This window comes from Sitodiplosis mosellana, unplaced genomic scaffold (assembly GCF_009176505.1).
Source record: "Sitodiplosis mosellana isolate CC-2019 unplaced genomic scaffold, AAFC_SMos_1.0 Smas_scaffold_1, whole genome shotgun sequence".
In the NCBI taxonomy this organism is placed as follows: Eukaryota; Metazoa; Arthropoda; class Insecta; order Diptera; family Cecidomyiidae; genus Sitodiplosis; species Sitodiplosis mosellana.
In genome coordinates, this window is record NW_022595244.1 from 663,782 (window position 1) to 735,870 (window position 72,089).

At 36.1% G+C, this 72,089-nt stretch overlaps 4 protein-coding genes across 9 annotated transcripts; 2 read left to right on the plus strand and 2 right to left on the minus strand.

Annotated features, from left to right (window-relative positions):
- Nucleotides 1–15,298: 15,298 nt before the first annotated feature.
- On the plus strand, nucleotides 15,299–20,073 carry LOC129569535 (arylsulfatase B-like). Of its 6 annotated transcripts, XM_055448421.1 has the most exons (9): nucleotides 15,332–15,487; nucleotides 15,644–15,742; nucleotides 16,902–17,085; nucleotides 17,161–17,544; nucleotides 17,668–18,055; nucleotides 18,162–18,202; nucleotides 18,272–19,073; nucleotides 19,564–19,622; nucleotides 19,727–20,073. In XM_055448421.1, exons 2-9 carry the CDS (start codon nucleotides 15,684–15,686, stop codon nucleotides 19,799–19,801), a joined length of 1,992 nt encoding a protein of 663 aa, XP_055304396.1. In that variant the 5' UTR covers nucleotides 15,332–15,487; nucleotides 15,644–15,683; the 3' UTR covers nucleotides 19,802–20,073. The 6 variants fall into 6 exon arrangements, with proteins under 6 accessions (XP_055304427.1, XP_055304396.1, XP_055304407.1 ...); XM_055448452.1 differs by lacking the exon at nucleotides 15,644–15,742 and having other exon boundaries at nucleotides 15,299–15,397; XM_055448432.1 differs by lacking the exon at nucleotides 19,564–19,622.
- A 5,580-nt stretch (nucleotides 20,074–25,653) lies between these two features.
- LOC129569556 (innexin inx1) lies at nucleotides 25,654–40,449 on the minus strand. Its single transcript, XM_055448479.1, has 6 exons — nucleotides 34,555–40,449; nucleotides 30,958–31,071; nucleotides 28,688–28,843; nucleotides 27,177–27,347; nucleotides 26,922–27,103; nucleotides 25,654–26,832 (listed from the first exon to the last, which is right to left on the minus strand). The coding sequence occupies exons 1-6, from the start codon at nucleotides 34,801–34,803 to the stop codon at nucleotides 26,601–26,603; spliced, it is 1,104 nt and encodes a 367-aa protein (XP_055304454.1). The 5' UTR covers nucleotides 34,804–40,449; the 3' UTR covers nucleotides 25,654–26,600.
- A 10,239-nt stretch (nucleotides 40,450–50,688) lies between these two features.
- Nucleotides 50,689–53,786, minus strand: LOC129569561 (innexin inx7). The gene is made up of 5 exons (XM_055448491.1): nucleotides 53,282–53,786; nucleotides 52,933–53,029; nucleotides 52,647–52,824; nucleotides 51,198–51,735; nucleotides 50,689–51,086 (listed from the first exon to the last, which is right to left on the minus strand). Exons 1-5 carry the CDS (start codon nucleotides 53,419–53,421, stop codon nucleotides 50,750–50,752), a joined length of 1,290 nt encoding a protein of 429 aa, XP_055304466.1. The 5' UTR covers nucleotides 53,422–53,786; the 3' UTR covers nucleotides 50,689–50,749.
- A 9,485-nt stretch (nucleotides 53,787–63,271) lies between these two features.
- Nucleotides 63,272–66,857, plus strand: LOC129569564 (innexin inx2). Its single transcript, XM_055448507.1, has 2 exons — nucleotides 63,272–64,019; nucleotides 64,439–66,857. Exon 2 carries the CDS (start codon nucleotides 64,444–64,446, stop codon nucleotides 65,521–65,523), a length of 1,080 nt encoding a protein of 359 aa, XP_055304482.1. The 5' UTR covers nucleotides 63,272–64,019; nucleotides 64,439–64,443; the 3' UTR covers nucleotides 65,524–66,857.
- Nucleotides 66,858–72,089: the final 5,232 nt, after the last annotated feature.

The following is a 72,089-nucleotide window of genomic DNA, read 5'->3' on the forward strand; positions in this document are numbered from 1 at the left end:
ATGAGCTCAGCAAAACCTACTCTCTCACTCACATGTACCGTTCCCAGTATGAAAATGAATTGTTTTTTTTTGAATTATGTAATCAGGGAAGACACGCAGTATGCATCTCCGTGTGTATGATGTGGGAAAATTCCCTATTACCATTCATATCGCTTGAAACATATGTTTGCAAATTTAACCATAAAATGTGTCCGAACAATGGGAGGATTAGAAAGCATATCTTAAATTAAATAGTTCTACAAGTGCATCATGCGTATCGCATAAAAGATATTGACCGGAGTATTCTTGGTCGAAGCGACCAAGAGATATAAGGTCACATTATCGCGACGGTTATTCGATGCAGAAAGGGTGGCTGATATGTGCAAATTCCCTGCAAAAATCAAAGAACACACACTAAATCGAAGTCAATGCGAACAAAGAAGTGAAATTTATTTGGAAAAGTGTCCCCATTGGTTCAGCACAACCAACCATCTGAAAAGCAATGCACAAAGATCTGATGAATAGATACGGATGCAGTATGTTGTAAAGGCTTGTACAAGTAAGCTGAACGAGGGGAGAAAATTGGTTTGTATCAAAGCAATTCTTATCATTGTATGGTGTGTGTATATACATGTGCTGTAGATATGCTTGCATGACTGCCAACCACACACAGTAAAATAGCAGGAGATTGCAGGCACACAATCAAAATCACCCACAAACGAATCGGCATATCGTTGTGTCTTACATCGACATTTATTCGATGGAATTACTTCATTTGATCAGTTGCTAAACGATTTTTCCACATAAAATATCATATAAAAATTGCCTGCAAGATAAATAAGCGACATCATCTGGTTACATTGTGCACAGTATTGTCTCATGCTACTGATATACTGGAAGGCGCTTCAACTTCGTGTGTCTACTGGACATGTATTGTATATGTATATGCTATGTTGACATTTATTATTTTCCGCTTGCAATATTCGACTACAATGGTTCTAATATAATCCGGAATTCTTGTGTGCGAAACAAGTGTCACTTTGGGAGTTACACGCATTTAATATTACAGACTGGTTTTTCATAAGACGCATATCATCTCTCACATTTGCCTATAATTTTTTTTATCACTTCCGTTAGTGCAATCACCAACGGCTCTAGTGGACTTTCGAATGAACGTAAATTTCATATCTGGATATTTTCATCGACCATTTAAGCACCACCAATGTACTGCTGCGCAAAATTCATTGATTTTATCCGAACGATGGCATAAATAAACTGTAGCTTATGACTATTCTAAGAAGCCTAATGCATTAAAATCGATTTTGCCTTGAACACTCGGCTCGGTTCGGCTGCAATGATACCAATTCAAAATGCACATAAAATGGAAAATACTTCTTTAGTCATCGATCTTATTGGATAGTTAATGATAAGAAAGCGATAAATTGTCTATTGGCTGTGAATATGCGTTGCGTGTGATGCAATTCAACATGATTATCGATTTGCTTTTGACAAAAACCAAAAACAATGAACCCAAACACAAACACTCACATTAAAAGTGATTATATCGTTGAAATTAGGACAGCAAAATAAGTCGTTTTCCACCATAATGCTGTTTCGACCATTAATTTTAAGTTCAACAAAAATCGACAACGAAAGTGATTTCGAGTGCAATAAAAAAAAGTATAAGAAAACATTTTATATCAAGTACATGTTGACAAAAGTTTTCGCATTGTCGCACACAAACAAACACACATATTTTTCGTTTCAACGCTTAGTTAATTTGTTGACCGAAAATAGAACCAAAGAGATAGAGATTGAATCTTATGTGCTGCTGCATTTCCACTTGAATGTGGCGTACTATTGCATAAACGTTTTAGAAACACTCATAAAATACAACTCTCAATGACTTACCGCATTCGCAATGAACTTTGTAAAAACCGAATGATGTGCACTTTTGCCTTAAATTGGACAACATATCGACGATGCAGACACCTAAATTTAAATCGACATCTTGTACTGCTCTTGTTTGAGGTATTTTTATGTCATTCCCGCGGATACGTCATAAGGACATGTTCCAATCGAAATGCAAACCATCCGATTTTCTTATTGATGATGCAAAATTGACTGCAATCTCAAATTGAATCACTTCGATGATGATGATGTGCGATCCACGTCACACAGAGAATCTGTGGCTACTTTCAGCGACAATAACAACAACAGCAGCAGCAGCAGCAGTATGGCCTGCTCATAAATTTATAATAGCGAATTTCAGCAAATGATCTAAGATATTTGTGTAAAAGCCAGAAGTAGCAAAATGTTTATTTGACGATTGTCATTGAACGGGCATTTGATGCGCGATGCGGTAAATATGGCCCGTATTTTGATGGCGACTGACCGTGAGCTAAAGAAATCGAATACACACACACACACACCACATCATAATTAGTTCTATTCACATCACTTTTTGCCCATCCCATTGGTAAATTGGTTCGACTAAAAGTTTTTCGTTCAACGCCAAATGGGCAGCAGTAATATCAAACAAGCCAGAGAGAGAGAGCAAGCAAGCGAGTGCACTCAATGGATGTTATTATGTTCGCCATGATTTAAGGGCACTCGATGGACTTTAATAGGCAAATAACATTTATTATTTGAATTTATATCGAGTGTTTGCCAAACGACCTCTTTCGAAATGAATACCCAATATTACGGCATAAAAATGTGCTTTCGCTATCGAGTTCGCTCCCTTCAATTCGTGTCATATTCCCTCTCTGTCTCTCTCTCATCTTCGGTGTTTCAGTGGAGCGATGACGGGCCAACGCGAATATCGGCCGCCATTTGAAAATTGGTTAGTTGGCTTCTATGACATGACCTTCGAAGTTGCAAAACTATCGATTCGCCCTATTGAAATAAAATTTTATCTACGAAAATATCATATTTTCTCCTTGTTTTTTTCGTTCCTTCACTGGTTGTCGTTCAAACTCTTTTTTCCCACGTGGCACACATTTTCCATTGTGCACCGTAAACATTCCAAAAGTCCTTCAAACATCCATACCAATTGAAATATATTGTGCAATCACCCTCCCTCTTCCATATTTTTCGACAAAATTCAATCGGTATGTGAACTTGAAACCGTTTGAAGCAACAATAGACCAAATGGCATGATAAAAAGTGAAAATAGACGAGAACATTTGAGTCACACGAACGAAAAAAAACACACAATGCTTACTGCACGAAGAAAATGGCCTGTTTCCTATTTGGACCTGAGGCAATCGCGTCTGTCGTACAATTGCGATAGGGAGAAATGCTTGAAATTCGATTTTCAGTTCGATGATGTAAACATTCTATATTTTCTCTACACCTGTATTTCAGGCTATTGTGAAATTAAACACTTCTCTCCTCATGGAACCAAAAGACTTCCAAAAATGTCCCACAATGGCATGACATCCACTCTCAACTGCCAAAGTGACATCAAACAATTCAAAATATGTTTTACATGCTGAAAATCAATAACGGCACTCACGACAGAAAAAAAAACGAGGCAAAGTAATTTCCGAACGAGAAGAAAAAATAAACCATTGTGCGAACGTAATTTTTCAAAAGGGGTTTATTACTACGAGTGAACTGCAGCGAATACCGAGTGGCCTATTAGCTACGACATGCAGACACTCAAAAGAGAACGGAGACTCAATCAGCAAATCACGGAAATCCTTAATGGCAATACGAAAGTCGAACAGCCGAAAAATCAAATGAAACATTTAAACGGAGAAGAGAAAAGAAGTGCAAAGAAAAAAATGGAGATGCATTTATTACCGAAAGAGGCGTGCTTACCAATACACAATTTTCATTTTCCCACAATTTATCTTGAACTTAGGATTGTTGTGTGTATGTACGAGGCGCGCTCGCGCTTTTTTCCATTCAATCATGTAAAAATATGGAGTACAACGCGCACTTGGTGCTCATACACAAGTAATGTGATCGCAATGCGGACTCCATTGACATGTACCATTGCATGCTCATATAGATTCAATAAATATTTCGTATGAGACGCTGTTGCCGTAGCGATTGCTGCTGCTGGTGGTGCTGCTCCTGCCTTCGATGGCATTATTATCAATAAAACAATAACCAGTGTAAGACGAATTTCCATCCAGTCTTAGTCGGCAAAACGAGCAATAACGAAAAGTCAGAAACGCGTCTCCGATACAGCACACACACAGTGCGTACCATTAAATGCTATTGAACCATGGTAAAAAATATCACAATAATTTGCCCTCAATTTTTGCGCATTCTTACAGCCTCACCATTATTTCTGAGCATTCCGATGAAACCGAAAACATGAGCACATATATAGACATTCTTAACGAGTCTCGATATCGGTTCAATTTTATCATTCCATGCATTCAAAGAGTGAGAGACAGCAGAGTAAGAGAGAGAGAACCGAATCGACAATGAAACTCGGTTATGATTGTGATATAAATACGGAAGCACTTATGAAGTCATTTATGTATCGAATCGTATTGCTATTTATTGGTCCTGCTACACACTGTTCATTTCATCTTCTGTGTGCGTGCGTAATTTTTTTTCTCTCTCTCTCACTCTCTCTCTCTCTCATTCGACCGTTTTGTTTTGTGTGTGTTTCGTTTTTATGATTATTATTGTCTTTAACTGAAGTATATTTACTCGATTTTATTCGGAGATGATACTATTCGAATAAATTTTATCGTGCGAATAAATTGTTTGCATCAACATACGAGAAAGCACCATCATTTCGGCATGTGTCTCATTTTAATATTGTTGTTATTTCATCAGCGTATTTTTCTATAAATTTATTTGGTTTTTTAATTTATTTGTAAATAAATAAGAATTTATTCGTCGGATGAAATAAATGCCCATGAAAATGAAATTAGAATCGTTTGCCTGACTATATTGTTATGTTGTTGAAAATGGCATTTTTTTCAGACGAGTTTTATTTTGGCAATAGCTGACGTTAATCAAACTTCGAAATCGTCGACCTATTTTCATATCCACACATCGATGGCTGTATATCGATATTAGATTTTCGAAATTGTCAATAGAAATCGGTTTGGCCCGATCATGTATAGTAGTAACATACATAGGACAAAGGATGGAACAATATATGCGCGATTGCTATCAAAATCGAAGCAACTGCGCCATCGAGGTAGATGAGAATCGATATGTTTGTTTTGATTTATTACTCAAAAGCGAAAACTATTGCTCGCGACATGTACTCTACATGCGGCAGTACGAACGAGTGAGTGTATTTGGATGAAAAGAAGCAAAAAATCACGCTCACTTGATGAAAGTAAGCGCAAGCTGACACCTGTGCGCCCGCGACAACTGAACCATTCAATCCGGGGACAAATCCAAAAATAAAGACATTTCAACGGTTCGCAACGGCTCAACGGGTATCTAAATCATGCCACATGTGTAACACTGACCGACAAATTTATATCGAAATTGTATGTGCTGCTCCGAAATGAAATATTGTCGTGAAAGTAAACAGGACAGCAATAAAACAAAGTCGAAAGCGGCTCAGCATCGGTTTCGTAAACGCGTAAACTCTCTTCGACAACTCGAGCACAATTTATGATTGGCATGGAATTTATTGGTATGGTGCACTCTTTTTTTCAATCTTCTTTCGAGTTGGAACATGTACGATGCGTGAAAATAGTACGTGAAAAAGCGTGTTGTGTATATGAGTGAGTGTGTGCGCGCGCGAGGTGTGTTGTAAAGTCAAGGCTACACCTATTTATGAGATGGATCGCATGCCAGTGGAAATGCCCTGCATTCACGCACGCTTCCCAAAGCAATGTCACTATAATGACACTCTCTTATGGTGCACTATATTTTTGGCCCATTTAAATCTATATATGCAACCAACGACGACGACGACCGACGACCATGGCGATGATGGTGCCGCTGACGACTACAAGGGCTGTTCATTTCGACAATCCAATTAGACGGCTGTGAGTTGCTACATCATGTGATGAATTTTACATTAGCATTCCACACCATCACATACTTGCTTCATGAAATTTAATAATTAATTTATATTAAATTAACATATATTTCGTGTGTGCATGACAAACAAATAAAGCGTCAACAATCAAACTCACTCCCTCTATTTCACTCTCTCTTCGTCCATCCATCGCTTTTTGCTTCCCCGAGTTTGGATGCGTTTTTTTTCTCTGTGTGGTTGATAAGATGCATTTTTTTTCCCGCAATTGAGTTTGTTTATCTGCATCGGTGTTAATAAACTACACATAGTTTACACAACAATTTTTGATAAGTGGTTTTTTCTGCGTTTTTTTTTGCAATAGAATAAAATACAGCCACGAATATGAACGCTAAAGTGGTAGTTGAAAATTTTGTATGTTGTTTTTCTTTATTTGCATAAACCGACTGGAGCACGTGAATAAAACCAATTGAACGATTTATTACATGAGAATTTTTTTACTCTACCAATGTTTGTTTATTCGAAGTTTTAAACTAAAATGCTACAAATGCCGCTGTTTTATTTTTCGTCGAATCGTTTTTTTAATTCTATTTGAATGATGCTTCGGTCGATTTTTTTTCTCGTCATTTTTGGTCGGAATTGGAAATAACACAACTCATCATTCTGTAGCCATTTTTTCGATACAAAGGCAACGTTTACTATAAACAATTTGAAATGAAAAATTTCCCCGAATATGTAATGGAATACGCGTGACGCGTAAATAAAAAAAAAACAAACAATTGACTCGACACAACTAGTACGTAATAATGACGACACACGCGAAAACATCTGTTTTAACAACAGTCCATAAAATGGAATTTATTGCGTTCCCATTCCGTTTTCATCTGAAAATCATGATTGAAATGTGATTTGATTCAGAACACACATACGCACACACAAAATAAACACACATCATACTCTTTCAATTCCCCACTTGAGTCAAGTTACGGCGAAAAAAAGATCATTTCATTTTATGGCTGGTGTAAAGGAACATTGTGAAAATTTACCGCCAAAATCTCAGCCAGACAGTGAAAATTAACGATCAATGTCGATTGAAACTATAAAATTGGAGACTAGTACGATAATGAAGTTGTTTCCTTTGAATCGGGGAATGCCGAAATTCCATAAATTCTAACAAAAACACTAAACGAACGAGTGAATGAGAATTCAAACGAAAAGAAGAAATAAAAAACTTCGACTCTCTAGCCGAAAATATCGATTGGAATGCATATGAGTTTGTTTAGTCGGAGATTTACGCGATTGACGTTGTTCGAGTGGCAAAGGAATTGGAAGGCAAATGTGAAAAACGAAAACTAATGCCAGTGGACGCATTTCGATTAAGGTGATTTGTGTTTGAAACTCTGCTTTTTCCTTTATTCTCTCTCTCTCTATCTGGCTCATGCACTTGCTCTCTCGCTCATTCTCGCCGCCTGGCTGTTTGCAAACTTACCGTTGCTATAAATCTCATGGCTGTGATTGCCGTTTCGACGGCCCAATCTAAAGCCTCCTTAAGTACAGCATGAGCTCGAGAGCTCTAGCGTACATATATGTAAATGATTATATACAATTTGATGTTTTAATTGCCGTCCAAGTTTTTGCCACCGACAGACGAAAAAAAAACGATTTGTTGATTTTGATTGTCGTTGGTGTTTTTCTTCTTCGTTTTTCTCGCGGTTATTTATTGCGCGTGTACATAGAAAGAAATAAAACATCCGCCGGTTTCGAGTGAAGGAATGAAAAAAAGTAAACCGGGAACATGGAAAAATCTCGTATATAAAAAACGGGCATCGGGCCGATATCCGTAGTGAATGCAGACTTTGATGTATCGAAAAGTAGCAATTTACGAATCGACGGCAGTCAAGAAACAACATTTAGCTCAATCGCAAAATCGTAAAAGACAAATTATTGAAAAGCATAAAAGCGGAAAGAGCAAATATTTTCGATCGTTTGTTTCTCCATTTCGGCGGGTTCTCTCTCGCTTCATCTCTTTTTGTTTTGTTCGAAATGCATTGTTCAAGTTGGTTGATTTGCATTTTGCCTTTCGTTGTGCTCGAGTCAATTTCGGTAAGTTCGATGCATTCGTTTTGTTTCACTGAATCGGTCTGTCTGTCTCGCTGTTTGCACAGTGCATTGCGAATGTCTCTTCGACTCTTTCGTTCATCTATTTTTTTTACTTTTACTACGTTACTATTGTTCCTCACTCGAACTCACTGCCAGCTTCCACTGAAATTGTTTTTAATATTTCGTTTGAACTTTATATATTAACGATTGTTGCCATAGATTTCAAGATAAATATACATCTGCAACGACGTAAACATAAATTTTCCTTCGTTTCGTTTGTTTTGTGTGTGTGTGTGTGTGTTTGTGCGAAAGTGTGCTTTGTCGCTAGTTGTTTGAATTCTGTTATATTTTTCATTCGTTTTTTTTTTTCCTCTGCTGTGCAAATCTTGTGATGTTTTTCGCTATTGTTTTTCTCTCTCGCTCAGCTTATGAACGATATACAGTCAGTCAAAAAAGTATTCGGCCACCTTCAAAAAAAAAATTCTTTCGCAATTTTTTGTGTATTCAATCATAAAAACCGTAACTATTTTTGTTTATTCAATAAATTTGAAGTATTTTCTATATTATTCTTAGCAAATTTATTATATTGTACACATTTTGGAATATTTTTGAGAGGTTTTTTCTCGCAACCCTCAAATTCGACGCAAAAAAAGTATTCAGCCATTCATCGATTTCATGATTTATTCCTATTGTTTTGACATTTATCGATGACAGATGCCAATTAAATTTTTCAATATTGTGAAATACAACTAAACTGTCACTTAGTTGAATGATTTTGCGCATTTAGTTAGCTTGAAAACCGCCGAATCGTTGGAAAATGGTGAAATCTAAAGAAACGACTTTCGAGGAGAGAAAAATCATCATAAATCTTCACAAAAATAATAAAAGTGAGCGAGAAATAGCTGAAATATGTTCAAAACCACGATCAACCATAAACTCAATCATCAAAAAGTATAAAACAATTGGCGCAATACTGAACAAAACAAGATCGGGCCGGCCGTCGAAGATCAGCGATCGGCTGAAAACGAAAATAATCCGAAAAATCAAAATAAATCCAAAGATTTCGGCACCAAAAATTGCAGCAGACATCGCTGGCACTGACAATGTTGAAGTTTCACCGCAAACAGTAAGAAATGTTCTGAAAAAACATGGGTACAATGGCCGGATCGCACGGAAAAAATGTTTGGTGAGTTCGGCTAATAAGGCCAAGCGTTTGGAATTCGCTATTCGTCATGCAAACACACCTCAATCGTACTCCCGACGAGAAATTTGCGGTAAAATAGGTGTACGTCGACTATCCGTCGCATATCCGTTTTTGAGTGCGGATACTCGCAATGCGAATAGGTATCCACAATAAAAGTTGCCGCAAAATGTTATCGCTGAATACCCTGCGACTATTCGCGCTGCGATAAATGTGAAGTTGTAACTGGATCGAGTGTGACATTTCGACTTGAAACTTCGTACAACCAACGTGAAGTTGGCTGCGTTCGACGGACTTTTTCGTATTGCGACTATACGTAGAATAGTCGCAATGCGATATTCCGCAAATTTCTCGTCGGGACTGGAATAAGGTGATATGGTCGGATGAAAGTAAATTTGAAGTATTTTCATCGAATTTTCGAGCTAAAGTGTGGCGAAAACCCGGCACGGAGTTACAGCCAAAAAACCTAACACCAACCGTGAAGCATGGCGGCGGATGGTGCCGTGATGGTGTGGGGTTGCATGACTGCTTCGGGTGTCGGAAAATTGGTGTTTATCGATGGAAGAATGGACCAGTATGTGTACAAAGGCATTCTTCAAAGAAATTTGTTGTCAAGTGCTCGCCAATTGAACATTGATTCCGACTTTGTGTTCCAGCATGACAATGACCCCAAGCACACGGCAGGAAGTGTGAAGGAATGGTTGTCCAAAAAGATCGAAAATGTGCTTGAATGGCCAGCCCAGTGACCTGACCTCAATCCTATTGAACATTTATGGGACCATTTGGATCGAAAAATACACCAAATCAGCATCAGTAGCATAGCTGAGTTGAAAGCCACGATTGTATCCGAATGGGCCAAAATCCCAACGACTGTGACCAAAAATTTGGTCGATTCAATGCCACGTAGAATGCAGGCGGTTCGTCGCGCAAAAGGAAACCCAACAAAATATTAAATATTCTCTTTTTTCTTAAAAAATCATGCAATATTGATGCGTGGCCGAATACTTTTTTTGCGTCAAATTTAAGTATCTCTCAGAAAAAGGTCCCAAAAACATTCTAAAATGTGATTAATATTTTAAATATGCTATTAATAATAAAGAATATTCTTCAAGTTTAATAAATAAACAAAAATTGAATTGACTTTGAATAATTATTGCACAGAAATATGAAGAAAAAAAAATTGTTCACAGGTGGCCGAATACTTTTTTGACTGACTGTATATACATTTTTCCACTCTTTTTATTTGTTCGTTAAGTGGAGAGAACAGTTACGGAAAATCATTGTGTTGACCGTTTAAATTTCTTTCACATTTTCCGACTTTCAACGCATACGCCCCACCTCACACTCTCCATCTCACTCTTTCGATGTGTTCATTTGGTTTTTTGCCTCTGTGTGCCGCACATCCATTCCCTTGCTCTGATGCCTCTTTTGGCCGAGAACCGCCACTTTTTCTAAGTAGTACTTTGGCTACTTTCATAATTAGAGGCGGTAAATTATCACAGTTGTTTCTTAAATAGTTTTTTTTCTTCCTCTCAGCTTATCTTTCTGTCTTCGTCTCTCATTCGCTTGCTCGTTTTTTTGTTCAAAGCATTCCGCTAAAAATAGCTTGAAGAGAGTGATATAGATCTTTGTTAGTGGGTAAATTTTCGCAGTCACTGGATTTCCCACTAGATTTATAACGTTTCGAGTGAGTTTAACATCTGTGTTCGACTTTTAGAGGCTATGAAGAGTGTTCTTCGAAGGAAATACTATCATTTGTGTGCAATTCGAAGCCAAAGCGTTGAGTGTGCGACAAATACGTCTCGGGTTACAAGTGAAACGCGATCGGAAGACGAGCCACGATTTATTAACGCTTTTCCTAGGGAAAGTGACACACGCAGAGAGAGAGAGAGAGAGAGAGAGAGAGAGAGAGAGATCGAGTGAAGGGAAGCGACATAGAGAGAAAGATTGCTGAGAGACGCATTCCGCAATTTTCGAATAGCCTACTTTGGTGGTCAACTTGATTTCACCAATGCAAACAATGAAGTGCATTCGACAAAATGATGTTTAAATTTTGCATTCCAATTTGAATTCTTTCAAGCCTAATGTGTGTGCGTGCGTTGTGCATGCCCACACATGTTTATTGTTTTCAAGTGTCCGGCGGCTACGCCATGGGCAACATTCAAAGCTCCGGTTTCCTTGCAAAACTTGGTGGCTTTCATGGCACGTGATTTTTCGTATCTCAATATCTTTCGGTAAAAGGCTAAAAACAACACATGGTCTTCCGTCGGTTTGCTTCCGTTAACATCCATTTAATCATTTTAATTTTCTCAAGCGATCATCAGCAAAATGGTTTTGGTCCATTTTATAAAATGGACGAGCGGCGACTGAACATGAAACATGATTTCTCAATGACCACGAATTTATGTACGCATCATTTACGTTGAGAGGCGATAGCCATTTGATCCGTATTGTGTTTTTGTTTCATGTCAAGCATCCAACGCTCTCACTAAAATGTAACACTGATGTTATTTGCATTGGCTACGAGTAGGCTTTGGATGGGAGAGAAAGCGAGAGCGAACGAGTTAGAGAACCAAATCAAGTGTATGGCATTAGAGCTCAGTCGGGGTTGAACTGCATGTGTGCGTGTGTGCTCTGATTGTATGATGATTTGAGAGCAGAAACATCTATAAAATATGTAAAATGTTTGCACAGTGAGTGGGTATGAACTTGGCTCGTTGATTTGTCGAGCCAAGGCACTCTTTATTTTGAACACACTCTACTACTCTATATACGCTGTGTTTGTTGGTAAATTGCTGTTAACGTTGGACACATTTACAATGGCTTGCTGTGAAGCTCTCTCTCTCTCTCTCTCTCTCTCTCTCTCTCTCTCTCTCTCTCTCTTTCTCTCTCTCTAGCCCAAAATGAAAATGAAAATCGGTTCGAAGGGAATATATGTGTGTCATAAGCGCCGCGACGGAAAAGATACACAGCACAACAGCCATGTCAACTCTTTGCAATGCACAACAAACCCATATCTCGTTATTGCGGAACTATAGCATTCTCGCATACCAGCGCCCGGTTTTAGTTCCGCTTTTCACTTTTTCTGCCCTCTCGGCCTTTTTTCTTGCCCGCTTGCTCGTTTTTTCGCTGCAACACAATTCGCACAGACAAAATATCAATTTCACTGTGCCAACGCAGAGAAATTGCACAAAGCGAAAACATGTTGGTGCCAACACAATCGCAATGAAAAATAGACAGTGAACGAAGGCAAAAGAAATTCTGTATCGAAATGCTCATCAGTTTGATAGATATGTATCTATCTACTTAATATAATAAACATTGTTGTGATTACATGAAAATCTCGATATCTGGGCCAAATGCATGCAGCAGCAGCGTCACAGTAACGGCATTTTTGGCATTCATTCTTATCCGAAATGATTTTGTCTCTCCTTCCCATTCGTGTTTTTCTGCTTTTACTTGACTCAATGCTGCTATACTATCTGATGCACTCGACATGCAGCTGAATCAGAAGCTGTTCAATCTAACACACACACACACACACACCATTTATGTATGTTGGCTACAGCTGCTCTGCCTGTTTCACTTGATAATACTCTTTGTGCACATAAAAATAAAAATTATTTTTAATTTCTTTCCATTATTCTGGCTGTGCCTTCCATTTCGATTCGCCTTTTCTTTTGCTGCTTCAGCGCTTTGGCATTGATGAGCGAGCTTCGTCTACTTTTCTCTTTTCTTCATTTTCTTCTTCTTCCCGGTCGCCCATTTAACGTTTTTCCCTTTAACGCATTCGATTGACTCGTTAGTTTTTATTTTCTTCACTGCAAACTCTTTACTCTCGGCTCTCTTTTCTTTCTTTGCGCCAAGTTTCACTGATTTTTCACCATTTACACGTTCTTCTCGGCCAATTGCTTGCGTTCATAATAAGGAAATGCACGATGATGTGGAAAGAGATATACTGAACGAGTGCGCGAGCGAAAAAGCAGAACAGAGAGAAAAATAAAGAAACTTGATTGAGATGCATGATAAGCTTTAAAGGGGAAAAAATGCCCAACCATGTCGGATCATTTAGCGATCAATCTAGAAAATTCCAAATATGAACTCGAAAAACATTCCATTTTCGATACAATATTCCAGACGCCGGAACATTGCAATTACTTGAGCTCGTGAGCTCATTCATGAATTGGAATTCATCTTATTCGTCCAGAGCATATTTAATTTCATTATGAAATGAAAACAGTGAAAAGCAACGAAGACACAACAAAAAAGGAGACAAACACATTTTTAGCATATTAAATTTATTACTTCGGAATGACGTTCAAAATTTGAACCAATGGCGATTGTTCTATGAAAACTTAAAAGCAATAGGAAGTTACGAAAATAGCGTTTTCTCTAATGAATTTCGCAACAAACGGAAAATCCTTCGCATTACTAAGCGACAGCAGAATTCCAAAGAAATCGAATCAAGTTTATAAATTAGCCATGGTTTTTCCTGTTCATTCATAAGTTCGTTGGAAATGATGACCGTTTGAAAGAGCGACACATAGATGTCGTGCATCGACAATTGCCTATGTTAACATATACTGTGAACGAATTCCATTCAATTGAGTGATAGTTGGTATATGAGTTTAGTCATATATTTACCATAAGGCGTCTCCATTACCATTTAAATTGGAAACGATTTTTTATTGTTTGCAAACTTAGCATTGTTATCGATTTCAAATATAACTTCTTGGTAACGATTTTGTTCCATTTTATTTCTAATTATTACAAACAGCGTTTATTTGCACATTTTGAATAGAGAAATTTTGAAATGCGCACGTTTTGCTGTTATCGTCGTATGAAGATATGATCATTAAGTTTGCAATTTCTCCTAAATTTCACGTATATCCTACGAAATTCCTCTTCATTCTTGAGCATAAAAGATAATAAAAAAAAGTGTGTTTAAAGCCAGACCCCTATATATTTTCTATCATATTTTTCGGAATTCTAGGCCAAGGTGAATGTGTCGAGTAGAGTAATGGCAAATTTCAAAGTAATTTCAAAGCAACTTGATAAAATTAAGGGCAATTTTAATTGTTTCATACGTTCATTCAAGCCAATAGCATATTCACATTTCGACCAATGACTGTTTTAACGGCCCTATCATATTTTTATGTAACTATGTATTATAATCGTACATCAGCCACCACAATCAACACAACAGCAATAATGATAACGATAGATTTAATGAGAGAGTGTCATGTGACTCATTTTGGACAGATAGATCTATCTTAATCTTGTGCGTCTGGTCAGTGATTCCGTTTGCTTTGTTTGCATGTGATTCAGGTGATTCAATTCAACGTAAATAATAAGTTGTAAGACGTAACGTAATGAACAAATGCAAACTGACTTTACCGACAAATCAAATGAGAACCGTGTTTCTTGGTTTGACCGAAAGATTAATGTGTGCGAATAACAACAATGCGACCCGTATATCGGCCAACGACTCGCGGAGTTAACGTTTGTTGTACATGAATTGAAACTTATTATTTTTGATTCAATTATATCTTATGACAAGCAGATACAACAAAACAGATACACAAAAACAGTGATTCAAGACAATTCGCCGATAGTTAGGTCGAAAACAGTACGAAACACGATTCAATTGTTGAAAATATTTTGGAAATAGCAAATTCATTTGGAATGCAGCGTACGCAGTTTATGAATAAAAGTTCATTCCATTCGTGATCCATGATTTTGCCGAAAATTTGCATTTTTGGCGCCTAAAGTTCAAGATAATTGCTTTTTTTAAAAACCACGACACATCAAAGTTGTATGCATCAATTGATGTGGATCGTGCCAATGTTATCGCTTCTCAGTTCCGTACAAATATCACTATTGAATTTACATAAAGCAAACATATTTCTTTTACTCATATTCCTCTGCCTAATCTAGTTTTTGCCTGGCTTATGTATTTATCAATTCGCACAAAATAAACAAGTGGACGTGACCTTGAGCGATATGGCGCACGCCAAACATTCATAAGGAAAGAAATGACAGACCACAAACACTGGAATCAGTTTCGAATGAAACGCTGTAGCGATAAGTTGACCGTGCTGCTATTTCAATGTGATTTAGACTCAATCTTTTAAGAGGAAGCGGTAATTTAATACAATACGTAAATGATCATAAAATTAATTTTATTCCTGGAGTTTGACACGGACTGAATGGTAACACACATCTTAATTGAGGTGAATTTTTTATCTGTTCAACACCGTCGAAAATTTGTTTTTGTTTTTGTTAATGGTTTGTGATTTCGGTACGAATTTCATCAAATCATTATTACTGGTGTGATTGAAATAAATGAAACACCTGTTTTTGCACTCTTTGCTGTCTAATGATCGAAGCTGCGATCGAAAGTGAAACCGCACAACAACATGCAAAAAAATGAATGTCAATGTTAAGTCATGCAGAGTGCGCAACGTCGTTCAACATATGTTTATCTGGTGTGTTGGAGTGTCAAAGTACAAAAAAATGGAATTCAAACTGTAAAAAAACCAATTTAAATTGAATAAAAATCCAGGCGCCTGGCAATTTGTTTTGTCCAATGGACCAAGTGTGACCAATGGAATGTGAATAGATTATCAGACTGGCCGAAAGACTGGTCTACGGAAATATATCTGTATTTTTTTTAAAGCTGAACTTATTCGATCACAAGCCAGTCATAATCTGTGTGTTGACAAACAAAGAACAAGTAGACAAAGTCAAATAACAATTTAAAAAAATAGTTCTACGTAGAAGGTGTACAGCTCGTGAATGCCAACTGTGCGTTTTGTCGGTATTAGAATCAACGAAAGCGTGTCGAGGCGAAGATCGTTATTTGGCAAGTGTCAATATTTGGCGACATATCTAATTTCTGCCAAATTTATTTGTGCAAATTGCAGTACATCTGGTTTTAGAACCGTAGTTTGTGATAAAAATGATTTTATCGCAGTTATATTTACAGTAATTAAGTTTATTGCCAATGATTCTTTGTTCACGTTAGATGTCATTAACCTAACATGAGCATTTACTCTCGTTCAACCGGTGAACCGAATATTATTTGCGATTTGTGATCGTGCTTTAAAAACCCTCGACCTCATTTGAAGTGGCTGATTCTATATGTGTATATTTATCGACATCATTTTAAAATAAATGCAGCTTATCTTGATATTGCTCAGTAGACTTCGAGCTGAATAAGAAAGCACGTCGGACAGAAGTACAAGATTCCGATTTTTATTTCAATTGCAGTGTATTTTTTAAAAACAATTCTATTAAAAAAATGCTACGTAAATTACCGATAAAGTAAAAATAGCAAGTGCATGTGTCTATTCTCAAACGATATAAATTGATTGGTGTTTTTCTTGAATGTTTCGACCACGTGAAATATTTAATTCAAATAAATAGGAGAATTATTCAACGATTCATTGTGCGTAAATTTTGGCTATCGGTGTAACCCATGATTAAACCTACCGGTTTTTTTTACTGGTTTTTAATTTAAACAAACGCTATTGGCAACAACAGTGGTTTTTATTCATATTTCCGGTTTTTTCCGACAACATATTTTTTCTCGGTAGTAATTTATATTTTATCGTTATAAAGAACGTCTTTATTTGTTCTTCCAAGGTTTCATACGGAGACAAGAAACAAAGAAAGTGTAAAGATGATTTTGCGAAAGAAGTTGAACGCCAATTTATTGGTGTGTTACAATTTCGCGCTATTGTTCGCAGTTTGTTCGGCGCAGAATAATGGAGCACACAGAATAAAAGGAAACAGACCTAATATTATTATCATAATGGCTGATGATATGGTGAGTATAGTTTGAAAAAACATCGCGATTGAAAATCGTAAGATAGTTGAATAATTATAATTGATGATTCAAAAGGGCTTCAATGACGCATCAATTCATGGCTCAAATCAAATTCCCACACCGAATATCGATGCGCTCGGTATCATGGGCATTCAATTGAATCAAATGTACGTGGCTCCAATGTGCACACCATCGCGATCTTCGCTGCTCACGGGCAAATATGAATCGAATTTAGGAATGCAACACTTTGTCATACCATCCGATGCACCCTACGGTCTTAGCCCTGAAGATAAAACCATTGCGCAATACATGAAAATCGGCGGCTATCGAACATATCTGGTTGGTAAATGGCATTTAGGTTTCTTTGAAAAGCGATACACACCGTTGTACCGAGGCTTCGATTCACACTTTGGTTATCTGGGACCTTACATTGATTACTACAATCACAGCTTGAAAATGGTAACATTTCATTTTTGCACATTTTTATAAATTATGATTTTGAAACGCATTCGGGCATACAGCTTATGAAACATGTACGAACGAGAACGAAATCGGGTTAATTAATATTATTGTTGTTTTCAGGCGCCAAAGCCTGATTATCAACTAGCTAGTGGTTATGATATGCGCAAAAACTTAACCGTTCACTGGGATACAATTAAGCAATATGCCACCGACCTATTCACCGATCAGGCGATTGAGACGATAAAAAATCATGACAGAAGTGCACCAATGTTTATGATGTTAACACATTTAGCACCTCACACTGCAAACGAAGATGATCCAATGCAAGCACCAGAGGATGAAATCAATAAATTCAGCTATATTCAAAACAGAAAGCGTAGAGTGTACGCTGCAATGGTATCAAAATTGGACCAGAGCGTAGGCAAGGTTGTGAAAGCACTTGATGATAATAAAATGCTCGATAATAGCATCATTTTGTTTATGTCGGACAATGGATCTCCCATTCAGGGTAAGTATTTAACAGAAAATTAGCTTTTTCCTCGAAATTCTTCAAAGTTTTTATCACTTATGTCGTCGGTTGCAATTTTAAAATATATTTTTATCAAACATTCCAGGAGAACACTCGAATTCAGGATCCAATTTCCCATTCAAAGGTGTAAGTATCAAAAAACAATCTGTGCTCGTTCTTATATTGAAATTAATAGTTTGACATTGGTCGTTTCAGCAAAAAGATACTCCATGGGAGGGTGCAATTCGATCTGCGGCTGCCATATGGAGTCCCCGATTGAAGCGAAGACAACGTGTTTCAAATCAAATGATTCACATATCGGATTGGCTACCAACGTTCGCAAAGATAGCCGGAGTTGATATTGACGGGCCCATTGATGGAAAAAATGTATGGAACGCCCTGTCATACAATTTACCAAGTCCACGTCGTGAAATTCTTGCCCATCATGATACGGAAGTTCCATACATGGCATATATTAGTGATAATTTCAAACTGGTAACCGGTTCAACATATGAAGGACTCTATGATCGTTGGCTCAGCGAACCAATTAGACGATCCGAAGAGAATTCAACTTTCGAAGAAAGTTATAGTGAATCGATTTTAGCATCGGATGTAGGACAAGTACTGTTGAAATACTCGACCACAAAGCAGAATCAATTCCGAAATTGGGTAGGAACAAACTTTGGAACGATTAGTGACGATGAAATCGTTGAAATTCGACAGAAGGCTAAAGTAACATGCAACGGATACACACCGCCCAATAACAACTCCGTTTGGGCCTGTAATCCAATTGAATCGCCGTGCTTGTTCGATATTTTTAGCGATCCGTGTGAAACTACAAATTTAGCATCGAAATTCCCAGATTTGGTCAAGAAGTTCCAATCAAAGCTGGATTATTATGGACAAATTGCAAGGCCAACGCGCAACAAACCGGGTGACCCTCGCAGCGATCCAGCCAATTTCGGCGGCATTTGGACGTGGTGGTATGACGAAATGAATATCACCACATCCAGTTCAGGTAAATGCCCTACAAGGATTTTGCGACAACGTTTACGCAAACGTATCGCCAACCTTCCGCAATAGTTGTCACAAAATGCATGAACTGTGATCAACTTCATTCGAATTCAGCATGTTGTATTTTTAAAGGCTGCAATGGCTGATTATTCTACTTAATAATTATTTTGAATAAGTTTTTATTTCTTATTAGCAACGATGAGCAACATGAAAAGTTTAAATAAAACCATTTGAAATTATATTTTCAATGTAATGAAGTTGGATACAATTCGAATTTACGGGTTTACGCAATGCGATATGTCGCAGATATGTCGGCTTAATGATTTTGCGTAAACCTGTACATTGAAAAACCTATCGCAATGAGGAATGTCGCGGGAAGGTTTTGCTTTAAGGCGACATGTCGACGTTAACCTCAATGTATCGCAAAATTCTTGTAGGGATGGTCAACATTCGATTTCAATAAATAACCACTATAATAGCTTATATTCATTTAGCATCGGACATTGGGGAAAATTCTGTACACACAATCATTTACATTTATATATGTTTTTCAGTATGTGATTTAAGTATTTAAATTGTTCATACAATATTCGAAAAATCATTCTTAACCTTCGTTCCCACGAAATTCAATTTGATTATTTTTTTCTATTTTTTTAGCTTTCTTTTGTGTTCATCCGAGGCGAGGCATTTTGCATCAACACACAAATATTTGTTCGATATGAAGTACAATGAGTTGAAGAAGAGGGTAATTTGACCACTCGAAGCTTTCTTCAGAAGCTCTGCTGCGCAAATATATATATGAAACGTAAAATAAGACAAAAAAATCCCATCTGGAAACTGATTAGTGAGATAGATATCATCCAGTCTCCAAGTACTGCCTTTTTAGGACACATTTACCATTTTCGGTCTCATTTATCAGACTATGTACCATTATTATTTGTATTTATCCGTAAACAAAAACATTCATTAATAAATAGAACTGCGAGCACATGTTGGAACCTTCATTATATTTTATGTTTACGTACCGCAACTGTTTTCAATATTTCATTCATTTATTTTGGAAATCACCACTTAATCAATGGCGAACGGCAACGGCGTTCCCAGGGGGGGGCAAGCCGGGCAGTTGCCCGTACCTTCGTCTAAAAAGCCAAGAATGTCCTCGTTTTTGGTTATCGTCGATCCTAAAAATTTGATTTTTTATGGAAAATCGAGGACTTTTCTGAACAAAAATGCAAGAAATTGTTAAACACATTTGATTTTTTATGGAAAAAAATACCCAAATGCCCTTTTCTTCCATTGTGCGAATCATGATATAAATTTGGTTGTGAATGACTTGAATATCATTCCGGAAGTACGTAATACGATTGCCACAATAAAAGACGTTATAAACTTCTTCCGAGAGTCAACTCTGCGACGCAAATACGTCCCGAATATTCCTGCATTTTGCGCAACACGATGGTCCGAAAAATACAAAAGTATTTCTCTTTTTAAAAATCATTTTGAAACTATTATTGCTGGGTTAGAAAAGTTAACTACAGACGGCAATGCTGAATTAAGAAAAAAAGCATTTCAACTACATGCTGCCTGTACCAAATCAATATTTGTCTTATGCGTTTTCATTATTGCAAAGTACTCGGCCATACTTGAGCCTGTGGTAAACGCATTACAATGAAATCGAGATATGGCGTTCACTTTGGGAGGAAAAAAATTTGAGCAACGAGCAGCTCAAAAACTTGGATTTATGTGACATAATAAAAGAAACTGAAATGTTTTTTCCATCTGTGAAGCATGCACTACAAATATCGTTAGCTCAGCCGTCGACAACATGCACTATTGAACGATCATTTAGCACATTACGGCGTGTTAAAACTTGGTTGCGCTCTACAATGGGGGACAGCCGTCTAAATGGTATGTTGTCAAATCTTTATCATAAATTGTGATGATTAAATTTTTCCGCGAATTTTGGGTTCATGTATGTTGAGCGTACATCGAACAATGGTGAAGGAAAACACAGAAAATATACGAGAAGAAGTGCTCACCCGTTTTGCTCAAGACCCGAGAAAATTACTTTTTTAATAATAAGTTAATTTTATAGTGAATTTTGATACTAAAAAAATTAAATATGTCTTCGTTTTTCAATAGAAAAAAACTAAAAAATGTCCTCGATTTTCAAATATTTCTTGTTTTGCCCCTACCTTAACGAAATCCTGAGAACGCTCTTGGCGAACGGACTGGCACGAAGGATTTGTTCGATGTAGTTTGAATAACTTAGCGAGGAAATCAATAAATGCAACGTGTGCCTACAGTGGGAATGAAAATTACTTCTTGAAATAATAACAATTGGAAAAACGGTCCAAATCGTTGTATTGATTTATGGAGAATTCGTCCGTAAATAACGAAGAAAAACAATCGGTGGTAGAGGGTCGTAAAGTGAATCAGAGCTCAATTATTTGTTAACTACTGGATATAGTAGACGGAAAAAAGTCGTGCCAGTGATAGTTCAAAAGCTGTTCGTAATTATGTTATTAGAACTTTTAGATTTATCTATATTGTTTCGGTGTTTACAAGTATTATCATACCAAAAGATATTCATATCCAAATTTTTAAAGGAAATCGAGAAAATAATTGTTTCAATAAATTGATTTTCTGTTTGAAAATGTGTTTAAAATGTAACACATGAATGACATTTTTGTTAATATTCTAAGAAGAATTGAAGTCTCACTTTATAAAAGTAAATAAGCGAAAATGTTTTCAATATAACAACATTCGAAAACTCACATGGATCGATTTTTAATACTAACTACATAATGATATTCAGGTCAAATACGTCAATCCGACCTACAGATTTACATTTTGCCGTAACACATTAATATTGTAACAAAGAGCCAAAGTAATGCTATTACAATTATAATGCCAAAATTAAGCATTACCGGTAATGTGTTACAATCATCCACCCTGAGTAAATACGAATATTTTTTCACGTCATAAAGGTCATTTCTAAAACGACTATTACACTTACTTTAACATCACCGTTATTGGAATGTAACAGTTCTTCAAAATGAAAACTCTGACTTTGTTTTAAACTCATTTGAGATTGATTGGACTGATTACACGGGATTCTATTCACAAAAATGAGATTTTCGCTCTTGCTTCGAAGTGCATTTGTTCGGGCATGTTTTCAGTTAATTTTATCACCATCTTATGGTTTTTAATAAAAACACCTCGAACATCTGAAAGGTATAATGAAGCGTTAGCTTATATATCGTGTCAAATAGCAATATCTCTGTGCTACTTGTGCTTAATTTGGCAAAACGCGAATTATATTCAACTCTTTACTGACCTTGATGACATGATTGAAAAAAGTGAGTACTACTGTTTTAGTTTTGTTGAGTCCGATTCATGGATTATTTTAATGGTCCGTTCCATATGGCAAAATTCTATTGTATGTGTTATTTTGCCATATAGAACGGACCATTAAAATAATGCATGGTCCAATTCTTATTTCAATGTAATATTGAGTATTCGTGTGTAAAATTAGGGAGCCGAATGCCGATAGCAAAGGACATCTACAGAAATGCGGGAAATTTATGTGAAAAATTAACGGGATATCTCGTAAAGTTTTTGCTTGTCATATCGACGCCAACTTTTGTTCTTGGTCCCATTATTATATCAGTTTTCAAGTACAGTTCTTCAGATCAGTCCAAAGAATCTTTTTAACAAATTTATCCAGTGACGTAAGTCTGCCCTGTTCAGTGGACACTGAACAGTGTCATATATTTATTATTCGTATTATTTCAATACTCGATGAGAATCGATTTGAAACAACACTCTAAATGACTAGGAAAGCGAACGAGTTAAATCATTTCTTTATTTTAAAGAAAAGATTTTGAGGCGACTGCTTCTTTTCTTTAACCCTTTGACGACCAAGATTGAACGGATGGGAATTTCTGATTGCAGATTTGTGCTCAGCGACCCCAAAAACCATAATAAAAATGTTATCAAAAATTAATTTTTTTTAACTAGAAATATGAAAAAAATGATGGGACATATGTGTCCCATTGGTCGGTAACGGTAACTACCTTTGTATGGAAAAAAATATGTCTCCCATAAGAACTACGTGTAAAATCTTTTTCGTTTTTAAAATATTCAGAATTGTTTTGAACCGAAAATGGTTTGAATTGTGCTTTGTTGTGCCCATTTAATCACGAATTTAATGATATTTTTGTAAATTTTTGTGTTTGAAAATTCGCGAATAATGGCCAAAATACAGGGAAATACGGGGTATTTATTTACCTTTACCGACCAATGGGACACATATGTCCCATCGCGCCAACGCAATAAAAAGTGGAAAAAACGTTTTTTCTTAATAAAGTCGATGATTTTTGGAAAGTAATGGACATTTCGCACATTTTTCCAAATTTTCAGCTTTAAAAGTTCCACCGTTAAAATTATATAGCATTTGGCGAAAGTTGAAAAAAAAAAGTTAAGATTTTTTGACTTTAGAGTGTTCTATCCAATTGCGTTTACAATAAATATCCAATATTATGGTACTTTCTGATAGCTACATTAATTCTCTTTCAAACGAAACCAATTTTACTAAAATTGGTTAAAAAATGTAGCTATTACAGATAAAAAACAAAATGGGACATATGTGTCCCATTGGTCGTCAAAGGGTTAAAATAAAGAAATGATTTAACTCGTTCGCTTGCCTAGTCATTTAGAGTGTTGTTTCAAATCGATTCTCATCGATTTACAAAATGGTTGAAAGCCGTTCTCAATACTGTTTCATTGGAGTATTGAAATAATACGAATTTACCCACAACCAATCACCTTATGAAAAACAATTAGTTCATACGAAATAATTGTAAAAAAATCATATTTATTATTTCCATATAACTCCATACATCCCCGTTTGAGTACGCATTTAAACTATTCGATTGCTGTTTTTTCGATAGTTATCCATTTGACTGGCAAACACCACTAGGATACTTTGGATATGCTATCATTCAAATTATATCAATTTATTTTGTGACGGAGACATTCATTTGCACAATATCTTTGACCCTTGGATTTTGTACATTTATGAACGCCTTTGTTTTACACCTTAAAATGAACCTGCATAAGTTCAATAGCGATCCAATTGTGACAATTGCGCCCAAGAAAACCAAGGAAAGAATTGAGCTGAAGAAGAAATTCATTGATGTAATACAATTTCATTCGGAAGCAAGGGAGTTGAGTGCTGATCTTCAAAGAACATTGGACGAAAGAAACAGTACCATTTCTGCCAGTGTTCTTTACATCACTAACATTTTAACAGTGGAATTTTGCATTGTTTCAGGTTTGTCAACCGCTTTTTGGAAACAATTAGTGCATTAATCTTTGTATCGGTATTGCATGCAGCAGCCTCATTCGGAATTGTTATTGTTCAATTTAATACGGCAATTTGAAAGAAATAGGGATAAAAACTTCATACACCCACTATTCAATGAAGTATTATTCGTTATGTAATGATATTTAATAAATGTATTAGAAATTTCATGCAATATTCTCAAAGGTGATCGCATCTGGGAATATGGCCAACATTTTAAACATTGCATTGGTTATAATTGCAGTTTTTAGTACTCTTTATATATTGTGTCATTTCGGCGATTTCATGACTCAACAATTCGAACAGTTTGGAGATTGTTTTTACGAGATTGTCTGGTACATGTTGCCATTAGATGTTCAAACACACATTCCAATGATCATTGCAATGGCACAGAAGGAAGTTTGTCTTCAGGGTTTCGCTGGTACTCATCGCACACGGGAAATGTTCAAAAATGTGAGAATTTGAAGTAGAACACTACTTTTTCAATTGCCATGATATGCTCATTTCATGTTTTCTATTTCCAGATTTCGAGAGTTAAATTCTTCAGTTTTGTTTTATTGCAAAAGATTTAATCGATAGGCAAACGACTGCCTATTGAGGATACAAAGAACATGATATAGATAAACAATTAAAAATTGAACTTTTCAAAATCAATAGGTAGTACCTTACTTATAATGTATGCACTTTGATGCACTTGTTTCGTAGTTGAAACTTTGGAGAAATATAAATAAAAGCACCATTGCATCACAGCCTCTTTATCTAAATAAAGTGAATTTACAAATCATAGAACAAACGAGATAATAGTTTATGAAGTTTCACGCATAGATGTCATTCATTCAACAAGTTTTCGAGAAAAGTGATATTCCGCTCGAGCAAACTGAGTAAAAAACTAGTTAACCGTCTCCATTGGTGCTATTTTGAGATTCCAGAAGATTTTCGAAACAAAATCTACTCGTTCGTTTGTTCGTCCAGCAGAAACTGTAAAAACAAAAATGAAATGAAAGCAACCTGTTTCTTATTCCCATTAGTGAATTCAGTTTTTATTTATAAAAATAGCATTAAATTTCAGCACGTTCAGATTTGATTTCATGTTTTTTTCATTCAAATGTGAACTCCTTGAGCCATTGAATTCACAATTTGTTCTTTTATGTTTTTACCTATAAATATTGGGCGTAAATGCTACAAATGAAGGTATAAAATTGATCGTATTCCATTGTTCTGTTCTCCCATAACTGTAAAAGTTATCGACAATTCGACCGGTTCACTTTTTATTTATTAAAAATCGATAGTAATTGATTTTCCAGATTCAGAAAAAAATGCGTACCGAAAATTTGTTCAAAAATTTCTTAATCTAGAATACATAAAAATTATTGCTCTAAATGATATTTTGTTCGTTCCAAGTTTGTGTTTTGTGTTTAATTTAAATGTGTTCGGCTATTCGAAATAGCCAATTTGGAAATTTGTTCTTTTTCTTCGATTTCATAAATAAATACATTGCGTACGTTTATCAAATACTTGTTAATGAGCTAGTTTTGCTTCATTCGTTAATTCGACTTTTAATTTTTTGTTTCGGTTTAAAAACATTGCTCCACATCGTTAATCACAGAATCGTTTCTAAAAAAAAGCGGGTTAAAATTGAAAGAGTGAACGAATTTCGTATGAAAAAAGGAGAATTCTGTGAGATTGAATTTGCGTTTAGTGTAAAAAAAATATGATCAGATCTATTTAATTTGAGTATTCAAACGAGCCGGAATAAAGAAGAATCGTATTTCGATTTGAAGTGTGTGTTCGAACTAAAACGCTCCGATGATTGATCGCCGATGCTTATTCTAAAGGCTTTTCGATTTTGGCACGACGTGAATTGGAAAATACTTGTATTGCATCAGCTCTCTTTCTACATGATATTGTGATGATTGCGATTGGAACGAATGTTTCAATTCATTTCAAACGAAGGGAAAAACAATGTAAAATCTTAATTACAGTCTCATTTCAGAATGTTGATTTGATTTTTTTAAAAGAAAAATTAAAAACTCGACACTAAAAATGATGAATGAAGATCATCTCGTCTTTCGGTCATGCAATGCTGCTTCAATGTGTGTGTATGACAATTTGTTGTTGCATATATTTGTTTTCATCTTTTTTTTTTGTTCCTAAGTGCATTTCCTAAGATTTTTCATCGTTTTGATGATTGCTGCGCATCTCTAGACGCTCGAGCAACTGTGCCATTACATCCTTGTAGACGATTGGATCCAAATTCCTGCTCAGCATGTAAATAAGCCACCAATCGCCAATGTCTAATTTCTGTGAGATTTTCCTAGCCATTTCGTGCGGAAGCAGTCGGTTTCTGGCAGCCAAGATCTTAGTACGTACGCTTGTCATCGAGATGATCATAATGCTGCGGAAAAATAAGAAATGAAGCGGAACAAATCAGTTTTAGATTGGAATCGCTTTGATTTGATATTCAAAAGTGACGATGAAACTCACCGATAGATCAACAATCCGATCAACATGAACAACAACGCAAAGTACCAGAACCATATGAATATGTAGGTCTTTTCGTTGACAATATTCAGAGGTAGAATACAGAGCGAGTCATGCTTTTGTATCGATCCAGAAGCACCATATTTGTGGAAGATACACTTTGTGATGCGAGGGAATACGTACACCTGGAATAGAATTGAAAAAGACATTTAGAGATGCATTTCATCTATTCAACGGCTAGAATAATGAATCACTTACCATTGGATCGTATCGTTGTTCTTGTGGCGTATCCGATAGATTCATCACGCGCCATCCATAGGACAAGAATTCACCGTCAAAGAATCGATCCATCATCCACATTTGCAGTATGATATTCACCAGGCACAAGAGTTCGCATCCCCAATACCGAATGGCATACAGCTTGTGGCGCTATTTTATGATGATTGAAGAAAAAAGATCAATAAATTTAAACATTTTAATGGATGCTATTAAAAGCAAGTCTCAAAATTAATTGGTTGGTGTTTGTTTTTGCTTGTTCGAAGCGACCGCTTGTTCATTGCTACGTTCAAATTGTAATTTACTTTAATTAATACTGCTTTTAAAATCAATCAAGATCAATAAATGCACTGACATTGCAGCAATCACACACACAAAGAGAGAGAGAGAGAGAGAGAGAGAGAGAGAGAGAGATATATAGTCTGGTGTTAGTGTTTCTTCAATTGCTTCGATAGCAGCCGATCAATGAAAATTGAAACTGGTTGCGATCGATTTAACATTGCGTAACGCTTGTAAAACGGTAATTGAATGTGGACGCAGTCAAATCAAGCATTAGTTTCTCCGCTTAAATGGCGTAAGTGTGCTCTTGATGCATGTGCAAATGATTCGTATTTATATTTTTTTAATGGACAACAGGTTTTTCAGCATCTATCTAGCCGGTTACGTATGTGTCATCAAGACATTTAATTGCGCTTATTTTAATCTATATTCAATGAATTTCACCTACGTGTGAATGTGTCCCTTTAATCTGCTTTCAATAGTCGATCACAAACGAGAAATTCGAATCAACCGCAATCGTGCCACTGACATGCCGTCAATAATTACTTCAATTTGCGGGTGTTGAAAAAGGTGTGCGATCAAGGTAATCCCTTTGAGATCAATAAATGCGTACATTTTTGGTTCTCAAATTGTTTAATCCGAATTGAAGGCAAATTGGTATTTATTGTCGAAGAACAAGGTCAAAGTGCTTCAATTTCAAATCCAACGCCTTTGAAATTGGATTAAATTAGTTGAATAAATCTCGCAGCTGGTAGTTGTCAAATGGTAAATAGTTGTATTCGACTCTAATTACCGAATTGATTTACAATCTGCCAGCCACTTCAATGCGAATAATCGTTTTTTTGTCTTCTTTACATTGAATATGAGAATTGCATGCCTCTCAAATCGTGCGCAATTGTTTCTTTGTGTGTGTGTCTGTGTTGATATACGCGAAATGCGTTTTACGTGCACGTTAATCTGAATCTGTGTACCTGCCATCGACGGCAAAAAAATTGAGAACAAATTGGGATTTATGATATAACCGATTAACCGCATGCAAGAAAATGCCACTCGACTTGACAGTTTTTGTGGTTGGTTTCATTCGCTTTTTTCTCTTCTTCTCTCTTTTTCCCTCTCGATGTTCATTTTCTGCTTTTTGTTTAAAGCTTCTGCGATTGCGTCTCCCCTTTAGAATCAACAAGTATATCGTGTTTGAATGAAACAAAATTGTTTACCTTTAAATGAGAGGTTAGATAGCTGAGGATGACATCTTTTTTCGCTTGTTTCTCTTCTTCGCGACAAATGCCGAGATTCAGTCCCATCACAATCATCCGAAGTAAGCCGCCTTCAAATGCATCCCAAAGAAATTTCGGTGTATAACACGCGATCGCCTGCAAATACAAAACAAAAATGGATAAGAAAAAAAATGTTAATTTTCAGTTTGAAAAATGTCAACATTGAATCGTTGTACAAATAACGAGTAACGGGCCTAGTACGCCTACCACTGACATCGATCGTCATAAAGTGCAAACTCAAATGCTTACATCGACAATTACAGTAAATAGCTGTGTCATGAATCGACGACGACTGTGTGTATTGAAAAACAGGTGGCATGCTGACATAATAGTGCTTAATGAGCTGAAAATCTCACAGTCTATGGCATACTATCAACTTTGTACTGGACAGATGAAAAGCCGAGTGCATTTCAAATCAAAGCATAACTAGTTTTATTTAGAACAGATCGGAGTTAGATTTTATGTATCATTTTTGGATTTTCTCTCGTTCAATTAATTGAATCGTGTCCAAAGTCACCTGCGAGAGAAACAAAACTCCGTTCATTTGTTCACGATGTCAATGTGAATATGTTTGGTATTTTATGGTTTAACCACGTTGTACGTGGACACTATCGGCATTTTAGAACAATGCAGCACACAATGTGCTTGTGTATACTTCTGCTTTGGCTTTGATTACTATTTACTGGAGGAAATACGAATAATTTGTATGCACGGCCTATAATTTGTCATTAGGCATAGTTCAACGAAAATGACACGTTTTTTCCATTCATTTGCAAATGAATGTTGCAATGAAACACACAACAACTTGTGGACACTTCTGCTGGAATGACAAAATGATTCATTGTCTAGATTACAGATTTACATACGTATAAAATATTCATTTCGTACGCACACACAAACAGACATCCAAATGGTTTAATGAACAGGCAAAGTGCATTATGGGGCCTTTGTCTAATCACAATTGAAACAAAATGAACACATAATACACAACAAGTTCTATGACTTGTTCAGGTGGATTTATCACTCCAGTGATAAATTTAAAAAATCTTAATTTTATCTTTATTTTTAATTTAAAAAATCAAATTGAGGTAGCAAAAAATGACGTCATGTGTTGCGTTTCGCGTTTATTGACCTAACAGCATAAATATTTTTGATTATTTTTTATCGGTGGAAAAGATTAGAGGCGCTCTAGTAAATACTCTAGCTCTATCTGTTGTTCCGCAAACAAGTTGATGATAACTTTTGAACTGCCTCGTTGTTATCACGCGCATGCGTAAGACCGGCTGCGGCACATACGAAAAAACAATAAACATTACATGTTCCGTGTAAAAATATCTCAACAAGCTATTTTTACCAGATTCAATTACGTGATTCGTTTTCCCTTTTCAAATGGCAAAAGACGTGGATGTGGGAGAGAATGAGAGACCGAGGGAGTGAGCGAGCGAGCAAACAAAACAATCGAAAGTGTTCCTTGTTGTTTGGTTGGGCTTCATCTTCAATCAACCCATTCATGGAAAATAATCAACATGCATCACATTTCAACGCCAGTTCACATGGCATTTGGTGCATTTGTGCCATACTCTCACGTGAATCTGCAGCTGCTGCTGACGCAGTCATGTTCCTGATGTTTTTTTTTGCGCTTCTCTCTATTCTCTCACAATTGTGTGTAGAATTTCACTGGATTTTGATTTGGTTCGCGTAAATGTAATGCGATGCGATCGAATGTGAGCAGTGACTGGAGTTGTGGCCACGCGTGCTATGTATATAGGGCGTCTTGTAAGAATCATGTTAAAACTAGGTCTTGCTTAGTCTATTTTAACGGGGAAAATGCCAGCTCATCGAATGCACTGGACTGACAGACAGATGGATATATTTAATATGGGAATTTAATACGGTCATACAATTAAATCGGATTTTCTATCGAAAATAGAAACTAGATTCTTTTTCCTTGAATCTCATTCGTGATGAACAAACGATCAAGCAGAACCTTGACTCTGTAAACATATTCAGCTGATTTTTTTCTCTCTTTATAAAGAGAGTGAATTGAGTGTTTTTTTTCTGTTGAATACTGTATCTTGTATTACATTTTAAAAGTAACAACTCCAAGTATTCGTTTTTATTTCTTTTCACAGCTTCAAACATCTTATGCTCACTAAAATTATAAACGAAATATTTCCACCGAAATGGTTGAATTCAAATGAATCACTTACCTGGAAGAATAGCACGAAACACACCCATTGATAGTATGTGTAATATTTTTTCGCGTCTTCGTCGTTGAAGTCGTTCGCAATACCCGGATGAGCCACAGACACGCCAACTTTCAACTGCAACGACCAACCGAAAATGGAAAGACAGAGAAAAAAATGAATTAAACATTGAAACACGAAAAATATGCTTCATTTCGCCAGCGGCACCACAAACATTTACTTCCAAAAAGAGAAAACATATCATTCGCTTTATGGAAGAAAAAAATTTCAGACTTTTTTTCTTTTTTTGATTTAGTATCATTTAATTACACGTTGTACAGTGTAAGAGAAGAAAAATTATCTTTATGCAGCCTTTTGCTTGGAAACTAGGGAAACAGGCAGCACCGATTTTATTTTCCTCTTTTGCTACAATCAAGATGAATAAATACAGTGCGATTTGAGCGCAGCCATGCAAACTTTACGCGTACTGCGACGCTGATGAATGAAATTACGTAAGTACTTTATCAATCAATTAATATCGCTCGAGTCGTGCTTTTTTTACTTACGCTAGTCAAGAATGAATTAAATTGCGCTCGTTGTTTTTTCGCGTTGATGCATTCAAGGCTTTAAAATTACCTTTTTTTTCCCAACATCAGTATATCATCAAACAATCTCCGTTTCGACCGCTTTTACTCGACACCCAACGAGAAGCGTTTTTGCGCTCAACTTCGTTTCGCTTTTGAACTTTTCAACCAGTGCTGCTGGAACAGAAGGAAAGTACACCGCAAAACAGTGTGTGTCTGAGTTCTTGTTGAAGCATTCAATTTAACGATCAGTTGGTCTCAATTTGAAATGAGAAAATAACATTCAAGTGGTAACAAATAAACGATTCAGTTAGAGAATCAGATAAATTGAATAATTGGCTTTAAATGAGTAAATGCCTAGCAAAATGCATGGAATTTCTATGCTCGTCACCCATCGAAATTGCAGCAACTTGTTCGCCGACTTGTGTCTAGGCAACGAAGACGTTCATTTTGATTTCCATGTAAATGGTATTTTGCGAGTTTCTTCGCTTCCAAAAAGTACCACAGTTTTATTTTCAACTCTTCAAGTATCCAAACCAGCGGTATTGTTGATCTTAATGATCTTTTGGGAAAAAAACGGAAATTTTTGCTCAAATTTATAAGAAAACCTACCAATTTCGGTTTGCCGTAGTCAACATAAAATGTCATTGTATTGACGAAAATTAGCACGAAATTGGTCTGTAAACCGAAGGTGCACCATTCATTTGTGGATTTTCATTAAAAAGTGATTAGTAACGACGTATGAAGTAGTTCAATGGGTCTTCGGAAGTGTGTACTCGATAATATCTCATGAGTTTGTTTAAATCTGTTCCGAAAAACCACAAAGCAGCAATGCTAATTGAAGCATGTAAATCGAACACGATTCGTGAAAAGCAATGTTTGACTTGTGGATTTCGCAGGAAATGCATGATATGATTTTGAATTGAAATCAAATGGTGTTTGTTGGTCGACACGATTTCACAGTCATCATCATCCGTTAATTCACCTTGTTTTATTCCGAATGCCAATAATCTCTTGCTATTCAGATTGTTCCGATAAACGATTGGACTATGTATGATTTAATGGTGAGTTACAACTCAATTACATTCAGACTGAAATGGAACCCCATTTTTGAATTGAGAATTGAGTTTTGACCTTGTAACGCTTTGGAATGGCTCGCACACAACATTTAAATGTCGTGCACTATGACAAAGGTCTGTCCATTGTTGTCACTGCAAGAGTTCGATCGAATTGATCATTCTCTTCGCATCGGTTTTCGTGAACAAAAATCCTCCCAACAATCATGCATAATATACATGTTAAGATTGCTTCGGCAATGTCATTGCATGCCACGTGCATTACAAATTGAAATGGGGAAAAAATGAATTTACTTGCGATTTTAATGAGATTTTTTTTCTTACTGTTTTGTGTTTTTCGTTTGGTTTTCACTGTCTCATTTTCATAATTACCAAAACAAACATCTTTTGTGAAACTGTGGGCTTTTTTCGGTAGCGATAATAATAATTTTTTTTTATGAGCTCATTGGCTATGGATGACTTTTTGTATGCTGAGAAAATTTAACAATCGTCATAACAGTTATGGATGTTGTCACAATTATGTGAATGTGTTTTGGTAATTTTTATGGGAATTTCGAATCTATTTAAGAGGCACTTAAAACACAACCATATCGTCTACTGATAAATGTTCAAGTGTATTTTCAACTATCTTCATTGAAGTAACATGAGAAATACCAGAAGCACTTTTTCCAGACATTCCTTCGATTTCCTTTCGATCGTATTGAATGGTTTTTTTCCGATTTGTTAAATTCTTTCCCTTGAATTAAGCCCACCCATCTCTGGCTAATTGATGTCGGAGCGATAAAAGTGACGTTCGTTCGAGTGAGTAAAGCGATAGAAAAAAGGATCGTTAAAATGTTGAAAAGTTTCGGTTCACTTGTTGAACTGTTCGACGGTTGAATCTCGAACGTGATTTGGTAAAAATGTCGAATCGTGCACGTAAGCCCATATCTTGGTGTACAGGCAACTGTGGACTAACGATACGTTCTTACGCTAGCTCATGCCGCCAAAACTGGTTTTGTGCTTAGTTCACTTGTGTCTTGTTTTCTATAATGTTACGTTGTACGTGATTATTTAGAACAACGGAGAAAGCAAAAAAACACACACACACACACACTCACACTCACAATCTGAGAATGGGTGAATGAAGTAACTTTCATGTGTTTTTTTGTTCTGTTCAATGTAAATGCAAAATCGTGAGTTTTTTTTTCTTTCTTTTGATAGAAAAAAAGAACAACAAAATTGACAAACAATTTTAAGCTAATAATACCCATTGTTCTAGAGAAGTGTTTGTAAGACGTGAGCGCTTGAAATTAGGGAGCAAAGCACGTTGTCACGGATTACATCATCGTTATGACAAGATGAACTCAAGTTTGTCGTCACTGTGCAGTGAATCTACTGTGACATGACAAATATTTACCGAAAATCGCTTTCGTTTATTTACATTTTACGCATCATAATATTGGCTTAGCGCTTCTGCAACCTACTTCTTCATCATTTTCCTATCGCTAAATTCACTAAACATGTTTAGATTTTGACGCTTTAGCCGTCGAATGCGTTGTCAACTGGGGTTCAACGACATGGAAACCAAATCGCCGAAATTAGACGTAGTTTTGAGTACATGGTTTTGTGTGCGATTCAAATGTGTAATCGATTATAGTGCCGGAACGCGGTCCATTGACAACAATTGTACTGAGCCTTTGTGTGATTTAATTCAATAAATTGCATGAATAACTGGCACTGACGGCATTTGCCGTGCCGATCTGAATCGGTTGCAAAACGCATTGCATAAAATGCGTGTCATAGCATGAACAATAGAGTAAACCGACGTCATCACATTGTTCCGCTAGGGTAAATTGGGTTAAAACATGTAAATTAAATTGGATGCTGATGTTCATGGTGTTTTCATTCATTAAATTATCATCTAAAATCTGTTGAGTAGAAGGAGGACAACGAAAAATCACCGTAGTGATGAGACTTACGTGTCGTTGAAAGGCGTCAGGCATTGTGAATGTGCTGGAAATCCAGCAGAATGTGTTGACCACATGTGGTGGTACACCGTTAACGATGCACGAAATTGGCTGACCAACATATTGTGTGGCAGTGATGATTAGACTGCAGGTGAGCAATAGCACCGTTGTGAATAGATTATGCAGCCGAAATACAGCATTATCCGTTGTCACTTCTTGTAACTTGAAATAATCTTTGAGTCCACCGAGTAACTTATACATGATTGATCGTTCCTAACATCGATTCCGTTACACCAGTGTCAAAAATGCGTTCTCGTTCGTCGTGAAATTCGGTGATTTTGTTTTTAAAATAATAAAATGTCACACTCAGTTTCAGTTCATGATGTTGAGATTGGGTGCGCGTTAAATGCCACCGCTCGTTTTGGACAGTTGACAAACCGGCAATCAAACTGTCCACTCGAAATGGTCTGTACACTTTTCCCGAGAGAAATAACTAAACACTGAACGAATTCTAAGAAAAATGTGTTGAATTTTGGTATTTTTCCATAGATATTCTTGAAGATGTGAATACCAATGACGAAGTTTGCTTTTCAATTCACACCTTTTATTGTTCTTATGGTTTATTGTCCGATTGTATAGCCCACGATTGACTGTCCCGTTGGCAATGAAATGTTCACCACTGATGTTGAAATACACGAAAATTCGATTCGTATCACAAAACACCAACTATTGCAATCAAATTGAACACAATTCGGTCGAATAATCGAAAATATTCGATTAAAAATTGTCGATTCCCATTCGGTCTATACGCTGTGCGCGCGTAAAAATGTTTTTTTTCTCTCACTCGTCAAATCGAAGTAAATGTGTACTGTATTCGATTTACTCCGATACGTTACTACCATAAAACATGTAATGGAACTGTTTGCAAGGCTCCCCTCTCTCTGATTCTGAGCAACGCGACGCTTTGTTCGTTCGTATGTTCACTTCGTTTATAGCTCTTAACAGAGAAACAGAAAGAAGAGCGAAGAGAGAAGAGAAAAAAAAACTGTGTTCCCGTGTATTTGCTGCCGCTTTTTAGTTTATTATAAGTTGGTTTTCGTCGACGTAGCTGCTGTTGTTGTGCTGCTGCTGCTTTTTCTTCGCATCAATCGTTGTTAGTTGTTGCTTCAAATTACACACAGATACACACACATACATACGCACGCATTTACGCATAAATTATGAAGTCAATGTGAATGCACCCATACAACGATGTCGCTCGTATACGTATACGCTGTGTATGTGAACCGAGAATATATGTACACGTTGTCAACTACACGCACAAACCGTATAAACAAATGCGATATATGTTGAATAGACCTTTTTTTCTCTCGTCAGTCCTACGGGTTTCGGCTACGGTGAGTAGCACGAACATATATATTTAATGAACTTTAGCATGCCTCTCACGTACACGCTATACACGCGTGCGCTTGTATTGGTGCAATCCGAATGCAATTGCAGCCACCAAGACAAAAGCCTAAACATCGAATGCATTCTGTAGCGACACGTTTTCAATTACAACGAAATGCTCGAATACAAACCTAGCATACGGGAGAAAAAGAGAAAACGATGCAGAGAGAAACGAAAATCCGTAGGCACGAAATGAAATCTCATTTGGAAATTTTTCATGTGCATTTGTGTCGGCCGATTCGAGATACGAAGAACAAAAAGGTCGTCATGCGAACGGAGAGTGCACATAATTTATTACGGCAGAGTGAAAGAGAGCCAGCGATCCGTTTTAATTAAATGCTGAATCGGACACAGATTTTTTTTTCTCTTGACCGCTCACGAGACTCACCGAAGTACAGAAACACAAAAAATAACAGTCGAAATAATTGAGATTCCCATGATGATAGAGTTAAACACATGGATATATTTTCGCCAACCATTCATCTCACACTAATCATTATCGTATTTTTTGTTTCATACCCATTTTTACAAATCGCGAACACGCAAGCATACAATTCTGAGCGGTTCTTCTTTTTTCGCCGGCAAAGAGGAAACGACGTCGACGAATGAGCCGAATCATCATTTACGGCACATAATAAACTGGCAAAAAATAGATTGCTGGTGTAAATGGATTTTCGAGCAATTTTTTCGGCGCTATTTCTAAAGTAGAAAATAATAGGCGCAAATAAAAATGAAATTACGATGCGATAATTCCAGAGCGTAAATGTTCCGGTTCGTTTGTGAGTAAACAGAACGCAGTCGAGTGTCAGTCCGCGTGAATATTTGTTGGCGTTGCCATTGGTAACGCGATTCCGTAATGTAAATAATAAACAGCTGATATTGTTCACTGTCTCACAGCCTAGAAATTGCAAGAAAAAAGAATTCAATCAGACGGAGAAGCCATGCGAAATAAGCTGCGCATATCTAGAATGACGATTCTGAGTCGAACAAGATAAAAACGAAAGCCATTTTACGGCCATCTCGCTTGAATCGCTCCGAATTTTCGAGAAAAGGACCCATTTACACTGCACACGGTTTTATGTGCGTTGTTACGTATTCATTACAGCCTATTGCATCATACACTCGTGTCGATGTCGATGAACGCACCACGAAAATGTACGCGTTTTCTATTGTCATCTATTCTATGCTACGCACTACGCAACGAAAATGCCTTACACATTCCCCAATGTACATCGTTTGTCGCGTCACAACATACAAATGCAACTTCCAATTATGCGCAATACTTTTGGACTTCTGCACTGTAATGAACAAAAGAATCTTTCCGGTTCACATTCAAACGGCAAACGAATTGCTCGCTGCAGCTCAAGCAGGTCAAAAAAGTCGTCCCTACCAATTATTCTATGTTGGTTTCGGATTGTAATTCAGACAACTTCTTCTTGCTATATTCTTCATATTTATAAGAGGCAGTTCACACAATAGCCATTTCCGACGGGCCATTTATGGTCGAATGAATGCAATGCCCGAAATATTTCGTATTTTGTTTTCTTTCATTAGAACTATTTGCTACGCTCATTCTTTGTTCACAATACAAAAAAATATTTTATCTGTTTTTTTCTTCTGTGGCTTAGACCTAAGTAGTGTGCTGTAAACAAGCTTTGATCTAAATTGTGCAATACACAGATTTCATCAAAATACGCGTTCGCCGCTTCGGAATGAAAAATGAATTCACAGAGCGCGAGATTGAAAGAGATTTCGAAATTTTGTTTATTTGTTTGGTTGTACGCAGTTCAGTTTTTCCATTTGGTGGGTCTGTGTGTATGTGAGAGATCTCGACTTTCTTCCGTCGTGCGTGAAAAGATCTACATCATTTAATATTCGGTCTCGCTTAAAACTTGTTTTTGTGGTTTGGCATTTACATGAAACGAGGTAGTTCACTTGACGCCCGCATATGCATTGAAATCTTTTCTGAAAACGGTCAACGTGGAATGGATAATGAGACTACCGAATAAATGTGAAAGCAACATAATTGATTGTTCGAACATTTTAAGGATTCTCCAAGATTTTCCCACAGTTTGAATCACAGATCGAATTTGTTCTTCAATCGTTCCTCTGTTTTGTCACATTTAAACTGTTGCCTTTCTTTATTCCGCCTGGAATTTGGGACAATGAACCGTAAGTGCGGATTATTTATTTTACATTAATCCCATCAATCGATTTTCGATTGACAAAAGAAATCTCATGAAAAAAATTTAATAATTCAGTAATTTAGTCGCTGCATTCTCCTTTCGAAATGTGTTTATAAAGCCCGAAAAAAGTGAACCACCCAGACATAATAAGAATTGCAATGGAATAACATCGTAAATAAGTTTTATGACAGCATTTCGGTATCTTTTCCACGTAGACGATCAAATGACCGCAAAGCCGCTAAAGATAATAACACATCGAATATGCTGTACAGTGAATGTGACACCACGGTATACACGAAAACAGCCGTCCAAAAAAACTGAGTCCATATTTTTGTTTCTCTCTTCGAACGAAAGCATATCGGTTTGTTTGCAGTATAACTTTTTTGCAGCGTAGTCATGATATTTCATATTCATTGAATCGTATGATCGTCACTGAACATCGATAAATACCTAGAAGAGCTCGTACGGCGGCGAAAAAGAGATGTTCATTCACAAATCTACCTTTTTAACGTGATCGTAATCCAATTGAGTGGCACACCAACAAAAAATCGCGCCATTTGAATGGCATTTGGCAAAGTATCTAACTGTCTAGCATATTACCGATTCGATTGTCTGGCTGGCTGTGCCTAACGTCTTTAATTATTTCGACTTCTTGATCACTGTCATTGAGCATCAATCAAATTGATTGTATTCCAATCTATAAAACCGCAAACACGAATTTCTATTGTATGATTTAAACGCTGGCTGATCATCATCCATACGAAAAACTAGTTTACGGAGAAACTCGAAGCGTTGTGACCGAATTTGTGGTGTTGATGTGCGAAGAAACTTTAACACCATTTGAACTACATACATTCAGGTTCTAATTATATGATTGTGTTGTTAGTTCGCACTTCTCGTTGGAAGTGGTTCAGTAGGGCCGGGGAGCAGCTGTGAAAGTTTGGACAAAGTGGAAATTCAATTAATGAATCACGGCTTCGAACGGCATGTTTGCACGCAAATCCAACATGCGTCGATGATGATGATGACTCGACAACGCCATCCATAGACAAATAGTTGCCTGGAACATTGGTGTGTTTTGATTTCAGATTGTATTTCACTCACAATTCAATTTTCAGTTTTTCGTTGTGACAACAACCATTTTCTCATATTTACCCAAACACATTTCAACAATCACTTCCAGTTAAACACACGAAAACTGCCAATATAAATTATACATTTATTTGATTGCCAGCTCGGTTGTTATTTTTCGTTGCGATTTCCGCCGCGATGCAATCGCTTAGTCTCATTATTTGCTGTCATGACAGCAATTACAGTCATTTCTCAAGTGGGAATAACACTATTTATATTTGGCCCAAATTAAGTAAACTGTAAAATCTATGTAAACTGCCAACGACTCACTTTTACAACGCTGGAAGTATACACGCAACATTGTATAATTTTAATGACTTGGACAGCTTTTTTGGGGGCTGATGGTGATGACTTCTTGCCTATGTTTTTTAGACAAAGTTAACTTGGTTTAACAACGCGTAATGGGATTGTTAGGGCGCGAATTTCATTATTTAAGTAAGTTTGGATTGGTTAGAGTGAATTTTAGACTGAAACTCGAAGAATCGCATCAAAGGAACCAATTCAGTTTAAAAAAGTGTGTTGTACGTTGCCTCCCGGGAGTCATAATCTCACTCCCCATTGGAACCAATAATATTTGCTCCGCAATAAGCTTGAATAAGCGTATTTTTGTAGAAACTGTTTGAAGAAATGATATGAATTGGAATGAACGATATTAATTGCGATGACTGTTTGTAACAGACTTGAATTGATATTCAATAAATTCGTATTGTTTGGACTGACCGTATGTCAATAAAACTTTTGATAACATGAGTTCGATGGAATCAACTTGTTTGTCATACTTCTTATTTATTTCTGTCTCGTCTACAGTATTTTCCATTGAGATTCGGAATATTTATCATTCTCTACACTTTTGACTTTGCGGAAAAAAAAACTATGGGCTGCTTTTAGAAATTATTGGTTTTACAGAAACCAACCGATGTTGATTTTAGCACTTCAAATTTGAGTCACACTTAAATTGTTGAGATTTATTTTATCGCAATTGAAATTTTCAATAAATTCATAAAGAATGATAGAAACCGTTGCATCGCACGTTCAAATCAAAATATTTGCGATTTATGCGCACATTACGTGCATTTGCGCAGCCACAAATTGTATATTCTAACGCCGTTATTTAAATATCTAAATGACTGATTGTCGCACCGTAGCTTCGTTTAAAACAATACGTTTGGAAAATATGCATGCAGATTGCAGTATTGAATTGCATGAATAGCATAAGAGAATCGAATTGACTGGTCGCACTTGCTCAACAATGCGATTCAATTTGAAACAAAAAACACATTGAATGTTTAACCTTATCATTTAACCTAAATTTCATGTAGTCTTGGTTCAAGAATATCTGCCTCCGTTCTCACATATGAACACGATCGATTAACACATACACATGCATCAAGATCACTGCTACTATTACTAAGAGCCAGCCATTTGCATGGTGTGTCTCTTTTATGGTCGCACAATTCGCTTTATGTTTAGAGACAAGAGTTTCCATTGTTTTTATTGCTAATTATAAGTTATGATGATGAGACATTGACGTTCTTTTCGCTTTTGCGACCAGAAAACTGGCAACAATGAACAGAATGACTTTACTACTCATTGACATAATATTTCTTAGTAAAACATAATTCTGGTTATTTTCGCTTAAGACTTTGTCTTTTTCTATGTCAAAACATTGGAAAAAAAAGAAACGAAATGGAAAATGGAAAATAGACACTATTACATTTTTGTCAATTGAATCAAGTAACAAAAATTATGCGAAAATTGAACAAAGAAATCGGGCATTTAACTTGAATAAAATGAAACCAAAATACAAAAAAAAAATCGTCATTCAGTGAAAACAAAAATCGTTAAATTAACACAGTGTCTCATTTCAGCCAGAGAATGATGGAATCAATCTTGGATGGAATACAGATATTGAGATGAAACGAAATGAGAAACGTTGCTCAACAACTGGCGCATTCTCCATTATACGGAATTGAATTGAATTTCTCTCTGGAACATCAACATTTTGTGATACTTTATCTCCTTTAATTCGTGTCCGACTTGACGAAATACGACGAAAAAAGATGAGTGCACACATGAATCATCAGTTTTATCACTGAAAAATTGTGATTCATTGGAACTAGGGGAATATCACGCTCCTGAATCTTGTGAGATATTTGAGATATTTGAAATAAACATCAATTGCATGACATATTTTCGAATATTTCGAATAAATAAATCAGATTTTTGTGGATTTTGGAGATATTTGAGATTTTTTGCATTAAATCTAAATAAATACATTTAAATATCATTCATAATCACAAAAATCCAAAATATTCCGCCGTATTCACAAATATCCACCATATTTCATACGACAGATTCTCAGAGATAAATTGGATTTTTTTGAAATATTTGAAATAATTTAAGCGTGATATTCCCCTAGCATTGGAATTTAGGTGATTTAAACCTAAACACGAATGTTTACTACTGTGCATTGTCAAGACTCAATTTGCTATCACTTGACTTTTCATTGAGAAAAAAACTGCATGTTTTTCTTTCAATAGAATTAAAAACAACACGAAATACTTACCATGTTTGCTTCTATAATTTAAATATAGTTGCCACTTATTCTATGCCATCTAAATATTTGTATTAATCGGTAATCTTTGATTTCATGCGAACATCATGATGGATTACAATATTGTATACAAAGTGTGCTGCGTCAAAACCATAAAATATGTCATGATGCAAATGCATGGAGAAAAATGAGCAAATAAAGGGGCAAAATAATGGTGCATAATCTGATATATCGAATTGAGAAGCGAAGAAAAGAAAATGATGTAAAAGAATCATTAGCCTAGGGGCATAGCACACTCAAAAACTGAAGTCGTTTCAATAAATTTAAATTAAATTTCTTCAATTCAATAGATTTCTCTCAATTCGAGCAAATAAAGGTTCATTTCCATTAGAAGTTTCAATAATGATTTGCCTGCATTACCGATTTGTTATAATCTGCTGTAATCTGCTAGAATTAACAGTCAAACGAAAAGTCATACTCTTTATGCATTTTTTTTGACAGATAGCGAAATCTAGGCATTCACTTGAGTGTACAATAATTGTGAAATTCATTTTGAAAGAAATTTTGTGAAGAAAAAGCAAATATTATTAGTATACTAGTATACGTATCGTTCAACAGCGTCGATAATGCAGTTCAAAGTGCTATAAAAATGACACCACATTGAACAGCGCCAAATTTATGAAATTGAAAGGAATTGTCAAAAATGTAGTAGAATGGACTACATTGAGTTACAATTGGTTCACATTCTAGTTCACATTAGATGTGTCAATTTTTGTTAATTTTTTTCAATTCCTTAGATTTTATTCAATTTGAATGGCAATGAGAAAAATGTATGAAATTCTTCTACATTTTTGAGTGTGCTATGCCCCTAGTCATTAGCATATATAGCTGATTTATGATTACTTTTACAGTGCATTTTTATTGCCGCACGGCACTCACATGACCATCAATGTGCTGCATTGTAACCAAATCGCATGTTGATATTCGCGAAGAATGTGAATGTGATCGAAGCTTGCATGCAGTCAAATGAGCAAAATAATCGCATGGACTTTGATCCTTCTCAAGCGTTTTGATTGCACAAAATGTTAAAACAACAAACAAGAACTTAGCCTCAAGACATCGATATTGAGGGAGAGGGAGAGGAAGAGAAAGAGCGAATGAGAGAGAGAAAAACACACAGCGAACCTCAGCAGTTGCTCGCACACAACCACAATTCGATGGAGGCTTTGCACGAAAGTCAATCTACATATACTTAAAACTCAGCAGAATGATCAATTCGACATGTTCGATGCGTGAGAGTGAGCTCGCAAAACTGGTTTTTCTCCTATCAAAAAGCGAATTTTAATGAGCTGACTGAGCTACAAGAATGAAAAACCTCGTCTCTCCATTCCAATTTGTGACGCGGTGGCTATGTGACTTGTATGCAGCCGTTCTTTTTTTCTTCATTCTCTCAAACGCGAAATCGATTTATGATATTATTTTAAACACACACTCACACGCCATACACATTTTTCGTTTAATTTTAAGTAGCGGCGATCACACGAATATAATCTTAAGCAGGCTACTAAACGATAATATTTAATTTGTATTTTACAGAAATTTCTTACTTAATTTTGCGTGAAAATGTGCATAAGCCCATAATATACGATAATTGGCTGCTACGTATATCAAAAAAGCGTTCTTCAGCTGGCGCACAAAATATTTGCACATGGTTGATCATTTATTATGAAAAAAATGTAGAACAGAATTCGATCACTAAGGGTCTAAATATTTCTTTTACTTTAACACGTGTTAAGTCGATTTTTGTGATAACTTCGGTACTAGTTTAACACTGGAAATGTAAATATGTCTATGCATTTAATACGTGTTATCTCCGTATTTTGGTGCTAATGGTGGAATTTCGTGTTAAAACGGAAAAAATGACGTCAAATTCTGTTTTAACATAGATTATTACAAATTCCAATTATATTTTATTGTTTAATAACATTGTTTACTTGTTTGAAATGCTTTCAGCTATTTATATCTACAAAAAATTTCTTGCATATTTTGGAATTATTTTTAAAACAAGATCAAATTAAGAACTAAAATTTTGATTTTTTCCAAGCCTAATTCATTTCTATTCAAAACTTCTGGAAGGTTTTGGGAGTTAGATTTTTAACTTGGACAAATTTTGAACGCATTGAATGATTAGTTTGTGAAAAATAAATGAAACTTCTATCAGACTTAAAACTTAGACTTCAAACCTGAATAATAATTCTAAGCCAAATTAAAAAGTACAGATAAATCTCGTGTATCATCTCCACTTGAATTGTTTTTTACATTGAAGGGCGTTGCACGCACCTTAACATTCACAATACAAACTCAATGCGAGTGGAGACGCCTGATGAAAAATGGCACAGATTGCTAGTGCTAAGGTTTATCTGTACTTTCATTTATTTGTTCTGAAAATTGATATTGTTTGAAAAACGGCTTGAAATTATTATTCAGGTTTGAAGTCTAAGTTCTAAGTCTGCTAGAAGTTTCATTTATTTTTCTCAAAATTATCATTCAATGCGTTCAAAATTTGTCCAGGTTAAAAATCTAACTTCTCAAACCTTTTGGAAGTTTTGAAGAAAATTCGGGAAATTTCGAGTTATTTTCAAGCCTAAGAAACTAATCCACGAAAAAATCTTATAAATTGGAAAAATATCAATTTTGGATCAGTATCAATAAGAATGCAGGCTCCAGAGATAGAAAAATTGTTGTTTAATTTTTTTTAATTTGATTATCTTTGATCCAACAATGTCTTTCGGAAACATGTGAGTTCATATTGACTGAACAAAAAAATTGAAGTGTGAACTAAATAAAATTAATCACTGAGAATTATTATCGAAATTGCAACTAATAATATATATTGGCAACACATATAACCAGAACTGGTGATATTCCTAATACTAGTAAATAGTGGGTACAACTATAACACGAAATTATGGGATAACTCAACAGAAATTACATTAGAATATTCTTTTTCGTGATAACTTTTTTCGTACTGTGGCTAACTCCAAAGTAAGAACGTATTTACAATAGTACGAAAATCTGTGTTAGTGGCAAATCGGCATATTTGATACCGATATTGGTGGTATTTCCAACGGAAATATTTACGTTTGGTGTTAAATACATCCATTAGTACCAATTTTCGGTGATAATTTACGAAATAGTGGTAAATGTAGGAATAGTCAGAAAAGGTTCTAGTGTTATTTTATCACTAAAATCGACTTAACACGTGTTAAAGTAAAAGAAATATTTAGACCCTAAATGATTCACTCAATTATAAATAGCTCAACATCTCGACAGAAGATAAGTTGAGGCTGGTGTTTTCTCACACTTTCGATCTTGATTTGCGGACTGGGCCAACCCGACAACTTAAAATAATTCGATAATTCCATGAATCTGCGAAACAATTTCGTGCTCGGAAAAAGAAAATAATATTCGGTTCCTTGTGTTTGTCGCGTGAGCTTTTGGTTGCGTGATGTATCACTTAATTATTTTCTCCTCTTTATTTAGATTGACTACATCTCGTCTCAATTTTTTTACGTGTGCTCAACACGCTCAGCTAGCGAAAATTGGTCAATTTTGCAATTTCATCGGCACTTTTCCTTGAGAATGCCACTTTTCACTATCTCGTCAATCGAAAATGAAATAATTTTAATATCGTTTTTTTTTCTTCTAACGAACGAAAAATTTCATTTGAAAATTTCAAGTCTTCACAAAAGAATTGGCAAAAATTGAGATCTCACTGTATCAAAAATTATCCACTTCTTCCAATGAGACTAATTTTGTCTTCGGTGGATAACGTTTGTATTACACACTTTGCAATATATGCCGTGGCAATTAAGAAACGGGCCCAGTGCATTCTATCGAATCAACAAAACAGAAAACTACTTGTCAGCATTCATTAGCATTTTCAATTGAATTTGCAAAAACATGCAAGAGCCAACGAAAAAACGCATCCCAGAAGTAATGAAAATTCGCATCTACATCGATTCCGGTCAGCATCTTGCATTGGATCGTCATGTTAATTGAATTGATCGCAATTGAATAATAAGATTGTCTAATTCAGGCCAGAAAAATTGCATCCATTGCAATTTGGCGTCTCAAAACCCATGTCAAAAAAGTCTTGGAATAAAGACAAAATTCGATGCATCTCGTTGCATGTCAATCAAATGTTTAATCAAATCAAATTTATCAATTGCGTTTGATTAAAGTAATGCCTGAGAATGGGGCCCGGTTGAATATGTGACAATTTCTATTTTTCGCTATCAACTCAATTCATTCAGAACGTTTTTTTTTGTGCTATGTAAAAATGTTTCCAATTCAGTTTCCTCTCTTGCATGGTTTTGATCTATTTTGGTGGAGTCATTTGTGAGCGAATACAAGTCATTTCAAAGATATCAACAACAAAATTGCACCACAATTTCAAGTGATGAAAGCGCAAAAAAAAGTCATTTGAAATTTGAGTAAGCTTGGTTGCAAATCAATAATCAGGAAATCGACTTTTCGATTAGCATAATTACGACAGTTGCACCGGGGAGCGAAAGAAAACAAAATGGTCATTGATCTCGCGATCAGTGTTGGTTTTCCGTGTATTTGATTACACATGAGTGACTCGCGTCTCGAATGATATGATTTTTCTTTGTGTAAATCGTGAGGTTTCGATTTTATACAGCTTTGTATATCGCGCATGCACAACGTGTGCCCATATTTGTTTGTTTGTCGTTTGCCGGACCAAAAACGATCGAGCATTAGCTTAGTGTAGAGACGCGTGTTTGTCATTAGTTATTCAATATGTGAATCTGATCGAATAACCAAATTCATAAAATGTATGCGAAGAGAACAGAGCAGAGCAAGAGAGAAAAAAGAGAAGAGTGCTAAAAGATACTGAAAAACGAATGTCTTTGACCAGGTATCGCAGTGACAAAGGAAATACAGTAATCATCGGATCTTTCCGTTGGATATTTTCGTCAGCAGTGTGTTTTTTTTTTGCCTATTTTTCGAAATCATCGTAATTTATCTAATGTCAACGATCTCAATCATGTGCGCCCGCAAACAAAGTCTGCATTCCGAATTCAGTCGAAATATTTGCAGTTGCGTTGCATGTCTAAGAGCCTCATAATGCTGGTGTTGAGCAACAGTCAGTCGTAATGACGTCATAATCACGTTGGAATTGAGGTTACAACGATTTATCTTTTCATTTTCGAACCGAAGATGTTGGCTACTCATAAATTACAATTTAATTCCGCATGGTTCTCTATATTCGACGAGGCAAATTCCCAGTTTTAAGACGTATAAAACAGTTCCCGCTTCGAACTAAATCGACAACAAGAGAAGAGGAATCGATCAATGCGGCCAGTTTTCGTTGTTGCCGCTCCAAATTAACAATAGATATGATGGCTCTTTATTGATCTATGTATGTGAAAACAAAAACAATAATTGAAAATTACAACTGAAATGAGTGTATTTCGACATTGATTTCAATGAAGTATGTGTCTCTTCGAAGCTGCGCCGCTTTTTGTTCGCGTTTGCGTGAACATTTCAAAGAGAAGCGACTGGCTAAACTGACCACATATGGTGATAAGTTCTCTCTGCCAACATTTACGGAATGTGTCTGTGTAACGGTTCTTCTTTACATCGTTTTGACTTTTCTTGCTTAATTATATATGAATTTTATACTGGTTCGAAATGCAAACCAATATTTAACATTCGATCGACGAAACGGCAAACAAAGTGTCTCTCGTGTACGAGCGCGCGCACATGCATACACATAGGCATTTAGGTTACACGGCTATTCATCAACTACACATTCATTCAACTAAATAGGCGTCAATCTCAATCGTACAGTGTCATATCACTGGCGCATAACACAACGCTAATAGCATCGAACCATTGTTGCAAGACAGAAAAGGCAAATATTTCATGTTTCAATTGTCGTTCGTTAGAATTTGATTTAATAAAATGGCAAATAAACGTGAACATTGACGAATCACACATTGAGTATGTGTGTGTGTGTGTTTTGAAATTCATGCTCATGGGTTTGGGTGTCAATCTCATTCGACTGATACATTGGACTTGAGATTTAATAAAAGTGATGGACGCTAAATAGTTTTTGTTCAATATTTGCATATGAACACAGCCGTTGATATAGCTGAACAAGTTAATCCAATCACAAGCTCATTCCATTCAACACGATCGAAAAGTTGAAAACTCATTTTGAAATTCAAAGAAATTCACTCAAAATCGATGGCTTCATTTCGGAATATCCATAAACAGATTCTTTTCGCTTGTTTCTGTGTTGAATTCTCTCAAAAGAATTAGCCAGAATTATTATTGTAATGAATATGATCAATCGGAACCGGTTTTGCTGTTTGCACACGCACAATCAAAAGTTTTGGCTGCCAGATTGTCAAAATTGAATGGAATATTCTACAAAAACACAACAGTAGAAAAATAAAAGATGTTTAAAAATAAGGCTAAATATGTTATTCATACACTTTCGAAACTCAACAGCGATCCGAACATCCAATTTTAGATGAATGAAATATGGATGGCATCTGGTATCTATCGAGCGGAGAAATTGTGAGAGTGAGAGAAATGTTTACTAGATGTTGCGTTTCCCCTCGTCAAAACTATGTATAATCGGCAACTTAAATCGAATCCATGTGTCGCCAGTAGGCACTTAGGAAATAGACACTGTTGTTGTCGATGCATATGCGAATGGTGTGATGAAATTTCAGATCCGTGACAACCCTAATTTTTCGAGTGTTGTCGGTCGGTCGGTCGACGTCATTCATTAAATCCGTACCTCAACACGGACGCATTTCAGACGAGCATGAACAATACCGTGTCTGCCATCATGATGTCATTAGGCTCAGCCGCGTGCAAAAAAAACGAGCATCCGTTTCGGAGGCTCGACTTTACACATTTACAATTGCAGTCGGCTGTAAGTCCAGACGGCAGATGCTAATAAACCGCCTGTTCATGGGTTATAACAATGTTAACATTTCGCTCGTATGAATAATAAGCTACGTAAATTACAACGGGTGCTCAGGTGCTGAGTAAATGATTCTTTACAATAAAACGATCATTTCCGCGAATGAATGATGCGAAAATTAGCACAAAAGAATTTCATCTGAATCATGAAACTTGCCAAGATTGTGACGAAATTCGTCTTTTTGCCATGTTTTTGGGTATTTCTTTTTTTAGAAAGGTGTGAACAATTCATTTTCGTGGGATTAAAACTTAATTTCGAATATTGCTTCGCCTGAGGAAAAAGTGCTGAAATAGGAAATGAAATGCCGAAAAATGCACTCATCGCTCCATTTGTTGAAATTTCATTCGGTTTCTTCTTCTTCATTCAACCCAAACATTCTAACGAATCCAAAAAAAAAGAAAAACAGAAAAAAAACTGACAAATGTAAAACATTTGCTCGCTTTTGTTTATGTATTGAAGTTTTTTTTTCACCATTAGATTGGGATGGAAGAATGTGTGCTCGTTTGCATGTGCTCGCATCAGTGGTATTCCATCCAGTCTCAACCACAATGTTTGCACACAACGCGCAAGCACTCCAAAATCTTTTATCTGAATGTCTAGGCGTTTTTTCCTTCACTCATCTCTCTTTTCTTCCATTGAAACGCTGAATGTATTTGAAATCGAAGAAAACCAAAATGATGTATAGCTAGGTGTGCGTCGTCAAATTCGAAAGAGTTTGTTAGCGTTACGATCATTAAAGCAAATATTTGGTGGTTTCATTGTGCGATCCAATGTGTCTGTTGTGTTTTCTATTTTCGTTTTCTTTGTTTTTCTATTTGAGGAGCATGCTTGATGCGTGCATGTATTATACGAAAGGTGTCTACCTACAGCTTAGGGAAAGAGAAAGAAAAAGAATCAAGATTTTTTTCTTGGTTTGAAGAGAATCTGAAGTGCGACCGGCACCGGCACATTCCATCCATGGAATATTTCATGCAAAACGCAAACAAAACGTTTTTAAACAAAAAAACAACTACGTGGGTTTTGTTGATTCAATCAGCGATTATTCTGTGTATTCTTCGTACACGATACCAATCTCTGGCACTACTTATCGATGGTTGTGTCAGCCGTATGGCTTCTGATGACATTTTACTGTGGTTTAAAAGCAATCAGACATTTTACAGCCCAGTGACAATGGGCCATTTTGCTTTATTCACTTTTACTGATACCTAATCATTCGAGTAAATTACCTAATGTTAGAACCAATTCAGCGATCAGCAACAAACACTAAAACCTTGAAAGCCGTGCTGGCTAAGGACCATTCCGAAAAACGAAAAGAAAATAAAAAATAGCGATCGATTTGATTTGAAAAATAATGGCGTCGCCTGAGGTCATCGAACGCATGTGACCTCCTATACATATATTGATACACGACTAAATCGATTTCTGCACGGTAATGTTGCATTTCATGGCAGAATTTATGCGGGATACAAACACATAAAGATCAATGCATTTTCTTTATGTACTCAAAGAGAGTGTTAACCACCAACAACGAGCGAGCGGGCGAGCGAGTGAGTGAGTGAGTGCGCGAGCAGCACTACAACAATCGCCTAAGAAGAGTAATGTGTGTTAGGTGAAAACAGGTTTGCTTCATAACTTTCGAACTTCGCTCATCGCAACATTCAATATTCCACTCACAGAACATTCTCCTTTCGCTGCCGATCGTGAGCGTCCACCAATTTGGATTTATCCGCGAGCACAACCATTGTGAATGATTCTAAATTTTCGATCAGACAAAAAAACGGAATCACAAGACAACATGATTTGAATTGATTGAATGCAAAGCATTGAAATGCTTTGCTACTTTTTTATATGTTTTTGGTTTTACATGGATTTTCCGTCATTTCTCGGTTTACGTCTTAAGTCTACTTCGTCTATGCTTTCTTTTTCGTTGGTACTTTTTTCGCCAAGATCATCCATTCTCAATGTTTCACGTTCGTCACCCTGAAGTGCTTCCTGTTCTTCAATGTACGGTCGTCGGAATTCTGCCGCCAAATCGGTCAATAAATCACAAAATACGTATGGTTCCATATTTTTGGCTAAATAATACAGGAAAATCCAGTCGGAAAAAGAAATGTGGCGTACAACTGTTGACAGATGCTTCGTGTTCAAGCGGCCTGGGCAAGTTGATCCGAAACAAGCGCGATTGAACCACATGGAGCTGGAGAAATGGAAAGAAATTGATTTTTTCATGAAATTAAAAATTTTGGACCATGAATTTGAATTTGTTTCAAACAATGAAAAATCAAAATGAATTTGCGTGAAGCTTCACCTCGAAAACAAGATGAGCGTCATGAATCTCCATACGATGCTCGTAAGCGTAACACCAAGCATGACCCAGTACCAAAACCAAAGGATCACATAGATTTTCTCGTGAATGATGTTCAATGCCATTACGCAGAGTGCATCGTGTCGTTGAATCGATCCAGAATGTCCGTACTTATAGAAATCACACTTGGTTACTTTCGGGAAAACGGTATCGAGGCTATCCATTGGTCCGGTGAAGTCATCTTCAATGAATTTAAAACCGAGCGAATAAAATTGGCCGGCCAGAAAGACATTCGTTACATAAATTTGCACCAGCAAATTGACAAGATTCAATACTTCGCACAGTATCAACGATCTTGCAAATTTTTTGTTGATTTTTATGTGCTTGTAGAAGTCGTCTTTGATTTGATGGATTCTTCCTTTGATCATATCATTGCTTGGCAGCACATAGTTTCCGCTAAAGCGCATTTCACATTTTTTCTGATTGTGTTTGCTGAGTGCAATCATCTGTAGACCTTCGACCAGCGCTGCGATTCGCCCACCTGTCAGCATCACGGAAAATAAACAACAATTACCATTTTCAATTGAATTTTCGCTTATCACGCAACCGCACGGTGATGAGCATTTGCAAATTTGCAACTGGAATTCAATTCATGAGTCTGACAAGAAATGTTAATGACTAGCGTTTCGATGGAGTCCAATGAAAAATGCTATTTTTGTACATTCATTAAAAAATCAGGTAACTGTAAGCTAATGACGTCTTCATCGATATATTTCTGGTTTTATTCTGAGAAACATTTTTGATATGCCTATTTGGCACAACGCGAGTCTCTGCGGAATCAATCACCTGTTGAAAGATCTTCTTTGTGTACACTCAATGCCCATTGTTTATTTACGTTTTTGCTAATGAATCTCCTCTGTTTCTCTCTTGCAACGATTTATTGGACATTTAACACGGATTTCAACCCAAATTGATGGCAAGTGTATGTCTCTATCTCGTAAATTTAGCCGCTTCATTTCGTGTTAATTTACCGTAAATAAATCATAATGGAAATTGTTCAAAAGGTAAACGTTAAAAGTGAAATGAATCGCATTTAACGCATGATGAGCATGAATGTGAAATATTGTGTTTATTTTTTTATTCTCGCTGTGAGTTTTTGCAGTTCGGCTTGTATCCGATTGAACGATCATCGGAGAGAAGTGTGTACACAAAGCGCCATTTAAACAGTGTGGTTTTATGATCGCATTGCGTTTTTGAACGAAAAAAACCAAAACACTTTTTGCATCAACTTTTTCGTCTGCGTAAACAAAAAGCCAAGTGATTGAATTTGCGTTCGTAAAAAATTCGTGTGAAATTCGCCAGAAAGTGAATTAAGTATACATTCATTTTGCCAAAATGAAATGTAGGCTTTTGTAAAAATGTAAACTTGACGAAAGTGAAAATGTATGTTACCCTCCAACATTTTCCAGATAAAGTGAGGCAGGAAGAAGAAAAGTGCTTGTCCGAAGAGTACGAATGGAACCCATTGATAGTATGCATGATGTTTGACTTTATCACCGGGAGCTATATCTCCAACGCCTGGATGAGGTAACCAACCGCCCGCCAGCAAACTTTCGTTGTAGTGACGCACCTAAAATGATGAGCACACGAATTTGTAAACAAACGCAATTTGGTTTTGTTATGATTGTCAACAACAGATCAGATAAAAACGAAAACATCCGCCGAACAAAATGCTTACCACAGTAAATGTTGGCGTAAAGAAACAGAACGAATTTATCACATCTGCCGGTATCGAACCGTCTGTAATACACTTTATATGGTCACCAATATATTGCCTGTAAAATGAAAATAAATCATTACACATATTTTTATATTTTCAGCGTTCGACACACGCGCATGTTTGTACTATCAGGTCAAAGTCGATGTGGGTATACTTAAATGAAGCTACATAAAATGTCACCAACCAATGCAACTAATGATAAAAAGTGAAATTTTATGAAACTTGGTGTGGTGCGAGATTTGATTATTATGGCCCATTTTAATATGTACCTAACGTGGCCAATTTTAAATTCACCATAATTCTTTACCTGGACGTAACGAGCAAAACACACACGAGTAACAATAGATATGTGGCCCGATAATGAAATTTGAACGCAAAATTATCGATTGTAATTTTTTTCGTTCGGAATTTAATGAACGGCGTTAGTGCTGTGAATGTCTTCAACATTGTTGCAAAATCACAATGACAAAAATTGCACGTGTCACTAAACTATTATCGATTTCACTTCGTTTTGCTAGCCCGTGGCTATTAAACGTGAAAAAATAAATAAAGGGCCGCTGCCAACCGTGCAACGAATGTGTCTTTTTCGGTACAAGAACAACACTCTACTAACGGTTTGGTTGGGAGTGTTTAGAATGCTTTGTTTAATTTTCCCGTGCGCTTAATGGAAACGATTACGATGTGTATTTTTTTCTTTAATTTTTCAACAAAAAAAACACAAAGCACATCATCAAATTACCGCAACGAAAGCGAATCGCACATGAAAAATATGAATTTAATGATTCAAACACGGTTTATCATCTACTACTAATTGAAGGCGAAAAAAGAACGTTTTACCTGAATCACACACAACACCGAGCCGCCGCACACAGTTGAGAAAAAAAGTGCCACAGTAATTATTGAGAAATATTAATAGATAAGGGAATGAGCGAACGTACCGTTTTTTTCGGTGATTATTTTGTTGTTTGCGCGGTTTTTTTTTACTGTTTTTGTGTTTATTCTGTCTGTTTTATTAATATCGCCTTCATAAGCTGTATGTGTTTATTTGTTCGATTGAATTTAATCAACGCTATCGCTTTGGTGGCGATCACTCATTTTCTCCTGCCCAGTTCTTTTTATACACCGTCTGTATATATGGGCACACTATGCGACGCTTCATGAAGGTTTGATCGCTCGCGCGCATTAGTACTTGTCAATCATCGACAGATTAACGTGCTTTCATGTTCGACATTTATTTTTATCAAATTCACTATCAGAATTTGTATTTATCACCGTATAATTAGTTATAATCACAAAGTCAACAGTGACATCAAGTGTTTTTTGGCATATGTCCAGCCAGTTTGTCGGACTTGATATCTAACCTATTTTTCATGCTTCATCAAACATTTTCATTGATACTTTAAATCACGTATTCACTTTGGTTGTGGAATTTGCGCGTTGTTTGTTTATTTGCAGCCAACTTTCCGGCTGATTGGCCATTTTGTTTGTCTAATTTGCATTGGGACAGTATTGAATGAATGGCATCGGTCGAGTAAGCAAATGAACTCGTGCTGGAAGAATGGTTTGAATCAATGTTATTGTTTGCACGAAAGATTTTTGCTGAAGATTTTTTTTTATTGGAATCATATGATACGCAGGATTTCATTTGCAAATTCGTCATATGTGTCAAAAACACACAGACCTCTTTGATTTTTATACGCATTATTATTCACATTGATAACGTTCAAATTGCATTGTTTTATTTTCCCATTTGACACTTTGTCATCTCTCCAGTCAATGCTTCTATTGTTGGTTCGCTTTTTTTTAGAACGAGTCAAACAACTAATGTAAATCCAATGGGACTTTTTAATACATTGGCGTGATAACGCTGTGCAAAAGGTATGCCGGTTATCATCAACAAATGAGAAATTTTGCATGAGATGCTAAAATAATCGTGAATGTTGAATAAATCTGTCATTCAAATTGAAACGAAAAAAGCAGTGATTCATTATAATGCGTCAGATTGTAAATGCGAGTAGCGAGCACTCCTTTCGTGTAACTGACAAATTGAGCGAATTCCACCGACTTGTTGACTTGTTCAAATGAACAAATGATCGATCATTCGACTTATAAACTGATACTAGTAGCAACATTTTTTAAAAATTAGAACAAAAAGTAACTAGAGCAGCTATCTGTTTGCGTTGGTTTGAGCAGGTCAGAGTCGGAAAATCGATGCGATAGTAATTAAAAAGTATTTAGTCGTTTAGTTAAATCGATCAACATGCAAAATGTAAATAAAGTCCGAGAGCTAGAATGGTCAAAATTGATTCCAAGGAAATCTAATTTATAGTTTATGCGTGCGTCAATTACGCTCTGTGAACGACCAAAAGACACTTGATATGCAATCTTTTGAGTGAGCGAGAGACAGACGCGAAAGAGCGTCTCGTGCGTCAAAGTCCATACAAGTAATGTTTCAGTTGGCGCATATGAGTGCGTGTGTGCTTTAGTATTTTGTTCTATCGTGTTAACCTAAATTGCCAATTAAGCGGTTTGAATGTGAACGACAAAAAATTAAAATAACATTTGACTGAAGTCATGTAAGAGGGAGTGTGTTCGGCCGCTGGCTAACAAGTATACACATTGTGTTTTATCTCTCTCTCTCTCTCTCTCTCTCTCTCTCTCCGAGTCTCGCCTCTCTTCTTTCAATTTACTCGGCTCGTTTCATTTTTCATCGTGCAGCTCCGAAGCCAATTCATTGTCGGACAATTTTATTACTTGTGTTTAGTGTGCGGTTTCGGTGAAGAAAGAAAAAAAACTTTACACGAGCCCAAACTTCAGTACTTTTGAAGCGTACAAATCAACCAAAATGAATTATGAACTTCGCACGGCGAAATCGTTGATAAAATTTCATAAGAAACCAAAATGTTTATATTGAAACGGCCCAACGTGCAAATGTGTACGGCAATTATGCATGTTTTGTTACCAAGGTAATTGAAAGTTGTCACTTGTCGCTTATGCACACAACAGATTTTAACAAATGAGACAAATCGAACGACAAGAAGAAAAAAAACGTTCAACAAATCACATAGCCGCCAGTGTGTATGCGCGAGAGTTTTTTTTTGCCCCGTGTCTCATTACAAAACGACACAAAGCCAGGTGGAATCGGGTGTACGCTCGCGAAAAATCGCTTCAAAGAATTTACAATGAATTGTTTTTTTCTCTTCGTTTTTATGCACGAGTGGAAATCATTTTTCATTAGTTATACTGTCTTATTACTAGAGTAGCCTATGGCATATTCTAAACAATGTTCAAGCATTCGAATTAATGGTTCGGTTATGAATGACTCAAAATTCGCATATGGATGATTTAATCGAGAGACGTAGTGTTTCTCACGTGTTTGATGCTCACATGTGTCTCATTTATCGAATGAACTCAATTGGCACTTTCGGCCAATTTATTCGGCAAAACAACACTCGACATTTATTACACGAATGTGCCAAGCTCTAAATGATTGTTTGCGTGACATTCGGGTAAGTATCACATGAATTTTGGAAGTAAATAGCTTTTGTGTATGTGTGTGTGTGTGTGTGTGTGTGGTGGAAAATGATTTGCTTGAGCGCAAATATCAGCGATTCTCTAATCTCTGTTGAAAGTTGAAAATTATGATTATTTTCTAAGAAAATTGCCATTCCATGAAGAAAATGTGCTCATTTTTCCATGCTCATTTTCATGCCAAATCATTTCTGATTCCCACACATTAAAAATAGAGATCATTTGATTGTCGCACAGGCCGACAATACAACCGATAGTTTACCACCTACGTCAAACAGCAATTCTCATGCATCGAATAGTTCTGCTTGAATAACGTTCACATTCATTCATTCCTCCATCCATTTCATGGCTTATATTTATGATCGTTACTTCGAATCACATGAAATTCGTTTTTTCTATGCCGATCACACACAACCACGTATCGTCGATTCAATTGCATCATACAAACAAAGAAATGTATGATTTATCAGCGGCTAAAATCTTTGAAAAATCGCCGTACTTTACGATGCCCGTAAATTGATGGAGATATGCTGCTGTGTGTGAGTGTGTGGGTAAGTGAATCGCACAAACAATAATACGAATTAAATTGAAATTGAACACACTTTTCACATATATTCTCAAAACATTAAACCAAACACTTAACAGAACCCGGAAAAGAAACAGTAATGTATCGAATACACAAACACCAATTTCATATTTGTGTCAATGAATTCAAATGTCTTGAATTGAGTTTAAGCCTTTTGTCATTTGAAAAAAAAATTGGTTCTTAGTTGAAGGTTACTGTCATTTCATTTATTTTTCTTCAATTTTGTTACGATGTGATAAAATACCGAAGTGTTTTTTGAATTGACAGCAAACCCTCAAATTAACGGTTGACAAATGATTTTTTGATAAGATACCGATAATTCCACGCTTTTTTCCAGAATGTCAGCTCATTTTCAACGTTGAAATGCCGTTCGATATAAATCATGAGCGTAACATTTGAGGCATTGATGAAACCAACAATTTGTAGCATTCACTGGGATTTAAACCATTTTGTCGGGTGTTAACGAGATATTTCTTACTTAAAAACGGTCTTGATCCGAAAATGAAAAGCTTTGTAAACACGGCTAACCAACCTTAGCTAATAACATTTAATTACACGAAATAAAACGTCAATTTACTTCATTGCCGTTAGTTTTATTTGCTAGAAAAGATCCTAAATAAACGATTTTCCCGTTTCGAAGCTTGAAGTAACTTAATAACACAGGACTAATTCGCGGAAATCGATGATTCCAAATCAATGCTTCCTTTCAGTGCGTGCGTTTAAGGCTTTAATTGATGTTTCACACATTTGTTGTAAGATTGACGCAGGTCCATTGATTTCGTCAATATTTCATAGGACGTAATGTCTGCGCTCGATGTGATTGGAAACCATGAATTAATTTATCAATTGTTAATGCCACACTTGGATAATTGCTACCTTGAAAGGTCACGATGGCCTATAAAATCGCCACTCTTCGTTCAGAATAAATTGTAAGGGTTGTTCCGAGAAAATTACACAAGAAACACTTAATTTGATGGTTTAACTTCCTTTTGCTTGGGCTATAATCTAATGGAATGCAAGATACTTCTTATAAATACGACCACTCTAGCCTCTTTCGCCTCAAAGCCTCATCAACAGTGTTTGGCAACGTGTGAATTCCAAGTGATTACAATTGAAAGAGTCAACCATGGTTTACATCAAAGAATCGAATCCAGACCAAATCTTCAAGGTTTTCATTTTTCTTTTCTCGTGGTTCGGTCTATGGCATCCGTATCAAAAATCGCAATTTATCCAATTGTGTCTTTGTACACCTTTTTCATGGTTGCCAATTTGTATTTTCTCACAGATTTCGCCGACTTAACCAATCTTTTGTTCACGTCATCGACAAAAGTCGCCTTCACCATGAAGGTTTTGAATCATTTCTTCAACAATAAAAGCATTCAGAAAATTCAAAAAATGCACAAAGAATTCGCCATTTTGTCAGCCGACGTAAACGAATCGATTCAAAAGCGTATAAAGGTTTTTGGAATAATTTTATTCCTCTATTACCTACTGTCGATTACCCTGTGGAACGTAAGCACACTTTCTGGAAACAAATAGTTTGGCATTCAGTGGATTGTATCCAGGGTTCGATTGGGAACACAATTAGCGAGATTATTGGATCATTTCCATTTATCAATACGTGGGCATCACAAAAACTGGCAATTTAAATGTGTCTATCGACTCGTTTTTTTGCTTTTCGATGTATTTAATCAGCGCGGAATTCGAAATTCTCGGCAATCGTTTGAAAGCCATCCAAAGTAGTCCGCAAATTGGATCGATTAAATTGGAATTATTGAAACATATTTATCATGAGATCACCGAAATTATTCTTAACCCTTTGATGCACAATTTTTTGTTTTTGAATCATTTTGATATATGTTTTGTGCCACGATAAATAGAGAAAAACCTCATACTTAGATTTTTGGAAAATTGCGTGTTTGTCGAGAAAATCGGAAAAGAGTCAAAAGTGTCAAATCAATATAAAAGCTTGGAAAAATTAAATTTCATAAAACTAATGATGCAAAAAGTTAAATTGATGTGTTTTGGTCCTACGAGTCCTAATTTGACAATTGAAAAGAATGAACAAACCCACAAGATGAGAGGAGGAAAAATGTGGAATTCTGCTATAATTTCGCATTTTTTTTACAGCAGTACATGAACAGAAAAAACTTTCCATTCAGCCAGCCAATTGTAGCCTGTAAAGTATCAAATGAAAGCTAGTTCGATTCCCTACATTTGTTTCCAAACAAGAATGCAAAAATATTCAGTGGTTTCATAGCTATAGCGTCTGGCGTATCTGGTTACTTTAGGAACCGAAATGTGATAAAGGGTTAATATGAAGAAGAATTTAGCGCTCACCTATTTTGCCCAACTTATCCTAAGTGGTTTGTTCCTGTACGACTGGATTGGCTAAGGTATAATATTCTTTGCCAACCATTTTCTAACCATTTTCGAAAACTTTGTTATGATTTTTTTTATAAAATAGGCTTCTCTATTGAAAGATACCGTTCTATTTATGTCCAACTTTATCTCAATGATGACATTCCTCTTGTAAATATTCCTGATGTGTTACTTTGGACAGCATGTGATGTCAGAAAGCGAATTACTCCTTTTGAAATTCTATGGGTCCAATTGGCCAGCAATGTTCGATACGAACGGATCACGGAATCTAATTCTGATTGAAATTAAAAATTATCACCATTTTGGAATAATTTCCAGATTCTCAACGCAGCCTATCGACTGTTCGCTATTCTCAAAGAATGAGTTGGTGCTGAACTACGTGGAGAATGTCATCAAAGTGATATTCAATTGAATTTTAAATACGAACCGAGGGAAAAATGTTCCCAAACAAGCGGAACGTTGGTTGAAAAGCCGCATTCTTCTTCGGAATGCTCGAAATAAGAATACATTTTCCGCTTCAAATATGTCAAAATGAAACAAATATCAAAGCAATTTGTTGCACATGGCACATGAACTATGGAATTATGGTGTACAAAATGCACTCGATAAAAGCAATATCACTCACCACAAGTACACTATGAATGTAACACAGCTATTTCAAAAAAATGTGGTTTGTTTATTTTATTCGAAAAACGTGTCATTATTATGGATTCAAAAGTTATTATTTGAAATCTGGATTGCGTGAAAGAATAAATTGTACTTTTTTTCACGCCAGCGATTTTATGATGCAAGATCATGTTCGTGAGAAATTACTTCTTCCTCCAAAATGATTTCGATTATGAAATTCTCAATACATGAACAATGGATTGAACGCATGAGTATAAAAAATGGTGACGATGTCTTAAGATAACTATTCATCATCATTTCCATTAGCAATTTCATGGTTCAGGCCATTTTGTAGATGAAAAGTCTTTCTTTAAGGTAAATTACATGGAGGAAAATATAGTGATTTTCATGAAAACTGAAATCTAACTTCATCTCTGAATGTTATTTGTTTTTTTATCATCTTTCTGCTTCACAATTAGTGCTACTTGGTTGGCAAATGGGCCAAATATATTTTTGTTTCTCTCAAAAAAAATGCAAATTGAGTAAAGCGTGTGTTGCGTCGCTCTTGAACTTGGTTCACAACTGTTTCCATTTCGGCACAGACCTACAACAACTGAATATTTTAATATCAATTTTGAAAGGCAGGACGCATTTCTGAGTGGATTTCGGAATTAAAATATTCCATTTCGTTTAGTGCTATTTTCGGCGCGTTTATTTATTCATTTCTGCTTTCGTTATTTCGTCGCACTGAGTTCGATATATTGTCGATTCTTTTTCAGGCGGTGTTGATATTGTTTTGTTAGTTGTATTCGATCAAATGGAGCCGACAATACCATTTGTTCTTGTTTGTTCACGATTTAATGGTCGAATATGCATTAACACGCGCAAAAGTAACGCATTCTTTGCAGTCGATAAGCGAAATTTTCTTCTCATTTAATATAACGGACTTTGTGCATGCGCATAAAAATTATGTCGGAAAGTGTAGTTTTTTCTTTGTTAAATATGGTTTCAGACAGCCGATGCTATCGAGCAGTTAATGTTTTCTGCTCCAGAAAAACCGAGAGAAAAAGCAAACAGGAATAATTTTTCCACGAAGAACAACCAATTACTTGAGCAGAAAATGAGAAAAATTGAGAAAACAGACGGCAAATTTAAATAGAGTTATAAAATGGCCATTCACGGGTTTTTATGCATTTATTTATTTCGCAATTTGCAACAGCATTGAAGTCTAGTATGAAAATGGTGTAAATAAAGAGATTTTGCGAATGTTCAGGAAAAATGAGGTGCAAAGATTTGATCAAACAACATTTACAAACGGCATAGTCCATATACGACACTTTTCGGAAACTATTTTCGAATTAGTTGATGGTATTGCATCAGAATCGCTGTAGGTCTGTGTGAAGAGAGGACGAAAAATATCGACCGGGATTTTAGCAGACGTGCGTTTGATTTTGACAGATGTTTGTATGCATTCTCCCTTTGACATTGAACAAAAGGTTCGCTCAATTCCATGCAGGCACAATGTGTTATGCATTTTGGTCGCTATTCATCAAGGCACCACAGTCGAGTCGAGTCGAGGCAATATCTAATGAAAACATCAACTCATCGTTAGGCATCATACTTGTCACAATGTGTGCCGCTGTGCATTTGATATTTTCGGTCGGGTAGGCTGAAAGGCCTTTTTTCTGTGTGGAATGTCTGTGTTTGTAATTCAATTTTGGTTTGTGCGTGTTAGTTGTGTATGCGTATGTATGTGTGTGTGGGGTTTTTCTATGATTTCGTGCACTCTCTCGCATCGAAAATTGTGTGTGCATTGGGCCTACATGGTTTGAGTAACGTAATTTCTATGGTGAATATGTCTCCTTTTCATTTGTTTGATGCACAAGCGCGTTTCCATTCAATTGCTCACAATACGTATTTTTACGTACGCTGCTTGTTCTCTTTTTGTATAGTTCACCAAAATGTCTACGAATTACTTTGTCCAACAACACAAATGCGTCATTCCCTTCATTCGCAATGTAATTTCTGGACATGCTAAAGGCAATATGTCCAATTTAAAAAAAAAAAAGTATACATGCCGGTTTGTGTGCAAACTTTGAAATCGATACACCAAAAATAGCCGCATTCAAACCAGTTTTTGAGTGGAAGAATTTCGAGAAAATTACAGAATAGAAATTTATTAATTATATGATGAACCGCAGAAGTGTATATGGGCAAAAATCACAGAAAAGCTTGTATTCCCAGTTTTCTGCAGGTTTTTTCTTCGCTTCTCTCTCTTGCATGTTCGTTCGCAAGAAATCGTTTCGAGCGTATGTTTCGAGCTGTGTGGTATCGCCTAAAACGGTACATATACAATGTGCTGCGATTTCATCATAACTTGTGTGCACCACAAAAACAAACGGCAAATCAGCAAAAGTAAAAGAAAAAAAATGGCCCAAAACCGACTGGGATTTGTGCAGCAACAATTTTCGTGTCATGGTGTATGAAATTCAAACCAATTGATTCGAAAAAAATGGTGCATATTTTTTATATCTTATGAAATCGAATACATATCATCGAAAATGCATCGCTCTGCAAAATTTGAAACAAAAAATTGAAACTTTTTAGGCAGCGCAAAACAATAGGAGTTTCAGTGCCAAATGGCCAACAAATTTATGATCGTTGACGTGCAAAATGGTTGTACAAAAGATTTGAATTGTTGAGAATTGAAGAAATAAAATACGAATGAGAATGAATATCGACAAGAACAGAATTTCCCAAGTTATCGACTTCCCAATAAATCTTCTCAAAGTGAAACAACAAAGTGTGTATTGAAACAATACAAGAAGCACATAAATGCTAGTGTCCTGAGCTATGTGCTCCAAACAATTGTGAACTCGATTGAATACAGTAGATTTAATTGCCTCTCGCACACTCACACAACGGAACCAGTTCAGCTGCATCGGCAGCACCAACACACATACAAACGCAGAAAAAATGTTTGCCACACACACACACATACACACACATTACCATCGCAATAGTATCGCAACACAACTGTAAAATCCCAAGCCCCAATACATATGCATTCGATCATGCCAGGTCGAATACGGCAGCCCAGCTGTGGCGAATGTGTGTGCATGTGCTTGAGTGTTGGTGAAGTGAATGGCGCGGGCAATACAGCAGCAAAGCAGCAAACAAAACGAATGAACGTGTACAAACCGTGTTACGCGCGCTATTCATTTTCGTTTTCTCCCTCCCCACCTCTTTTTCGAACGGTTCGTTGCACGATGATCGTCCAGTTTCAATTCGTTATTCAAAGCGATCACATCGGATTTTGGTCGTTCCGAACTGGAGAGTGAACACAGTTCAAAGAGTGGCATTCTCAATGTTCGCCCATTTTGCAATCCATTGGGTTGAATATTCTTAAGCGCTGTGTTTATTTTTTCTACTTTGTTTATAACAAAAGAATATAATTGAAAGGACAAATTTGTTTTGGCCGATAAAAAAAGTGGCAAAATTGCAATTTTCCATTTGAAAGTCAAACAAATTCAATGTGTTCTACATTAAAGCCAAACGAATTCTTGAACGCAACAGCAGCAACAGCAGCAGCAACAACAACAATAACGCTACCTAAAGCAATAGCACATAGGTAAAACGAACGACAACCGCTACGCACAGCGACGGAGACAGCACAACGACGCAGCATTTCCATTATAGTACGGTGTGCGTTTAACACGAGTTAACAAATATTACGACAAAAAAAAAATCAAAGAATTGCTTACAGCCTTTTTTTTTCGACTGGAAAACAAAGAGTCAAAAGTGTATCAGAAACGAACAGAAAGAAAACAAACGCAAAATAGTACGAGCGTATTTTTTCTACCAATTGACACAGTGGTTTTCGATTATTAATTGCATCTGTGCACCAAATTGATTGGTTCGTGTGAATAAAATAAGTGTCGTAAGTGTAAAGTTACTTGTTTATATGTTTTATTTCTGCATTCAACTTGCTTCTTATGTGCTGTATTCCATCGATACCGAAACCATCGAAATTGAAAGGCGAATCCAAAAACAAAAAAAGTTTGTCGGCAAAAATGTGCATTCATCATCCGTTTGAAATTCGACAAAGAAATGGATTCAGTTCAATTTTGTTGTTGTGAATTTTTTTATTTGTAAAAAAAATTGTAAAATAACTTTTTTTGTTCGACCTGAGAAGAGATTTTGATAAATCGGTTCGATCGAAATCACAGTTTACAAAGGAAGTTTAGTGTTTGGATTGTGTATGTTTATGTGTATGTGTGTGCGTATACGAGCACTGAATTCTAAAGAAAAGTCTTTGTTTTTTCTCTCTCTCTTTCTTCACCTTTCTCATCTATTTAGACAACATGTTTGATGTGTTTGGCTCTGTTAAGGGGCTTTTGAAGCTCGACCAGGTCTGCATTGACAACAACATATTCCGATTGCACTACAAAGCAACAGTTATCGTGTTGATAGCCTTTTCGTTGCTGGTGACGTCGCGTCAGTACATCGGAGACCCAATCGATTGCATCGTCGATGAAATTCCACTGGGCGTCATGGATACGTACTGTTGGATTTACAGTACGTTCACAATACCGAATCGAATGATTGGAGTGGCTGGTCGTGACATGGTTCAGCCGGGTGTTGTGAGCCATGTGGAGGGCAGCGACGAAGTTAAATACCATAAATACTATCAGTGGGTGTGCTTTGCGCTATTCTTCCAAGCCATGCTGTTCTACGTGCCACGATACTTGTGGAAGACATGGGAAGGTGGCCGCATTAAGATGCTTGTGCTCGACTTGAACATGCCAATCGTGAACGAAGAGTGCAAAGAGGATCGCAAAAAGATTCTCATTAGCTACTTCCAAGAGAATCTACGGCGACACAATTTCTACGCATTCCGGTTTTTCATCTGTGAAGCGCTCAATTTCGTCAATGTCATCGGACAAATCTACTTTATGGACTACTTTTTGGACGGTGAATTCTCCACCTACGGCAGCGATGTGCTACGATTCACCGAACTCGAACCGGAGATGCGTGGCGATCCAATGTCACGTGTCTTTCCAAAAGTCACCAAATGCACATTCCACAAATACGGTCCATCGGGCAGTGTGCAGAAATTCGATGGTTTGTGCGTGCTACCGCTGAACATTGTCAATGAGAAAATCTATGTGTTCCTGTGGTTCTGGTTCATCATTTTGAGCATTTTGAGCGGTTTCTCATTGGTGTATCGTGCATTGGTCGTATTTGCACCAAAAGTGCGATTGTATTTGTTGCGCGCCCGAACACGACTCTCATCACACCAGGACATTGAACATATATCGAACAAGTGCCAAATCGGAGATTGGTTCATACTCTATCAATTAGGTAAAAATATTGATCCATTAATTTTCAAGGAAATCATCACAGAGTTAGCTATGAAATTGAATGGCAAACATGACGTCTGATCAATTCCATCATCATCACGCACGCCACGCCACACCGCCCAACACACAAATGATCAATTGACAATCGATGCTGTTCCTAGTTTTCTCGGACCAATGTATACTCGCAACGTGTGTACACAGCAACAACAACAACAACAACTCACATTTCAATCGTGACCATAAACAACAAAAAACCATCGAGACTAAACTAACGCATTTGCATTATCAATATTTCCATCACTTAAAACGCATATAGCATACAAGCAATCTATTCTCCTTTTTTCAAAGCACAAAAACAAATGATGATAAAATCCGATACATAGAACAAGAAAAAACAATAGCAAAAGAGATTTCTACAAATTTTTAATTCATTTGAATTATTTTGACGGTTTTTTTTCAATTTTTTTCTCTCATTACGAACGTTTCAACAACGTTCGACACAATAAGAAAATTAGATGTTAGTAAATGAATTTATGTAGAAATATGAGTTCAACATAAAAAAAACTGCCGGCTGCCCATCGAAAAAGGAATCAACTTTTAATTTGCAATGGATTATCCTTTTTTTAAGCATTTAACACCTTTTCCAATTCATTAGGATTTTCCTTTTTTTATCTTTTAATTCACAAAAACAAATCATTTCAACTACTACTTTTCTTCTTGCAAATTTTAAACTCGCCGCCATAAAGTTTAATCGTACTTTTTGCGGAACAAATCGGATCCAATGTAAGAAATTTTGAAGGAAATTAACAAAAAAAGAGAGAAATGAATACACTTTGTTTACGTAAGGAACCAACAAAAGACGAAATCATTCCATTGTTAAACGCGACAACAACAACAACCACAAACACACAAATAAAATTCTACAAAATGCAATGACTTGCAATTGATACAAAATCTTGATGATTTCATACAATTTAGATTATAATTTATGGATATACATATTTTTTTAAAAAAATAAAACAACCCTTAAATTAAGCCTCTCGTACGAAGAAGAAACAAAAAACAAGCAAATCAAATGAAAAGAAAAAGGAAGAGAAAAATATTCAGTGTGAGTGACAGTGAACTTTACAATCAATTTTTTGAAGAATATTTTACGGTAGTTTTTCGGAAAATCTATTACCTACTTATTAATGATTTAATTTTGGATGTGTATTTTAAATCGTGAAATGAGATAGATATTAAAATAATAATGAATACGAGTAAAAACAAAATGTGTAGCTGCGAGAATGGCTACATTTAATTTATTTTAGAAGAAAAATGATAACAAAAAAACGAGAGAAATTTTTTCCTCAAAACTGATGATATAAAGAAAAATGTTAAATAAAAATGGAAAAATGATTTGAAAAAGAAAAAAAGCACCGAAATTTTTGACAATTTTTTTTTCTCGTTCCCAAATTTGCGAATTTTTACATTGTTTTTGGCATTAAAAACCGAATCTAGGTTATAAACATTGGACAATTTTTTTTGAGTAAACGAAAACTTTGGATGAATTCATCACATGTTGATGAGATAAGGAGAGCGGGCGTTAACTGTTCCTGAAAAATGTGCATTATTCATATTGAAGAAGAATGGAACAATTGCGAATTTAAAAGCCATAAAAAAACTCGATATTTTCTTAGATGCGAACACGATGTTGAAGAACTTAAGCACAAGATGAAGAGAAGAAAAGCATAAATTGAACCAGACAAAATGGAAAACAAATAATAAGGAATTGAGCAATATTTACAAATTATGTCCTATTATTATACAATTTCAATATATACATAAATAAAAGAAAGACTAGAAGTTTTTTTTATAGAGAACAATATGGGATTTTATATGCGCTGTTACTATTGATAGAGGAACACTTTTCACTTGTCTGGAATTGTCGAACCGAGAGTTGGATTTCTTCGTTATCGAGAATGTCAATTAATTTGTAGAACGTGAGATAAGCTGTGAATTGAGTTCAGTTGATGATAAAAATGATGAAGATAAAATGTCAAAACCATGATAGAAATGCTATCACAGAATCACAAGACGAGAGAAACAATGATAAAAAAACAAACAAAATTATGTGTTCATGTTTTGTGTATTTGAGCTTGAAACGTAGATGAAAAGACTAAGTAGATTTTACAATTTTTTTTTTTAAATCATGATTAAAGCGAAAGAGAAAAAAAAGTAATAAATCCTTGTGTCTTTTTCTGTCTTTCTCTCTCTCCGTCTCGGTTGCACATCCGTTCGAACAAAAGACTCTTGCTATGAGAAGTAACGAGCAAATCATGTGAGAAAAGTAGCTTCGATGCGAAAAAAATTCTTTCCCAGCTTTTTTACATTTGAGCCTCTCAAAATTGTTATTATGTCCCTTTTGTTGCACCAAAAATGCAATTTATTTTACTCTCGATCACAATGGAACGAATGAACGCATGTGTTGGTGCACAACACCAGCCGAAATAATACAAACAAGTTTCAGGGCATTTAGTAAGGATAGAAAATGGAAAAAAGTAGAAAATCGTTTGGTTCTCTCCTTCGTTCGTTCTACCTTTAAAATTTAAAGGTAGCTAGATTGTGGCTCATTATTCCCATTCAAATGTGTTGAGTGTTTGATTTCAATCGAATAAAAAATTATTGGAACTTAATTAAAGTGAAAGCATTTTTTGACCTTTTTTCATATGATTTTCCAGACTTGATGCCGATCAACAGATACTGTGTCGAGTCTACCAGATTTGTTATTTTTTCTTTCTTTCTCTCTCTCCCTCTCTCGATCTCTTTAACTCTCCCTAGCTCGCTCTCTCTTGCTCTCATTCCCATTCTTCACTGCTTGATCAATGGAATTCATGGGCAGAAAGCATAATTCTTTCATAAACGACGCGACACTGGAACGATGCATCGAAAGTCGAGCGAACTCAAAACGCCAATGAACATGTTTTGAATTTTCATTTAACTCTCGACTTCCCTTTTCATATCTTATTCTTTGTTGCTTCGTTCTATCTTCTTGTTTGGATATATCGTGTGCATGTATTCAAAGGCAAACATTGTGTGCATAGGGCATAACACCGCACAAATGCCAACCGAGACATAGAAAGAGGGAGAGAGGAAGGGAAGAGTGAGACCGACAGATATATAAATGTATACTCTCATGTTCATATGTTTACGTTTTTTTTTCTTCTTCAGTTTGGCGCATCGTTGTCAAATTTCCGAAAAGAGACGCCGCTCACAGAAATGCTTCGCCTGCATTTTGTTTGTACCTAATGAAATGCATACACTTCTAACGAATTTCATATGGATGTCTAACTCTGTAGCGCATCGTCGTTGTTGTTGTTTTGTTGCACAAAGTATTCGGTACGCATATGCCTCCTTTTTGTGTTCGGTTGGTAAACAACGGCCGAAAATAACGATAATCAAACAGAAAGTGCACATACTGTTGTGTCAGTCATAAATAGTTGACTTATTATTCATTTTCAGTGCTAACACTAATTTCCTCTATGATAGCAACGTTAATGCAGCATATGTTAAGTGGGAGAGCCGAAGTATTCCGGTAGAAATACATCGAAATTCGACGTGAAATGTTAAAATCTTCTTATCGAAAGCGATAAAAAAAACAAATCTCTAGTTTAAAACAAAACAAAGCACACTTGACTCATTATCGCCTGCGAGTGCGTGCGCGATAATGAAACAGATACTCTCGTTGAACGAGAGACGGTAATTTCACTTGAACAACTAGCTTTTATTAGAAACATTCAGACAAACATGCAGTCCGGAGAATTTCCATTCAGAAGCCCATGCAATGAATTTAAATGATCATTACAACGCTGCCGCTACTGTAAGTGCTGAAGATTCGTGTCATTTACATTGCCCCTACATGGTACGAAAATATGCATTTTTCTCTGCTTTGAATTTATTCAGAATCGAATAAGCGCCTCTTTCGTGATCATTTCGCTCGCATTCGCTCATACCTCTTCGGATTGTATTGTGTAGTAGATATTTGCAATGAACATACATTTCACGATGCACTCTATTCTCTGTCTGCAGCTACTACAAACGCATGTACGTAAGTAATTTTCCCATTTTTTTTATGCTCTTCTTGCAATTCAATTGTTGCCTATGCCAAGGAAACGATCGTCAAATTGCGTCATATGACTTTCATTTGTGTGTACGTAGAATACATGATTCGCAGCTCCATTGTCGTCCCGCGTACACACTCGTCTCAGCATGAGAGTGAAATTCATGGAACAAATAAATTGTAATTTTATTATTTAATTGGACACACATTTTTCTTCTCTCTTCCTCACACCCAATGTACCGACTTCTGAATTCATTGATTTTGATTTTAGTGTTGTTGTCATCGTCGACGTCGTCGTCGTCTTTTTTCTCTCGATCAAAATATTCTCAATGAAAGGGAATTTCAAAATCAAGAGTTCAAATACAAAATTGATTGTACGCTTGCTTATGACTTTAATAAATGGTGTCAATTTCAACAGATTTTACAGTCCACAAATACTATTTGTCTCTATCGTCGTTTTCAGGTGCTTTCGTAAATATACTTTATGGACGTTGATATAAAATGAAATTTCAGTTTGATCGCTTTATCTTGCGGCTGTTTGTTTCGATAAAACTCAACAACGTTCGACGATGGTGTTCACCAGTGAAAATACTCAACAACAATTATCAAGTGTGTGAATAAAGTGGAGACGAATAAAATGATCCACATGATCTCACTTTCAAGCTAGCTCTGCCTCGCCTTTTTATGATAGTATTATATTTTATTTGATTGATAAGAATGTTGATGAAACACTGTTTGCTGGAACGCGAACACTTAAAACGAAGTCACATTGTGTGTTTTATTTACTTTTTTGTTCCATCATATACGGGGTACGCATGCGGTATGAAACGGTATCTTTGGAAGAAAAAGTTGACAACAACGACTTAAAAAATAACAGATTACCGCCACAGAGCGAGCGTCTTTTCACACTTGTAACTTTGCGACTGTAGGCTTAACGATGAATAGAGATTTCATAGAAGCACGGAGATATTGATCACATTAATCCCCACATTTTGCCAAGCCATATCAACTCAGGCTTATCACATGTGTCGATGCGATCGATCACGAAATGATGATTTGACTACTGATCGAAACGAACATAGTTACAGTAAAAGTAGTTACCACTACTGGACTTTGGTCGGTTCAATCGCAAACAAAACGCAAATTACAAATTAATGTACATAACTCATTGGATATGTCACACTTTGTGATTTGTTAATTTTCTACTCTTCCACAAAGTGCATGCAATGGAGAGCAAATGGCATTGCTATAAATAGCGGAACCTGTTTTTTTATAGCATGAGTAATTAATGAAATACTGATTTTTGAATCGACGGTGAATCAGTTAGATACGGCATGCTCCCAATGGGCAACAAATGAATAGCGCAAAACGTTTAAATCACGAAAATTGAATCACTCCAATTCCAAGAATCGTCTTGGAAGCTCATCAATATGCCATGAGTTGTTGGCACCTATAGGTAAACATGAGTAAAGACAATACACCCAGGTAAACATTTCATTTCGTTCGAATTTCAAACATCAAAATTTATTCCGTGTGAATCACTTGAAACGTTTTTTTTTTTTCTCGTCCAAACTTGAGAAATTCAGAAATTTGATACTTTTTTGATAGAAAAAAGTTGTTATTTCGTCACTAAAACCAAGTGGAAGCCCAGTCCGGATGTTCGACACTTGCACAGGAGCATGCATTTACACAATTGAAATTTGAATGAACATTGTCGATGGCAGCGGCAGCAACAGCAAATTAGTGTATTGGATTAAACCTTTGTATCGTTCGGAAGTTGTATGATAACATTTGGCTGACAGACAATAAATGCAATGACATAGAACCGTATTTGTTCAAGTTTTAAAATCCCTCTTGATGCAACCGATCTAACGATCATTAGATCCTAATATAGCCATTTGAATGAGTCGTCATGCATATACGAAAAAAAACGAAGCATTTAATGAAAGTTTCAACTGTATTTTTAACAATTGCCTTTTTGAATTAATAGCAGATACACACTCTGCTGAGCCGAAACAAAGCCATTCAAACCAGCAATTTATATAAAAACACACTGCGACTATGTTTTTTTCTCATAGCGTAGTTAAATAAGTGATTTTTTTGGACTGAACTCACATTCGTGGGTCACAAATTCGATTATTTTCTCGGCATTAAGTTTTTTTGTCGCTGCTGGTTCAACGTTTTGATTTAATGACACAAAAAAATATGGTAGACTATATGAGAATGAATGATAAACGAGAGAGAGAGAGAGAAAATGTACAAATGGGGAATTTTAATTAAATAATAAACATTCAATAAGCGCACACAAAATACGGTCAAAAATAGAAACAGCTTTGCTTTTGTTTGATCAAATTTTGTGTGAACGGAGAGTATTTAATCATCACAATTGGCTAACATTTACAGTTGTTTTTTATGTACATGTATACGATTCGATTGGCGAACAGGTGCGTTGGCAGCAAATGAGAGAGAGAGAGAGAGAGAGAGAATTACTTCAGTTTTATGGTAAAGTCGTCTTAACTTGTTTTATGGTAATTAAAGTTAAAACAAA

What these genes read in the sequence shown, in the direction of transcription:
- LOC129569535 (XM_055448421.1), top strand. Translation starts at nt 15,684, where the DNA reads ATGAATGTCAATGTTAAGTCATGCAGAGTGCGCAACGTCGTTCAACAT. An exon ending in TCATAATGGCTGATGATATG is followed by an intron (nt 17,086 to 17,160) that starts GTGAGTATAGTT and finishes ATGATTCAAAAG; the next exon opens with GGCTTCAATGACGCATCAAT. An exon ending in TATCACCACATCCAGTTCAG is followed by an intron (nt 19,074 to 19,563) that starts GTAAATGCCCTA and finishes ATATTCATTTAG; the next exon opens with CATCGGACATTGGGGAAAAT.
- LOC129569556 (XM_055448479.1), bottom strand. Translation starts at nt 34,803, where the DNA reads ATGTATAAGTTACTCGGTGGACTCAAAGATTATTTCAAGTTACAAGAA. An exon ending in CTGACGCCTTTCAACGACAC is followed by an intron (nt 31,072 to 34,554) that starts GTAAGTCTCATC and finishes TGGTCGTTGCAG; the next exon opens with TTGAAAGTTGGCGTGTCTGT. An exon ending in ATCTAACCTCTCATTTAAAG is followed by an intron (nt 27,348 to 28,687) that starts GTAAACAATTTT and finishes ATCATAAAATAG; the next exon opens with CGCCACAAGCTGTATGCCAT.
- LOC129569561 (XM_055448491.1), bottom strand. Translation starts at nt 53,421, where the DNA reads ATGTTGAAGACATTCACAGCACTAACGCCGTTCATTAAATTCCGAACG. An exon ending in GTTTTGCTCGTTACGTCCAG is followed by an intron (nt 53,030 to 53,281) that starts GTAAAGAATTAT and finishes TTCATTTTACAG; the next exon opens with GCAATATATTGGTGACCATA. An exon ending in ACGCTCATCTTGTTTTCGAG is followed by an intron (nt 51,087 to 51,197) that starts GTGAAGCTTCAC and finishes CCATTTCTCCAG; the next exon opens with CTCCATGTGGTTCAATCGCG.
- LOC129569564 (XM_055448507.1), top strand. Translation starts at nt 64,444, where the DNA reads ATGTTTGATGTGTTTGGCTCTGTTAAGGGGCTTTTGAAGCTCGACCAG.